The sequence below is a fragment of the Hevea brasiliensis genome, chromosome 6 (genome assembly GCF_030052815.1).
Source record: "Hevea brasiliensis isolate MT/VB/25A 57/8 chromosome 6, ASM3005281v1, whole genome shotgun sequence".
Taxonomy (NCBI): domain Eukaryota; kingdom Viridiplantae; phylum Streptophyta; class Magnoliopsida; order Malpighiales; family Euphorbiaceae; genus Hevea; species Hevea brasiliensis.
This window is the reverse complement of record NC_079498.1, coordinates 40,156,490-40,228,578: the sequence shown is the minus strand read 5'-3', so window position 1 is coordinate 40,228,578 and position 72,089 is coordinate 40,156,490. Positions and strand designations below refer to the sequence as shown.

At 34.2% G+C, this 72,089-nt stretch overlaps 1 protein-coding gene and 1 non-coding gene across 3 annotated transcripts; one reads left to right on the top strand and one right to left on the bottom strand.

The window, feature by feature from the left end:
• Window positions 1-35,569: 35,569 nt before the first annotated feature.
• Window positions 35,570-38,197, top strand: LOC110667495 (single-stranded DNA-binding protein, mitochondrial). 2 transcript variants are annotated; one of them, XM_058148557.1, is made up of 6 exons: window positions 35,570-35,899; window positions 36,211-36,392; window positions 36,577-36,785; window positions 36,907-37,007; window positions 37,621-37,764; window positions 37,867-38,197. In XM_058148557.1, the coding sequence occupies exons 1-5, from the start codon at window positions 35,827-35,829 to the stop codon at window positions 37,734-37,736; spliced, it is 681 nt and encodes a 226-aa protein (XP_058004540.1). In that variant the 5' UTR covers window positions 35,570-35,826; the 3' UTR covers window positions 37,737-37,764; window positions 37,867-38,197. The 2 variants fall into 2 exon arrangements, with proteins under 2 accessions (XP_058004540.1, XP_021684054.1); XM_021828362.2 differs by having other exon boundaries at window positions 35,573-35,899; window positions 37,621-37,680.
• A 7,575-nt stretch (window positions 38,198-45,772) lies between these two features.
• Window positions 45,773-45,879, bottom strand: LOC131181058 (small nucleolar RNA R71). Its single transcript, XR_009149685.1, has one exon. It is a non-coding gene; the product is annotated as a small nucleolar RNA R71 (small nucleolar RNA).
• Between the last annotated feature and the right edge of the window lie 26,210 nt (window positions 45,880-72,089).

Here is a 72,089-nt window from a genome sequence, read left to right as displayed (position 1 = left end):
ATTTTCTCTCTTTTATTTTTCTTGTATTTTCCTCCATTGTATTTCAATACCTTATATCTCCACATTAATATTTAAATATAATTCCTAGCATCCTAGCTGTCTGGACAAACACTGGTCACCGGAACAGTAGAACGCACTACCAAACATAGGGGTGTTACAGATTCTCCCCTGCCTCCAGATTCAGCTCTTGGTCGAGCACGACTCTCCACCTCTTCATCAACTGCTCTTTGAGAAGTAGGATCCATATCCTAATCAAAATAAGAAAACAAACAGATCTGCATCAGTGTTGTAACACCCCTCACCCGTCTACAGTGTAGCCGAGCAAGGCGTGTCACACGGAGTGCCGGAGCACCTGATCTTATCTGATTTCATTACAGTTCTTGATTTATTTATTCAAAAACTTTATTTAAGGTTTAGGCTATTTTTACTTTTATCAAAATCTAACTAATTTGGAAATTTCAAAAATTTTAACAATAATCCGACAAAGTGTCGGCTGTAATTTAGACTAACAGTTCTTTTGAACCTGCCAAAGACAATTCACAACATATTCAAATTCATAGCTCAATTTATCTCAATAATATCTCATCAGTTTCTCAAAATTTCTTAAACTCAATCTCATTCAGAATCATTATGATTAGATAATCAATTCAGACATCAGAATTCTTACATTTCATTAACTTATATAATTTTCCAATTAAGTACATAAATTTGTCAAGTACAGGATATACAAATGAAAATACAATATACTTAGAATGAACAAAATACATAACATGTATAATTATGAGCCCTATCTACATGCATTGCTGAGGAGGTGACAATCTTGAACTCTTCTGACACTTCTGTAGATCTGGACTCCAAAAATCTCAGTCGACAATCTACTAGTTTTGCCTTCAGTACCTGCGCGAGGAAGCAATTCCATTGCGCTAAGCATTTCTGCTTAGTGGTGCAATGGTATAATAAGAAATAATATATACAAATAAAGAAAGAAATAAATCATAATTCGAATACTCAGGAATCAATTTAATTTGGTATGGTACTTATAGTATCAATGATCTTATGTACTAGTTTGTTCCTCTTTGGAAGTGCTTAGTTTATAACTTTTCAGTAATACTACCCAGTATACAAATTATTCTAACTGTATTGTATTTCAAGTCTCTATTGTTCTACAATTTATATTTTTGTTATGTTTCTTTTGCTAATCTCTTTTACTCATTTATTCAATACTTAATTTAATTGTACTGAAATTTCATTATACTTAACTTAACTTAGCTTCCTGAATTGAATAATATTTTAAATGACTGCCCATATAGCCTATACACTGACCAGACTGGATAAACGGATATAATAGCACTGGGTACCTAGTACCTCGAGCCGTCATACCATCGATCACAAAGTATCTCCCGGTGTGCAAACAGTGTGGCTAAAAAGCCATATAATTAATCAGGCATTAAGCCGAGTATAATAACACAATCTGTATAGCCATAGGCTATTAAAATCATAGTATGGCATAATAAGTCATAAAACACAGTATGACGTAAAGTCATTTATAGAACAGCTGTCAGAATCCTATTGGCATGCCAACCTATCCAAACTAGTCAACTAGGCAAATTAGGGCATATTACAATGTTACATATTTAATTCTTTATTTATAGGGTTTATACATCTTTATGCCTTTCACTGGTCAATAAAATTATTGACCTTTTTATGCATCATGGATAGGTTGATTCTAGCATCAACATGTCACAATTTACAATTTAATATGTTGGCAATATAATGCAATTTACCCTTTTCACAAGTTGGCATTCATTGCCAAATCACTTCAAGCATCATTTTATGTAATTACCGATTTTCAATTTTAGTGTGCTAGATTGGTCTAGCTTAAAGTCCTATTTCCCTTGGTTTTTAGCTTCTGGTCAAAGAAGCAAAATTGTAGCTCTATGTCTTATTGCACTCGAGCCAAAATTTTAGGTCATTATGAGTTGTATAGACCAAGATATGGTCAATTTACTAAAGCTAGACAGATTGCACCTTTGGTGCAAATTTTGGTCAATTTCTCAATTTTTGTGTGCTAGATTTGTCTAGCTTAAAGTCCTATTTCTCTTGGTACTATTCTCTTCAATTCATTTCATTAGTCAACCTATAATGTTGACCCTTAATGCACTCTACGTGAGTCAATCTAATATTACCAATATGTCACATTTTATAACCCTTTAGTGTTGGTATATGTTACCAATTTCATTTCCAAGTGTATTGCATTTTATTGCAATTTACCGGATTTCGGTGTACTATTTTGACCTAGCCGGACGACCTAGTTCCCTCTGTTTTTGGGTTTTGGTCCAAACTACAAACTTGTAGGTCTATGTCTTATTGCACGCGGGGCAAAATTTCAGGTCATTCTGAGTTGTGTAGACTAAGATATGGTCAATTTACCAATGCTGGATAGATTGCACCTTTGGTGCAAAATTTGGTCAATTTTAGGTCACTTTTGGTTCAGCAGTTTTTGTACCCGAACTTTTGCAAGCCATTTGACTTGGTTCTGGCCATTTCTAGGCTTTGGTGTCTTCATAAGAATTGTAGATCTATGTCTAAACTAACCATAGTAAAAATTTCAGGTCAATTGGACCTGTTTTGAGTGAGTTATGGTCATCCCAAGGACTACTGTTCATATGGTCAAAAATCTGGGTTGCAAGGTTACTAATCCGGATTTGGTCATTTTTAAGGTTAGTTTCTAGGCAGAATTTTGGCAACATTTCTACATAAAAGTTGGCCTATTTGGTGTCTAGTTTCACCCCCCCATTAGCCTCATACCAATTGGGTTCACAGTTTGGCACTTATAGCCTAATTTAGATACTGCCTTCAATACACAACCTGCACAAAGCACATACACTTCCAATTTGATATTCCTTCTCCTCCTCATTACTTCAATATTCAATCAATAACACTTCCATGTATATATATATATATATATATATATTGTACACAATTCCAACAACAATTTTGGGCAGAATATTCAAGTGCTCAATGCACACAATTCACCATTAAGTTCAACATTCACTTCCACCAAAATTCAATATATCTCAATGTCAATATTACACATACACTTCAACATAATCATACTTCAATATCACTTACACATACTGCCCACAATTTAATACTAGCATATTTCATTAATAAACTATATATTCACACACAAATTCATGATTTAATAGGCTGCCAAACATGGCAGTTTGCCAAAGCATCAATACCCATATTCAAACCCTTAATTCAAGCGCTAACATGCACATCATTGGATATTAACTTACTACCACTTCCATTTAAGTTAATCAACCTTAATTTCCATCCATTAGAGGTAAAAAAAACTCAACTATAATAATCTTTCATGGCTGTCCAAAATTGAATATATCAATAACTCATCGAATCCTTTAAATTTCTTCACCATCCAACTCATCTCAACCTTAATACAAACTTTAATGAAGCAAGGGATGAAAAACTAGCACTACCCTTTTTTGAGTTTCACCAAAACTTCATCAAATCCTCTTCTTTTTGCTTCCAACATACTACCCAAGGTGTGTGTGCAAGCTTTAATAAAGGAACTAAGTAGAAATGGTGGCTTGATCATGCACCCATGGAGGTTGCATGTGGGGCATCCATGGTGATTTCCATGGTAAACTTCATTTCTCTTGGCTGGTTATTTCTCAAGGTGGAAGATGATGGTTTTGCTGTCCCAAAGGAATATTTAAGTGTCCCAAATTAAGAGTTAGTGGAGCACTAACTTGGATTTTAATGTTACTTATTCAAAGTTTCATAAATTGGATTTTATCCCCCATTTCTTTCACTATTCTTATAATGTATCACAATTAAATTTTTCATGACATTCTCTAAGTGTAATATCATTTATTTTTAATGGACATTGAGGTCAAAATGCAACTCTAGGTGTCAAATGACCAAAATAACCCACTTCGGGCTATATTCTCGATTTTTCGGTAACACCGATTTTTGTCTGTTTCTCGATTTTTCATTTTTCCTTTTACTAATTTATTAATTTTTCTTTAATAATTCTAGTGTCAATTATATTTCAATAGACCTTTACTTACGTCTTAGAATTAAATTCTGAGGGTTCTCCACGGTCCTGGGGTCGGCAACGGCCTTCCTAGTGCGGTCACCCATCGCTGCAGTGTCGGCTCGTTTAACTTAGCTTCATTTTCTCTCTTTCATTTGTCTTTGATTTTTCTTGCATTTTCTTCTTATTTATTTCATCATTATATGTCTGTTCATTATCACCAAAGTATAGTTCCAGACATTCCGACTTTCCGGGGCAGACATTAGCCGTCGGAACAATAGAATGTACGGACTACGAAAATGAGGATGTTACAAGTGTCACCTCAACACTTACAAACGCAATGCAATGGTATGCACTCTATCTAGGCCCAGAAACGCCTAAACCGATGCTCTGATACCACTAAATGTGACACCCCTTACCTGTCTACAGTGTAGCCGAGCAAGATATGCCACACAGTGTGCCGGAGTACCAATTCATATTTCCATTACAATTTACCCTTTTTAATTCATTTATTTATTTTTTTTAATAATTTGAATTTTTCGTAAATTTTATAGAAAATCCGACAGAGTGTCGACTGTAAATTGGGAAAACAGTTCTTCTGAATCTGTTAAAAACACTTCCAAAATAATTATAATTTCAATCTCAGTCGATCACTAACATATTTTCAATAATTTTTCAAATGACTTCAATATCTCAAAATTCAATTCGTTTCTTATCATACTCAATTCAATAAGAAATGCTCAAATTTATTACTGAACATGGTTCATAGATAATTATATCAAAAGCATAATTACATGAGTTTATAATATAAATTACAAAAGTTTACAAAATACAAAATACCAAAAGTAACCTAATGTCCTAACAAAGCACTACAAATGTGAGGTGACTCTGGACTCTATGTGCAGATCTAAAAGTTCACCCTGTCTGAGGTCTGCTGGACTCCCCAGCTATGTCTCTAGTACCTGCGTGTGGCAAAAGTGACGCGCTAAGCAATTTTGCTTAGTGGGTGACAATATAAAATAAAATAACTAAAAAAAATACAAATATACAGAATGTATATTTACATTTTAGGTAGACTTAATTTCTGGCATTTATTGCAGTATTATTCGATTAAATTTTGATAAGATTTATTTTCATTGCCCAAGTAACCAATACTAATTGACTGGACTGGATAAATGGTTAAACTGGCACTGGGTACCAAGTACCTCAAACCATCACACCATCAGTCATATTGTGTCTCCCGATGTGCAACAGAACAGCTAATAAGCTGTAATAAATTTTAGGGATTAAACCCAAGTATAACAACTCAATCAACATAACCAAAGGCTATTATAACACAGAATGGCACGTAAGGCCATAAAACATAGAATGGCATGAAGCCATATGCAGTACTGCTAACAGAACCCTATTGGCATGCCAACCTATCCAAACCAATCTTGTTAGGTGTACTAGGGCATGTTACACTCTTAAATTGTACAATTCTTGAAATTTAAGTTTAGGCGTTACTATTTATTTCATTAGTCAACAAAAATGTTGACTTTTGCATAGACAATAAGTATATTGGTTTTAATACTCTCAACATACCACATTTTGCATTCTAAAATTGTTGGTATTGGTTGCCAATACCATTTCTAAGCTTAGTCAAAAGTTTCAAATTTCAAGCCTTGTATTTACTGTTCCAGTAGTTATTTTTGTAGTGAGAATTTGGCAAAATTGTCAACATGAAATTCCTTATTGTGTCTAGTTACGTTTCTTTTTTTGAATCACTCCATTTGGAGTTTTGTAGCTCAAGTTATGGCCTAAATACCATAACTGGCCGGATAGCCAACTTCCCAAATTTTTTGGACTGACCAAATCTATAGTGTTTTGTGCAGTGATTGCAGGTCACCTTTTGAACATGTTATGGTCAAAATTTGGGTTAGGTTTCTTTATGAAGTTGTAGGTCTATGTCTCAGCTATTTGCTAGTAAAATTTCAGGTCAATTTGACTTTTCTACACTGAGTTATGACCAAATGAATAAACATTGTTCATTTGGTCATTTTGCCCAAGCAGAATGCAGGTCACCCAGATTAAGGCAATCTTTAGGTTAACTTGGTTTGATTTTCTGGGCATAGTTTCTTCACCAAAGTTGTGCCATTATGTATCTAGTTTTATGTCCAATTGGCCTTGCACTAATTGAACCTCTACAACTCCAGTTATTGCTGCCCAAACCTGCTGGACTCAAGCTTAGTCTTGTAGGTCACCAAGGGCAGCAACACTAACTTCAATTCCCACTACACAAACCACTTCATTTCTCATTCCCACATAACCAAATGGTCACTAATTGACCATTAAAACTTACTTTCACCATTGCATGATCAAATCTCAATTTTTGGGTCCAAACCCTAGCTCCACCATTCTAGATTTTTGCATTTACATGCACTTCACCTTCCTAATCAATAGATTAGTATTAAGAGCAACTAGAGTACCATTTTAATTCAAGAAAATCTTCAAACCCTACCTATCCCAAAGCTGCCAAAATTTTAAGAAAAGCTTACACATGGTATATTTTTAATTTTCATACAAATTTACTTTCCACTCCACTCCTTTAACATGAATCAAAAGAGGAAGAGTGAGTTTGGTCACTAACCTTTAATGAAGTAAATTCCAAGTTATCAAAGCTCCTCCTCTCTATTTCCTTTTGCTGTCTTTAGCTTGCCCAAGATGTATGAATAATTTTTTGTGAAGACAAAGTTGAGTTTCAAGGTAATTTAGTGGGTTATTTCAAGCTTTCTTATGCATCCATGGAGGTTTGGAGTGAGGGAGAGATTTCGGCCAAGGGAAGGAAGAAGAAGCATCTGGGTTTTTTCTTTTCTTTTTCTGCCCATTAAGTCTTTTTAACTAAATTAATGCCATGTGTCAACATTTGATTGGGTGGGAGGATTTTAATGACATCATAATGATGTCATAATTCCAATTTATTTCATTTTCTTTCCTTTCTCTTGCTTTTCATTTTTAAATAATTTTTCATCAATATTTGTTCATAGTTTATGTCACATAATTCACTTACATAAATGGACAAGTTGGTCAAAAATCATCTCTGAAGAAGAAATGACCAAAATGCCCTCCATTTGGCTTAACGAGCTAAAATTGTGTGTACCGATTGAAAAAATTTTCTAAGTCTTTTCTTGGAATTTTAATGCCATAGAATCCTCAATGACTCTTCTCTGGAGTCCCAAAAATTATTTTGTAAATTTTCTCTCTGGTTTAGGGCTCCTAGTTGCTAGGACCGTAATTTCTCACTGGGGTTACCCATCGTTAGGGCACCGGCTCATTTAACTTGGTTGTATTTTATTCCTAAAATTTTTCCTAAATTTTTCTTATTAATATTTGAGTTAATTATGGTTCCTCACTTTAGTTTAAATATTTTTTTGGACTTCTAGCTGTCTGGACTGACACTGGTCGCCGAAACAGTAGAATGTATGGAATTGCTACAGGGAGGGTGTTACAGGGATAGTAGATCCACTAGAGGCAGAACAATGATTGGAGAGAATGGATAGAGTATTCAAGAAACTGCACTGCACAGACGAGCTAAGATTTGAGTATTCAGTGTCACTACTTCAGGGGGATGCATATGAATGGTGGAAAATCATTCCCCATAGTTTGGTGGAACCTTCAGTGCTAACCTGGGATAATTTTCTGCGAGAGTTTAGACAAAAATATGTCCCAAATGCCTATGTGGACCAGAAGCTACTGGAGTTCTTAAGTGTGAAACAAGAAAGTAGATTAGTGGCAGGATATGAAAGGGAGTTTTCCCGCCTGAGCCACTATGCAGGAAGTCTCCTTTCTACCAGCAGAGAAAGATGTAAGAGGTTCAAAACCAGCTTGAAGCCTAGTCTCAGAATACAAGTGGTCGGATTCAACCATAATAACTTCTCTGAGCTCATTTCTCAAGCACTTAAATTAAAAAGAATTGAGTCAGAAGCAGCCCTAGAGAAAAAGAAAACAGAGAAGACAGAAAAAGAGAAAGAGGGGAAGTCAGTAGAACAGAGTTTTAGTGGTCCTATTGGAAAGAGAAAGAACTTCGGGGGACAAAATAGGGGTGGTAAAAAGTCTAGCAGGGGAAGATTTTCGGGACAGAGACCTCCTCTATCTGGTCAGTAGACTACCAGAAGTTCCTACCCTCCCTGTCCATGTGAAACTTGTGGTAGAAATCATGGTGGGGTATGCTATAAGACCATAGGAGCCTGTTATAACTGCAGGGGCATGGGACACTTTGCCAAAGACTGCACCAGTACCCGTAGAGTTGGGCCATCTCCTACTACTGTAGAAGGGTCAGTTCAAAATCCTGCCACTAGAGGTTCACAACTAGCTAGCAGAGGTAGAGGCAGGGGTAAAGGTAGTCCATGAGGCAGCCAAGGCACAGTGAATCAGTCAGAGTAAGGCAGTGCTTCAGCCAAAGTCTACACAATGAAACAGAGAGAAGAGGCTGAGACATTTGATATTGTGGCTAGTACCTTCTTAACTTTTAATCAAGATGTGTTTGTATTATTTGATCCTGGTTCTACCCACTCCTATGTGAGTGCTAGCATCATTGATTGCATTACTGTTCAGTGTACGAAAATAGACTTTGAGGTGCTAGTAACAAGTCCACTAGGATAAGAGGTCAAGGTCAATATATTGTATAGGGATTCTCATTTGGTGATCGAAGGACATACTTTTCTGTCTGATCTGATTGAAATGCCCTTCAAAGATTATGATATCATCTTGGGCATGGATTGGTTAGCCAGGCATCACACCATGATTGATTGTAGACTGAAGACAGTCACTTTTAGTCTCCCTTAGTACAGTGATGTGGTAATACACGGGGAGAGGCAGTTATTGCCATCAAACATCATTTCGGCTGCACTAGCCAGAAAAATGATTAGAAAGGGGTGTGAAACATACTTGGCACATGTGGTAGACGCCCAATTGGGGAGCCCAGCATTGAGGGACATCCCTATAGTATGCGACTTTCCAGATGTGTTTCCTGATGAGTTGCCAGGATTACCTCCAAAAAGAGAAGTGCAGTTTGAGATTGATGTTATACCTGGTGTGGATCCAATATCCATAACACCATATAGAATGGCACCAGCATAATTGAAGGAGTTGAAGGTACAGTTGCAAAAACTACTTGAAAAGGGCTTCATCCGCCCTAGTCTGTCACCTTGGGGAGCGCCAGTATTATTTGTTAAGAAGAAAGATGGCACTCTCCGCTTATGTATTGACGACCGGCAGTTGAATAAGGTTACAATAAAGAACAAATATCCATTGCCTCGCATTGATGACTTGTTTGTTCAGTTGAAGGGTGTAGCTGTGTTCTCCAAAATTAACTTGTGATCTGGTTATTATCAGTTGAAAGTGCAAGAGCAGAGTATTCCAAAAACTGCTTTCAAAACTCGATATGGCCACTATGAGTTTCTGGTAATGCCATTTGGGTTAACTAATGCTCCAGCTGCTTTTATGGATCTGATGAACACTATCTTCAGATCATATCTCGACCAGATTGTGGTGGTGTTTATTAATGACATTTTGATATATTCGAGGAATGCAGAGGAACATGACATACATCTGCGGATTGTGCTACAGACTTTGAGAGAGAAACAGTTATATGCCAAATTGTCGAAATGTAAATTTTGGCTGAAGGAAATCTCATTCTTGGGACATATTGTGTCAGCTAAAGGGATCAAGGTAGATTCCAGCAAGGTAGAAGCTATCCTTAATTGGAAGCCACCCAAGAATATCATAGAAATTCTCAGTTTTCTAGGTTTAGCTAGATACTACCGCCGATTTGTGAAAGGGTTCTCTATGTTGGCTTCTTCACTGACCAAGATGCTTTAGAAAGATGTGAAATTTCAGTGGACGGATAAATGCCAGCAGAGTTTTAATAAGTTGAAAAGGTGTTTGACTGAAGCTCCAGTCCTTACTTTACCTACACCGAGTAAAGAATACACAGTTTATAGTGATGCTTCTCACAATGGGTTAGGCTGTGTACTGATGCAAGATCGAAATGTCATTACATATGCATCACGTCAGCTAAAACCGCATGAGAGAAACTATCTGACACATGACTTAGAGGTAGCAGCTATTGTTTTTGCTCTGAAGATCTAGAGACATTACTTATATGGGGAGAAGTGTTATATCTACACAGATCACAAGAGCTTGAAGTATTTGGGCACTCAGAAAGAATTGAACTTGAGACAGAGGAGATAGTTAGAACTGATTAAAGACTATGATTGCTTAATAAACTAACAATCAGGGAAAGCAAATGTGATGGCTGACGCCTTAAGACGCAAGACTATGGCAAGTTTCAGAGTTTCTCCTTTGTCCATAGTACTTGAGTTTAAAGCACAGCATGTCAGTTTGGAGATTGATGATGAGTAACATACAGTAGTTGCATGGCATGTACAGCCAGTGTTGATATATCAGATTAAAATGACTGCTCAGAATGATGAGAAATATCAGAAGCTACCGGAAGAAGTCTGACAGGGCAAGAAACCTGAATTTTCTGTGAGAGATGATGGTTTACTACTACATCAGGGCAGAATGTGTGTTCCTAATGATGTGAAATTGAGACATATCATTACGAAGGAAGCACATGAGTCTTCTTTTGCTATGCACCCTGGTGGAACTAAAATGTACAGAGGATTAAAATAGCATTACTGGTGGATGGGTATAAAAAGGAATGTAGCTAATTTTGTCTCCAAATGCCTAACTTGTCAGCAAGTGAAGGCAGAACATCAAGTACCAGCTAGTTTGTTACATCCATTGCCAGTACCAGAGTGGAAATGGGAGCGGATAACTATGGATTTTGTGATGGGACTTCCAAGGACACAAAAGAGCCATGATGCAGTATGGGTTATAATTGACAGACTGACCAAGTCTACTCATTTTCTGCCAGTCCGGATGGACTATAGCCTGGAAAGATTGGCCAGATTGTATATAGATGAGATTATAAGACTGCATGGAGTGCCAGTATCGATTGTATCTGACAAAGATCCTACGTTCACTTCTAGATTCTGGGGTAGTCTTCAGAGAGCCTTAGGAACTAGATTGAACTTCAGCACGGCATTCCACCCACAGACAGATAGCCAATCTAAGAGGGTAATTAAGATACTGGAGGATATGCTACAGGCTTGTGTAATCAAATTTGAAGGTAGTTGGGATACACACTTGCCTCTGATTGAGTTTGCTTATAACAACAGCTACCAATCAAGCATTGGGATGCCTCCATATGAAGCTTTGTATGGCAGAAAGTGTAGAACTCCCCTATGTTGGGATAAAGTAGGTGAAAGAAAGATGATTGGCCCAGAAATTATTCAGCAAATAGAGGAAAAGATCAGATTGATCAAAGATCAACTCAAGGCTGCATTAAACCGTCAGAAATCCTATATTGATATGAAGAGAAGACATATTGAATATGCAGTGGGTGATAAGGTATTCCTCAAAGTTTCTCCTTGGAAGAGGATTATGAGATTTGACAGAAAGGGGAAACTAAGTCCTCGTTTCATTGGACCATATGAGGTTCTGGAAAGAGTGGGTCCTCTAGCATACCGATTGGCACTACCTCCAGAGTTAGAGTAGATACATAACGTCTTCTATGTGTCTATGTTGAGGAGGTATCGATTAGACTCATCTCATGTTCTACCTGTTGAAGAGATTAAGGTAAATCAAGACCTCTCATATGAGGAAGAACCCATAGAGATTCTGGCATATGAGGTGAAGCAGCTAAGGAACAAGCAGATACCCCTAGTTAAAGTGCTGTGGAACCATCATTCAAGCCAATAAGCTACTTGGGAACGTGAAGAGGACATGAGGAGACAGCACCCACAGCTGTTTAGAGACTGATGCCAGGTAAAATTTCAAGTTGAAATTTATTTTAAGGGGGGAAGAATTGTAACACCCCTACATCAAGTAGTGCGTTCTAGTGTTCTGGTAACCGGTGCCTGTCCGGACAGTTAGAATGCCTGGAATTATACTTAAATGTTAGTGAAGAGAAATAAGATAATGAAATACAATAGAAGAAATACAAGAAAAACAAAAGAAAAATAAGAGCAATGAAATGTGATTAAGTTAAACGAGCCAAAAACCCTAGCGATGGGTGACCGCACCAGGAAGTTGCGGCGAGAACCATTGACTAGCCCTGGACCGCTAGAAACCCTGGGAAACATTTTTGAGACTTAAACAAACATCTATTGTGGTATAATTGACTTAGAAAATGTCGAAAAAAATTTAATTAATTAATACAAAGAAAACAAAAAATCGAGAAACCGACAAAACTCGGTGTTACCGAAAAATCGGGAATACAACCCGAGGAGGGGCATTTTGGTCAATTGACACTTAGTGTGACACCCCTTACCCGTGTACAGTATACCCGAGTAAGTAATGCCACACGGTGTACCGGCACACTCTAATATACCTTAATTAATTTATATCATGCTTTTGAATATATTTTGTGAAAGATAACTCATTTAAGTCATTTGTTGAAATCATAATTTATTTGAGGTTTCGAAAATTTTAAAGAAAATCCGGCAGAGTACCGGCTAAAAATGGAGAAAACAGTTCTTCGGAACCTGTTAAAAACACTTCCAAATAATTTCCAAACAATCCCAACTTCAATTCATCAACAAAATCTCAATATCAAGATATCCACAACATTTCTCAATTTCAGTTCTCAATAACTTTTTCATTTCTCAAAAATCCATTTCTCATAATACTCATATATGTCACACCATCGGTCACATATGCATCTCCCGGTGTGCAACAGAACAGCTAACAAGCTGTGATAACATTAGGCACAAGGCCAAAGCTCAATACAAGGTCAGAATGGCTAAAAGCCATAAAATCACAGAATGGCAAACTGCCATGTGCAGTACTGCTAACTGAACCCTATTGGCATGCCAAACTATCCAAACCAATCTTGTTAGGTATACTAGGGCATTTGAAACTTTTAAATTCTTCAATTTGTGAATTTCAAGTTTTGGTGTTACTATTCACCTCATTGGTCAACAAAAATGTTAACTTTTGGATAGACAATATGTACATTGACTTTGGCACTCCCAACATACCACATTTCACGTTTAAAACTTGTTAGAATTGGTCACCATTACCATTTCTAACTTAAAACCAAGAGGGCAGAAAATTTCAGTTTTTGTAGCATAAGTTTACTGTTCCATTAAGCACTGTTACAGTGGGAATTTGAAGAAATGGCAAACATGAAAGTTGTTCCTTATTTTGTCTAGTTGAATTTCTTTTTTTGAATCACTCCATTTGGAGTTTTGTAGCTCCAGATATGGCCCAAAAACCACAGCTGGCCGGATTGCAAATCTGCAGAATTGACCATATATACAGTAACATGAATAGTGACTGAAATCACTTTGTTGGATGGGTTCTGGCCATAATTTGGGGTAAGTTCCTTCATGAAAGTTGTTTGTCTATGTCTTAAATTATTGTTGTAAAAATTTCAGGTCAATTGACCATATCTATAGTAAGTTATGGCCAAATGAACAATTACTGTTCATTTGATCATTTCTGTAGGTGCTGTTGCAGGGTATCCGGATTGGGGCCAACTTTTGGTCCTCTTGCTTTGGTCTTTTGGGCATGGTTTCTTTAGCAAAAATGTGCCATTATAAGCTTAGTTTCATTTCCAATTGGCAAAACACCAATTGGACCAACACAGCCAAAGATATGGCAGTCCAAATGGACTGAAATCTCAGTCACCCTGCTGCCCTCATTGGGCAGCATACTCATTCACTTTGCCATGCTATATTTCAGTCCAATTTATGGTCAATTTACCTCAAATGGTCACTAATTGACCATTATAGTGTTCTTTAACAATTTCATAAGCCAAGTCAAATTTTCTCTCCTAAACCCTAGCTCAAATTCATAGTTTTGTACAAACTACCCTAGTTAACTAACTAAATCAATATCCTTTTGTTTATATACTTTAAACTTGATTTGTAGTTCATTCCAAGTCAATCAAAAACACCCAATTCTATTCCTTCTTTAGGGCAGCCGAAATCTGTAACACCCCCGTTGCATAGCCTGGTAGATTTCATCGTCTGGACCGTGTCTGCGGACAATTAATGGGATTAGGGCCACACTTAAGACAATTTGAGAAGCTATAAACACAAATAATTAGTAATGTTTAATTAGTTAACTATAAATAAGAAAAACAGAACATAAGAGGTTAAACGTGCCGAGAGTCACAGCGATGAGTGACCTCCTGAACGATCACGAAGTCATTTTAAACTCAAATTTCAACCGTAAAGTGACGCCATGGTCCTTAGGACCCTTATGAACACAAAGTGGAAAAGAGAAAATCATGAAAAAGAACTGTTAAGCAGTCAAATAATTAGGTCGAGAGCGGAAGAAATATGGAATTATTTGCAAACCAGATGAATCTGAGAGGCGATTTGGTCAATGATTTAGAGCGACTCGACTAGCGCCAAATAAAATCGGAGAAAAGAAAATTTCGAATCGAGAATTAAATTAAAGAACTAATAGAAAAATTAAAAAAAAAAAAAAAAAGGAAAGAGAGTTTGAAAAGTCATAAGTTATGACATCTTGCATGATGTCATAACTAATAAATAATAAATTGAATTAATGGGATTTGGGATTTTTTGTGGTCTTCCATAACTAAAATTTATAAAAGAAAATAAAAGAAAAAAAAGTTTAGAAAGCTCTTCTTCCGTAGCTCACTTTCATTCTCCCTCTTCTCCCTCACCCAAAACCTTCATTAAAGCTCATTTTGAGCTTAATCAAATCCCTAACTCCACCATAGAAAGTTAAACCTCCAATATTAAACCTTGATTACAATCCTTGATAGAGGACTTGACAACAAAAAAAAAAAAGAAAGGAAGAAGTTTGAAGGAAAGAAATGCGCACTAAGGTTAGTAGATTAAATTTGATTTTTTTTGAATTAGTTGTGTTATTAGTCTAATTAACTAGAAACTAAAGAAATGAAATAAAAAAATTGTGAAGGATAAACTGAAATTTGGCAGCTTGGCAGCTTGAGAGTATGATTTACATGAATTTGATGCATTAGAATAAGTTTAAAAGCTTTGATTAGTGAATGGTTAAGGTTAAGTGCACTAGTTGTGATTTAATGCATGAGATGGAAGAGCTAGGGTTTGAATGTTAGGGTTTTGAGGCAAAATTTAGAAGAAATGCATAAATGGCATGTTTAACCTATTGTGACATGAATTAATGGTCAATTATGACCAAATAAGTTGTGTGGGAATGGTGGAAAATTTAGCTAAATTCAGTCAATGGTCAATGGTCATTGGCAAGATGACCAAACCTACTTTGAAGGACCAAAACTCAAATTTTACAATGGCCTAATGGATATGCCACCAATTGGAGATGAAAATAGACATAAAAGAGCACAACTTTCATTAAGGAACCATGACCAAAAACTGACTAAAACTTGGTGAAACAATTGACCAAAGTGAGTTGATAGCAGTCTCCTGCTCAAACTGACCAAATGAATAGTAACTGTTCATTTGGTCATAACTCGAGCTAGGTAGGTCAAATTGATCTGAAATTTTACCAGCAATTAGATATGATATAGACCTAAAACTTTCATGAAGAACACCAACCCAAATTAGGCCATTAACTCATTCAAATCATTGATCAAAGTTAAAATTACTGTACTGAAACTCTGCAGAATTTTTATTGAGCAGCAATAGTTGGATGGCTATAACTCTTTCTAGGAAACTCGGATTTAGGCTATTCTTGAACCGATGGAAACATAAGACGTAGTATAACATTTCATCTGAAGAAAGTTAGACCAAATTATGAACTTAACTTGATCAAATTATCAAAAAAAGTGACAAAAAAAAACAAAAACCTAAATTGCAAGATGAATGAAGCACGCGAAAATAAGAAACTTATTTTGGCCATAACTGAGCTTACAAACTCCGATTGGGGTGACTCGATTGGGGTGATCCAAAAATGAGAATACCCTTAAGACTATTAGGAACATTTTCTATGACGGAAGTTTTGTCAAATTCCAACCGTAGATCGACCAATGGAATAGTGCAACTTCGGATCACAAAACCGAAAATTGGCAATTTTGCCAAAAATGACCTATGCTTTGAAAAAGTGACCAAAACCAACAAGTTTAATGAACAAAATATGGTATGTGGGTGAAGTTGAAGTTCCCATACCTATTAATCCTTAGAAAGTCAATTATTTGACTTGAATAGTGTAGTGAATAGTAACCCAAAACACAAATTTTGAGAACGCCGAATTTAACACGTTAGAGCTAAGTAAATGCGAAGTTAAAATTTATTTTGGGATTTATGTTAAGCATTCTAAGTATAAAAAAAAATTAATTTTTTTTGTGTTGAAAAAAAGAATTGGAAAGGAGAACCAGAGAAACGGTCTAGGCTAAGGGACAACAAAGCTGAGGGTTTGTGCACAATAAACCCTATTTAAGCATTTTACTCTTGAAAAATTGATTTAGCATGCATTATGAACATATGAACTTTTGTGTTGCCACCTTGTGATCAAATTGTAACATTGGAAATTGATTTGATTTTTGTATTCAATATTTTAATGAATGTTTGAAAAAATGATTTTATGTTCACACTTAGCATGACAAGATCACATTTCCTCCTCCATTTATGGGGTTGAGATCGTTTATTTTCCTTTTTTGCCCTGCGGCTGCCGATTCTGCCGCTTGAGGTTGTAGATCGGATGAGTACTCATTAGCTAGCTAGCCACCTCCCTCATTGGTTTAGATTAATGGGGTTGAGATTGCTTTGTCGTGGTGTACAACACGTCATTGATCGGAAATTTTGTGTCATGGCTTAAGTTGTGTACGACTACGACTTGGCAACACCGTGTTTACGCAATTGTTTGACTAAACCGTTGTTTAATTGTTTAATATATTATTTGACAAAATGAGTTGTTATGAGCTTTGATATTTGTGAAATGTGATTGTGAAGTATTCAAATTATGTTTCATCAATAAATGATTTATGTATTATTTTTTAAAGTTTTTTTTTATTGCAAGTATTATTGTATTATACTATAGATAGTTAATTATTTTATCAAGAGATAAGAGAAGGAAAAAAAAGCAGAGTGAATCACATCGAGTTGAAGATCACATCAAGCTTTATACGTATTGGGTATTATTTTATACCCTTATGTTTATTTTGATGTAAATATCAGAATGTCATAAGTATCAATGTAAATTGAGCAATTGTAAATAAATTGTAATAATATTATTTTGGGTTTGTTTTAGAATTTAATAGTTGTAAACATGAATTTTCTACTTTATGTTTTGTAAATGAAGATATTAAATACTTTGAGATGAGAAATCTTGATTTGTATTGTGAAATTATTTGAGTGCCTTGATTGAGTTGATTTGAGAATTATTGGTGGTTGGAGTTGTGAAATATGTTTGGAAGTGCTTTTATAGGTATTTGAAGAATGGTTTCTGTTTCTCAAAATACAGAGGAACTCACAAAATTTTTTTAAAAAATTGACAAAAAATTTAATGCACAAAAATTTTTACTAGTCCTTAAGCTTTGAATAAATGGTTTTTAATTCCTACCAAAATGCTCACCACTTCCAAAATGTAAGAAAATTGTTTTAAAATCCCTTGTAGGGTACTTAATGAGTTATTGGTAGGTGAAGTTCGGCAGTTCATTAAGTATTCTACGGGATCATGTTATGCCTTACGGAGGGGGTGTGACAAAATCCATGGGGTGCATACACTCAACTTTTATTCATTTAAGTTACAAAATCTCACCTATTTCAAGTCACTATCATGGATTAAAAGAGGTTTATGTATAAATATGCACTAACCTCTTGTAGGCAGATTTTTCCAAGCCCCAAACTTCACTTTATTTCTTCTTCTGGCTGCCAAAAGGTTTTGCAAGATGCAAGGACAAATTTTAGTGAAAGGTCTCTAGGGTTTTAGGGTGAAATGAAGAGGAAATGGAGCTTGATGGTGTGTTAATGGAGGGTTAAATCCCTAACTCCACCATAGAAAGTTAAACCTCCAATATTAAACCTTGATTTCAAGCCTTGATAGAGGACTTGACAACAAAAAAAAAAAAGAAAGGAAGAAGTTTGAAGGAAAGAAATTCTGCACTAAGGTTAGTAGATTAAATTTGATTTTTTTTGTTGAATTAGTTGTGTTATTAGTCTAATTAACTAGAAACTAAAGAAATGAAATAAAAAAAAAATTGTGAAGGATAAACTGAAATTTGGGCAGCTTGAGAGGAGTATGATTTACATGAATTTGATGCATTAGAATAAGTTTAAAAGCTTTGATTAGTGAATGGTTAAGGTTAAGTGCACTAGTTGTGATTTAATGCATGAGATGGAAGAGCTAGGGTTTGAATGTTAGGGTTTTGAGGCAAAATTTAGAAGAAATGCATAAATGGCATGTTTAACCTATTGTGACATGAATTAATGGTCAATTATGACCAAATAAGTTGTGTGGGAATGGTGGAAAATTTAGCTAAATTCGTAGGTCAATGGTCATGTGGCAGCAAGATGACCAAACCTACTTTGAAGGACCAAAACTCAAATTTTACAAGCCTAATGGATATGCCACCAATTGGAGATGAAAATAGACATAAAAGAGCACAACTTTCATTAAGGAACCATGACCAAAAACTGACTAAAACTTGGTGAAACAATTGACCAAAGTGAGTTGATAGCGGTCACTGATTAAACTGACCAAATGAATAGTAACTGTTCATTTGGTCATAACTCGAGCTAGGTAGGTCAAATTGATCTGAAATTTTACCAGCAATTAGATATGATATAGACCTAAAACTTTCATGAAGAACACCAACCCAAATTAGGCCATTAACTCATTCAAATCATTGAGCAAAGTTAAAATTACTGTACTGAAACTCTGCAGAATTTTTATTGAGCAGCAATATTTGGATGGCTATAACTCTTTCTAGGAAACTCGGATTTAGGCTATTCTTGAACCGATGGAAACCTAAGACGTAGTAGAACATTTCATCTGAAGAAAGTTAGACCAAATTATGAACTTAACTTGATCAAATTACTGACCAAAGTTGGACCAAAAATCTGCCAGACCTAAATTGCAAAGTGAACAATAGAAACTTATTTTGGCCATAACTTGAGCTACAAAACTCCGATTGGGGTGATCCAAAAATGAGAATACCCTTAAGACAATAAGGAACATTTTCTATGAAGGAAGTTTTGTCAAATTCCAACAGTAGATCGACCAATGGAATAGTGCAACTTCGGATCACAAAACCGAAAATTGGCAATTTTGCCAAAAATGACCTATGCTTTGAAAAAGTGACCAAAACCAACAAGTTTAATGAACAAAATATGGTATGTGGGTGAAGTTGAAGTTCCCATACCTATTAATCCTTAGAAAGTCAATTATTTGACTTGAATAGTGTAGTGAATAGTAACCCGAAACACAAAATTTCGAGAACGTCGAATTTAACACGTTAGAGCTAAGTAAATGCGAAGTTAAAATTTATTTTGGGATTTATGTTAAGTTCTAGTACTGAAACATTATAAAATTTTGTGTTTCAGTTGAAAAGAATATTGGAAAGGAACCCGAGGAAACGAGTCTAGGCTAAGGGACAACTCGCTTGAGGTTTGTGCACAATAAACCCTATTTAAGCATTTTACTCTTGAAAAATTGATTTAGCATGCATTATGAACATATGAACTTTTGTGTTGCCACCTTGTGATCAAATTGTAACTTTGGAAATTGATTTGATTTTTGTATGCAATATTTGAATGAAATGTTTGAAATGGATTTTATGTTCACACTTAGCATGACAGTATCACATTTCCTCCTCCATTTATGGGGTTGAGATCGTTTATTTTCCTCCTCTCTGCTTGCCGATTGAGGTTGTAGATCGGATGAGTACTCATTAGCTAGCTAGCCACCTCCCTCATTGGTTTCGATTAATGGGGTTGAGATTGCTTTGTCGTGGTGTACAACACGGCATTGATCGGAAATTTTGTGTCATGGCTTAAGTTGTGTACGACTTTGGCAACACTGTGTTTACGCAATGGTTTGACTAAACTGTTGTTTAATATATTATTTGACAAAATGAGTTGTTATGAGCTTTGATATTTGTTAAATGTGATTGTGAAGTATTCAAATTATGTTTCATCAATAAATGATTTATGTATCGCATTTTAAAGTTTTATTGTGCACCACGAGTATGTTTATGTTTATACTCGATAGTTTAATTTATCGTCATAAGATAAGAAAAGAAAAAGCAGTGAGTGAATCACATCGAGTTGAAGATCACATCAAGCTTTTGTACGGGTATTGTTTTATACCCTTATGTTTATTTTGATGTAAATACTGTAATGTCATAAGTATCAATGTAAATTGATCAGTTGTAAATAAATTGTAATAATATTATTTTGGTTTGTTTGTTTCAGAAATTTAATAGTTGTAAACATGAATTTTCTACTTTATGTTTTGTAAATGAAGATATTAAATACTTTGAGATGAGAAATCTTGATTTGTATTGTGAAATTATTTGAAGTGCCTTGATTGAGTTGATTTGAGAATTATTGGTGGTTGGGAGTTGTGAAATATGTTTGGAAGTGCTTTTTATAGGTATTTGAAGAACTGGTTTCTCAAAATACAGAGGGAACTCTGTCAAAATTTTTATAAAATTTACGGCAAAATTTAAATGCACAAAAATTTTTACTAGTCCTTAAGCTTTGAATAAATGGTTTTTAATTCCTACCAAAATGCTCACCACTTCCAAAATGTAAGAAAATTGTTTTAAAATCCCTTGTAGGGTACTTAATGAGTTATTGGTAGGTGAAGTTCGGCAGTTCATTAAGTATTCTACGGGATCATGTTATGCCTTACGGAGGGGTAAGGTGTGACAAAATCCATGGGGTGCATACACTCAACTTTTATTCATTTAAGTTACAAAATCTCACCTATTTCAAGTCACTATCATGGATTAAAAGAGGTTTATGTATAAATATGCACTAACCTCTTGTAGGCAGATTTTTCCAAGCCCCAAACTTCACTTTCTTTCTTCTTCTTGGCTGCCAAAAGGTTTTGCAAGATGCAAGGACAAATTTTAGTGAAAGGTCTCTAGGGTTTTAGGGTGAAATGAAGAGGAAATGGAGCTTGATGGTGTGTTAATGGAGGGTTAGGGCAAACCATGGGTTTCGGCTGGTTTGGGGAGGAGGGTGATGGCTGTTTGCTTTTTAATTTTTTTAGTCTTTGTTTGTCTCTTTTATTAGTTAAGTAAATGGTTGGTTAAATGTGATTGGTGGGAAACTCTTAGATGACATCATATGATGTCAAAATTGACATTTATTCTCATTTTTCTTTTCTCTTCTTCTCTACTCATTTTCACTTTAATTTTTAGTAATGTTTATTCATATTTTATGCCATATTAATTATTTACTCAACTGGACAAGTCGGCCAAAAATCACCTCCGAAGGCGAAATGACCAAAATGCCCTCCGTTTGGCTTAACGGGTCAAAATTGTCTGTACCGATTGAAAATTTTTTCTAGGTATTTTCTTGGCATTCTAATGCCATGGGAACCTCAATAACCCTTCTCTGGAGTCCCATAAATTATTTTATAATTTTTCCCCCGGGTCTAGGGCTCCTCGTTGCGAGAACCGCAACTTCCCTCTGGTTACCCATCGCTAGGGCACCGGCTCGTTTAACTTGGTTGTATTTTATTTCTAAAATTTTTACCAAATTTTTCTTATTAATATTTGAGTTAATTATGGTCCCTCACTTTAGTTTAAATATTTTTTCGGACATTCTAGCTGTGGGACCGACATCGGTCACGAGCAATGAGGATGTACGGAGTAGTTACCGGGAGGGTGTTACAACTCTTCCCCTCTAATTTAAATTTCGTCCTCGAAATTTACCTGATGCAAACAGTTGAGGGAACTGTTGCCTCATCGTCTCTTCACTTTCCCAAGTTGCCTCTTCGATGTTGTGGTGCCTCCATAGCACTTTCACCAGTGGAATCTGCTTGTTCCTCAACTCTTTCACTTCCCGAGCCAGGATCCGTTGAGGTTCTTCTTCATACGTCAAATCCGATTGTATTTCAATTTCTTCCCTGGAGATGACATGTGAAGGATCTGAGCGGTATCTTCTGAGCATGGATACGTGAAACACATTGTGGATCTTGTCCAGCTCTGGAGGTAAAGCTAGCCTATAGGCCACTGGACCCACACGTTCAATGACTTCATATGGGCCAATGAACCTAGGGCTTAACTTACCCTTCCTTCCAAACCTCAATACTTTCTTCCACGGTGACACCTTGAGGAACACTTTGTCGCCAACTGTGTATTCTATTTCTTTTCTCTTCAGGTCGGCATAAGATTTACATGCATGCGAGGCAACCTTGATTGGCTTTGATTAGTTTCACTTTCTCCTCGATCTGTTTCACTGTGTCAGCCCTACCATTTGTCTTCGCCCAATTCGATCCGGCCTGGAGTTCTACATTTTCTCCCATACAGTGCTTCATATGGGGCCATTTGGATACTGGCTTGGTAGCTATTGTTGTATGCAAATTCTGCCAGTGGGAGGTATCTATCCCAACTTCCATCAAACTCAATGACACAACTCCTCAGCATATCCTCAAGGACCTGACATATATTTCATGTTATTATTATCATTTCAGTTCAATATTTGTATCAATTTCATTGGTTTCAATTGTTTACCTGGATTACTCTTTCGGATTGCCCATCCGTCTGAGGATGGAATGCTGTGCTAAAGTGGAGTTGTGTACCCAAGGATTCATGCAACTTCTTCCAAAATCTCGATGTAAACCTTGGGTCCCGATCAGATATGATGAAAGTGGAATTCCATGCAGTCTAACTATCTTACTGATATACAATTCTGCTAACTTCTCCAGTGAGTAGTCAGTCCTAACTGGCAGAAAGTGTGCTGACTTTGTCAATCTATCCACTATCACCCATACTGCATCATGTTTCTTCTGGGTGAGAGGTAGACCACTTACAAAATTCATGGTGACCCGATCCCATTTCCATTCAGGTATGCGTATAGGCTGTAGCAAACCTGATGGAACTTGATGTTTCTGCCTTGACTTGATGACATGTCAAGCATTTAGTCACATAGTCAGCTATGTCTCTCTTCATACCAGGCCACCAATACTGAAGCTTCAGATCATGATACATTTTTGTACTTCCTGGGTGCATAGCATATACACTGGTGTGTGCCTCTTTTAGAATACTGGCCTTCAATTCCCCATTATCTGGTACACACAGCCTTCCTTTGTAATACAAACACCCATCTGCTTTCACCTCATAGTCAGTTGCTTTTCCCTCTGAGATTTTGATCATAATAGCCAGTAACTTTTCATCTACTTTTTGCCCATCTAAAATCTGCTGTAGCAGGTTTGGCCTCGCTTGCAATTCAGCCAAAATAGCTCCATCTCGAATCAAAGATAGACGGGCATTCAATGATCTCAAAGCTGTGATGGACTTTCTGCTCAAAGCATCAGCAACTACATTTGCCTTCCCAGGATGGTAGTCAATCACACAATCATAATCCTTCAGGAACTCAATCCATCACCTCTGTCTAAGGTTGAGCTCCCTCTGAGTTGGCAAATATTTCAGGCTTTTGTGGTCTGTGTAAATGTAGCACTTTTCACCATACAAGTAATGCCTCCATATCTTCAGTGCGAAGATAATTGCTGCAAGCTCTAGATCATAGGTAGGGTAATTCTGTTCATGTGGCCTTAGCTGCCTGGAAGCATAAGCGACCACCTTTCCCTCTTGCATCAATACACACCCTAGCCCATTATGAGAGGCATCACTGTAGACCACGAAGTCTTTTCCTGACACTGGCTATGTTAACACTGGTGCCTCTGTCAACATAGCCTTCAACTTCTCAAAACTGGTCTGACACTTGTCATTCCAGTCAAATCTGACATTCTTGTGTAACAACTTGGTCATTGGAGCAGCTATTAAGGAAAATCCCTTCATAAATCTCCTGTAATATCCAGCTAGCCCCAAGAAGCTTCTGACCTTAGTTGTATTCCTGGGAGGCTTCCATTCCATCCCTGCTTCTATTTTCTTGGGATCCACCCTAATCCCATCAGCTGACACTATGTGTCCAAGGAATGCAATCTCATTCAACCAAAAATCACACTTGGACAACTTACCATACAGCTTCTTTTCTCTCAGGGTTTGCAGAACAATCCTCAAATGTTCATCATGCTCTTCACTGGTCTTGGAATACACCAAAATATCATCAATAAAGACCACTACGAACCGATCTAGGTATGGATGGAAGATACGGTTCATAAGGTCCATGAATGCTGCTGGTGCATTCGTTAGGCCAAAGGGCATCACCAGAAACTCATAATGCCCATATCGGGTTCTGAATGCAGTTTTGGGCACATCTACATCCTTCACCCTCAACTGATGATACCCTGATCTGATATCAATCTTAGAAAATACTCCTGCTCCCTTCAACTGATCAAACAGATCATCAATTCTAGGCAATGGATATTTGTTCTTCACAGTCACTTTATTCAACTGCCGGTAATCAATACAAAGCCTCAAAGTCCCATCCTTCTTTTTCACAAACAGCACTGGAGCTCCCCATGGTGACACACTGGGGCGTATGAATCCCTTATCAAGCAACTCTTGCAACTGAGTTTTCAACTCCCTCAATTCAGTGGGTGCCATCCTATAAGGAGCAATGGAAATGGGTGTTGTACCCGGCAGTGTCTCAATAGCAAACTCGACTTCCCTTTCTGGTGGCAAACCAGGCAATTCTTCAGGGAATACCTCTGGGAAGTCTCTTACTGTGGGTATATCACTTAGGTTTGGCTTAGCCTGCCTAGTATCCACCACATGTGCTAGGTAGGCTTCACAGCCTTTTCTCATCATTCTTCTTGCAACTGTGGCTGAGATAACATTGGATAGGAAATCTGTCCTTTCACCCACAATAGTGATCTCATTACCCTCAGAAGTTTTCAGAGAAATTCTCTTCAATTTGCAATCAACCATTGCCTGATGATGTGACAACCAGTCCATTCCCAAAATCACGTCAAACTCGTGGAAGGGCGACTCAATCAGGTCTACCAAGAATTCATACCCCTGAATCCTTAACGGGCAACCCTTGTATACTTTGTTCACCACTACATTGTGGCCCAATGGATTAGTGACCAGAATGTCTTGGTCACTCTCCCCTACTAGTATCCCCCTTTCTACGGGTAAGTTGATGCAGATATATGAATGGGTGGATCCTGGATCCACCAATGCATGCACAGGTGTATTGTAGAGGGAGAACGTACCCCTGATGACGTCCGGGGCATCTTGCTCCTCCTGAGCTCTCAGGGCATAATTTACGGGTGGTCCGCTGTCGAGGCCTCTCTGTGGCTCGGATGCGAGCCTCTGTGATGATCCTACTGACCTCGGACTTGCAGATTTTCTACCTCTGCGTAGTGCAGAACAGTGCATGCGCTTGTGTTGGAGCAGCTGTAGTAGTTCTACGTGGGCAGTTCCTCAGCTGGTGCTCTGTCGACCCACATCTTAAACAGGCACCAGTTACTCTCCAACATTCCCCCTTGTGCCATTTCAGACAGTGTGGACATGCAGAAGATGTTGGGGCTGGTCCCCTGAACCCCATCCCTGGAGTCGCCACAAATGGTGTGGGTGACCTCTCCTAGGGGTGAATCGTGGCACTGGCCCCCGAGGTGACCCGGACCTTGTAGCTGACCCGAACTCTGTGCAGATGGACCTCTGAACTTCTTCCCAGGTGCAGGAGATGAGCTAGACTGACCCGGTCCCCTCTTCTGCTGTCTCTCCCTTCTGGTCTGCTCACTTATTCTTACTTTTTCAACCCTTATTGCAGCTTCCACTAACTTGCTAAATTCTGTGATTCCCAAGGCAGTGAGCTGGATCTTTATGTTGTCATTTAGTCCCTCTTCAAATCTCTTACACCTTTCAGCTTCATTAGGGACTATCTCCCTTCCATAGCGACTTAATCGGACAAATTCCTTTTCATACTCGGTCAGTGACAGCTGTCTCTGCCTCAGGTTAATAAACTCTCTTCTTCTCTCTTCCAGGTATACAGTACCCACATATTTCTTCTTGAATTCTGAGAGAAAGAAGTCCCAAGTTATAGCTTCTGGCTGCACTTCACTGGACACAGTATCCCACCATTCGTAGGCATCATCTTGCAACAGGGATATGGCAGCCTCTAGGTTTTGCTCTGGGGTGCAGTGGAGTTGTTTTAGAACTCTGCCCGTTCTGTTCAACCAATTCTCGGCTGCAACAGAGTCATTTTCTCTCTTACCGAAAAAGTCCACTGCTCCAAACTTTCTTAGCCTTTCTAGGTGTGATTTCTGCTGTGGAGCTGGTGGTGGTGGTGCTGGTGCTAGCATTACTCCGGCCATTTGTCTAAAGAAGTCAGCCATTTGTTGGAACATGGCCTGTGGAGGCTGAGCAGGCTCTGCTTGAGCTGGTGGAGTAGGTTCTCCCCTACCCCCAGTCTCAGCTGCTGCAGGTGGAGCATGACTCTCCACTTCCTCCTCGACTGCTCTTTGAGATGAAGGGTCCATATCCTATTTAACAAAGACAAACAGATCTGCATTAGTGTCACCTCAACTCTTACAAATGCAATGCATGGTATGGACTCAATCTAGGCCCAGAAACGCCTAAACCGTGCTCTGATACCACTAAATGTGACACCCCTTACCCGTGTACAGTATACCCGAGTAAGTAATGCCACACGGTGTACTGGCACACTCTAATATACCTTAATTAATTTATATCATGCTTTTGAATATATTTTGTGAAAGATAACTCATTTAAGTCATTTGTTGAAATCATAATTTATTTGAGGTTCCGAAAATTTTAAAGAAAATCCGGCAGAGTACCGGCTAAAAATGGAGAAAACAGTTCTTCGGAACCTGTTAAAAACACTTCCAAATAATTTCCAAACAATCCCAACTTCAATTCATCAACAAAATCTCAATATCAAGATATCCACAACATTTCTCAATTTCAGTTCTCAATAACTTTTTCATTTCTCAAACATCCATTTCTCATAATACTCATATACAAACAATAAATAAATGCTCAAATTTTGCATTCATAGCCATAACTTTCATTATTTACATGAACATCAGAATACATTACATAAGTTCAAATACATATGAGAAAGTAAAAATTAGCTATAAAATATCAAAATGACACCTAGTGTCCTACCAATGCACTGCAGAAGTTGAGGTGACACGGACACTGCATGCGAACTCGCTTGACAGACTCACCCGATCTGCGGTCTCACGGGCTCACGATCTGTATCTCCAGTACCTACGCATGGCAAAAGCAACGCGCTAAGCAATAATGCTTAGTGGTGCAATAGTATAATAAAAGAAAATAGCAGAAAATAAGTATGTATAGAATGTGTATGATTTCTTTGTTTGGTATTGGTGTATCCATTATTTCATTATCTTTGTCCACTTTCATTCATTTGGTTGCCCAAGTAACCTACACTAGATGACTGGACTGGATAACCGGTAAACTGGCACTGGGTATCAAGTACCTCGGGCCGTCACACCATCGGTCACATATGCATCTCCCGGTGTGCAACAAAGCGGCTAACAAGCCGTGATAACATCGTGCACAAGGCCAAGCTCAATACAAGGTCGAATGGCTAAAAGCCATAAAATCACAGAATGGCAACCGCCATGTGCGATCGCTAACTAAACCCTATTGGCATGCCAAACTATCCAAACCAATCTTGTTAGGTATACTAGGGCATTTGAAACTTTGAAATTCTTCAATTTGTGAATTTCAAGTTTTGGTGTTACTATTCACCTCATTGGTCAACAAAAATATTGACTTTTGGATAGACAATATGTACATTGACTTTGGCACTCCCAACATACCACATTTCACGTTTAAAACTTGTTAGAATTGGTCACCATTACCATTTCTAACTTAAAACCAAGAGGGCAGAAAATTTCAGTTTTTGTAGCATAAGTTTACTGTTCCATTAAGCACTGTTGCAGTGGGAATTTGAAGAAATGGAAAACATGAAAGTTGTTCCTTATTTTGTCTAGTTGAATTTCGTTTTTTGAATCACTCCATTTGGAGTTTTGTAGCTCCAGATATGGCCCAAAAACCATAGCTGGCCGGATTGTCAATCTGCAGAATTGACCATATCTACAGTAACATGAACAGTGACTGAAATCACTTTGTAGGATGGGTTCTGGCCATAATTTGGGGTAAGTTCCTTCATGAAAGTTGTTTGTCTATGTCTCAAATTATTGTTGTAAAAATTTCAGGTCAATTGACCATATCTACAGTAAGTTATGGCCAAATGAACAATTACTGTTCATTTGATCATTTCTGCAGGTGCTGTTGCAGGGTATCCAGATTGGGGCCAACTTTTGGTCCTCTTGCTTTGGTCTTTTGGGCATGGTTTCTTTAGCAAAAATGTGCCATTATAAGCCTAGTTTCATTTCCAATTGGCAAAACACCAATTGGACCAACACAGCCAAAGATATGGCAGTCCAAGTGGATTGAAATCTCAGTCACCCTGCTGCCCTCATTGGGCAGCATACTCATTCACTTTGCCATGCTATATTTTAGTCCAATTTATGGTCAATTTACCTCAAATGGTCACTAATTGGCCATTAGAGTGTTCTTTAACAATTTCATAAGCCAAGTCAAATTTTCTCTCCTAAACCCTAGCTCAAATTCATAGTTTTGTACAAACTACCCTAGTTAACTAACTAAATCAATATCCTTTTGTTTATATACTTTAAACTTGATTTGTAGTTCATTCCAAGTCAATCAAAAACACCCAATTCTATTCCTTCTTTAGGGCAGCCGAAATCCATGGGGTGCATACACTCAACTTTTATTCATTTAAGTTACAAAATCTCACCTATTTCAAGTCACTATCATGGATTAAAAGAGGTTTATGTATAAATATGCACTAACCTCTTGTAGGCAGATTTTTCCAAGCCCCAAACTTCACTTTCTTTCTTCTTCTTGGCTGCCAAAAGGTTTTGCAAGATGCAAGGACAAATTTTAGTGAAAGGTCTCTAGGGTTTTAGGGTGAAATGAAGAGGAAATGGAGCTTGATGGTGTGTTAATGGAGGGTTAGGGCAAACCATGGGTTTCGGCTGGTTTGGGGAGGAGGGTAATGGCTGTTTGCTTTTTAATTTTTTTAGTCTTTGTTTGTCTCTTTTATTAGTTAAGTAAATGGTTGGTTAAATGTGATTGGTGGGAAACTCTTAGATGACATCATATGATGTCAAAATTGACATTTATTCTCATTTTTCTTTTCTCTTCTTCTCTACTCATTTTCACTTTAATTTTTAGTAATGTTTATTCATATTTTATGCCATATTAATTATTTACTCAACTGGACCAAAATGCCCTCCGTTTGGCTTAACGGGTCAAAATTGTCTGTACCAATTGAAAATTTTTTCTAGGTATTTTCTTGGCATTCTAATGCCATGGGAACCTCAATAACCCTTCTCTGGAGTCCCATAAATTATTTTATAATTTTTCCCCCGGATCTAGGGCTCCTCGTTGCGAGAACCGCAACTTCCCTCTGGTTACCCATCGCTAGGGCACCGGCTCGTTTAACTTGGTTGTATTTTATTTCTAAAATTTTTACCAAATTTTTCTTATTAATATTTGAGTTAATTATGGTCCCTCACTTTAGTTTAAATATTTTTTCGGACATTCTAGCTGTCCGGACCGACACTGGTCACCGGAACAGCAGGATGTACGGAGTAGTTACCGGGAGGGTGTTACACCTAGAGTTGACTTTTAACCTAAATATCAATGAAAAATTAGTAGTGTTAAATTTTGAAATGCCATAAAAATTAGAAGTCAAATATATAGAATAAATAAAAGGAATTAAGGGATAAAACTTAAGATAATTAATGTTTAATTATATGGATATTTTAATGTTAATTAAATGTTAGTGGGGCACTAAGGGAGAATACGTAAACATATGTGGACAAGTCCACTATCTCATTTTCTCTTCTTCTTCTTCTTTCTTCACTAAACCGAATTGAAACCTCTCCCATTATCCTCCATTGTTGTCCCACATTTGAGCTCCATGCTTCTATGATCAAGCAACAATTTCTTGCAAGAGTCTTCACTAAAGTTGGTCTATACATCTTGGGTACATATTGGGAACAAGAAAGAAGAGTTTTGGTGGAGTTTTGAGGAAGCTCATAAGAGGTAAGTATCCATTTCTTCTTCCTTTCTTAAGTAAACTTGATATCCATGTTGAGATAAGTAAATTGATGAAGAAATTTTGAGGTTTTGATGAGTTTTTAAAGGGTACTATTTTCGACAGTCATAGAATCTCATGGTTAATGAATTATTCTTACATATATTTGTTGGGAATTAATGTTGATTAAGGTGATTTAATGTGCTAGTAAGTTATTTCCATGTGTATGTGATGATTGTGCATTTGAAATTAGAGTTGAAGAAATTATTAGAAACTTTTGCATTTTGGAGCAATTCGGCAGCCTTGAGACTTCTTGATGAATGCTTGAATTCATGAGGTTATTTGATGAGTTGTGATCTTAAAGATTGCTAAGTGTGTATGTAATTTAGTAGTGAATTTATATGTAATGCTTAGGAGTGATTATGTGTATATATTGTTAGAATTGGATTTTGTGAATTGGAAGTGTAATTGGTGTATTGTCAATTGGTTATATACTGCCCAAAGTGACTATAATGTAAAGTGATTAATGAATATGGTAATGTACAAAGTCAGAATTAGGTATGGAAGGTAAGCTAGAATAAGTTGAATGTGCATTTGGATTGGTGTTTGAGAGAAATGTAAAGGGCAGTATGCAATTGAGCTTATAACCCTAAATGTGTTATCCCAATTGGTATGAGTCCAATTGAAGGCAAAATTAGACACAAAATAAGCCAACTTTCATGAAGAAAGCAAACCTAAATTATGTTCGAAAAGTGACATGAAAACTGACCTAATCCGGATTGGTAACATTGCAACCCTGAAATTTGACCAATTGAACAATATTTACGAAAATGACCATAACTCCTTGTACACAGGTCCAAATGACCTAAAATTTATATCGTTGGAAAGCTTAGACATAGGGCTACAATTTTGGTTAAGACCACCAAACCCAGAAATGACCATAAGTAAGTCAAAATGCTTGCACAAGTTTGGGTATAAAACCTGCCAGAATTGGAAATGACCTAAAATGACCTAAGTTCACAATAAAAAGGCAATTTGACCAGCAATAGTAAAATGACCATAACTTGGTTCAAAAAACTCCAAATGACATGAAATTAGTGTCAAAATGTCACTAAGACATAAATCTACAATTTTGCTCTTTTAACTAGAACCTAAAAACCAAGGTAAACAAAGACATTTAGCTAGAGCAATCTAGCATATAAAATCTGGAAAATGGCAATAAAATGCAATAAGCTTTAAAATGAAATTGGTAACATATACCAACACTTAGAGACTATAAAATGTGATAAATTGGAAACATTAAAATTGACTCACTTAGAGTGCATCAAAGGTCAACATTATAGGTTGACTAATGAAAGAATAGCATTAATAAAATTTAATTATTAAACCTTATTATTAGAAACAATTTAAATGAATATTGAAACACTTTATATTGTGTGTTTCAGTTAGCAAAGACTCAGGAAAGGGAAAAGAACCACTGAGTTAAGGCCAAGAGGCTACTCATCAAAGGTTTGTGCACAACAGTTATTTCTTTTGAAATTTCACTTGAAATAAATTATGACAATTGTATGTTATTGCTTAAATTGTGAAAAATTTTGTTTGAATGAACTTTGATGGATACTTATTGCTTGAAAAATATTGCAAATGGTTTGAAACCACAGCTATCATGTATATTTGATTGAATTCCTCGCTAGCTTGTCTAGTGGGACGAATTGGCTTTGAATTCCCTCTCTGGCTGAAGTGTTGAGGTGTGTGCCAGTTGAGGACGAATAGGATGAGTACTCATATAATTGTTAGCTAGCTATGTTATTCCTCATTAGCCATTGGCTTTTGGAATGAATTGGACTTTGGAATCATGATTAAGCTGTGTGTGTGATTTATAGGTATTTATTGAGACATTGTGAAATGAAATTTAATTCTTTATGACATTCTCTGTCTTTTGAAATTAACTATAATTTTAAGTATCCACAGTTTATGTGATTTATGGTTTATAGTTTTAAATTGTATTTTCTTAATGTTGTGCACCACTGAGACATTGGCTCAGTGATAACTTTTTCATTGTTGTCGCAGGTAGACAGACAGATAAAGCAGCAGAGTAGGCTGCTTGTACTACACTTTTGGGATTTTGCCAGATATATTGAGTATACCACTTCCTTGTAATTTTATTGTAATGTATGTGAACTGTATATATATATTGCACTTGGTCTTGAGTAGTTGTAAACTTAAGTTGTACAAATAAGTTATAAATTATATTTTGGCCTATCAATGTTGTATTATAATTATCTTGTTTTAGCTTTTAAATTACTTAGTTAGTTGTATTTTATTTTTGTTGAAATTGCTGAAATTGAGTTGAATTGGGTTGTGAAAATTGATTTGAGTTGAACTATTATTGGAGTTGGGAATTGAAACAAACATATTGGAAGTGCTTTTTACAGGTTTTTAAAGAACTGTTTTGTTCAAAATACAGACCGCACTCAACCGAAATTTTTATAGAATCTATTGATATTGCATATTTGTTATGTCATTTAACTTCGGTAAAAAAAATTTTAATATCTGTCAAAAGTTCTCACCACCTTAAAAAGAAATAAGAAATTATTTAAAATCTCTTGCAGTGTATTTAATGGGTTATCAGTAGGCGAAGTTTAGTAATTCATTATGTATACTAAGGGATCATGTTATGCCTTACGGAAGGGTAAGGTGTGACATCACATACATACAACAGACTGCATTTCATCTAATTCGGTCCAATTCACTTCAACATCAAATAGGTCCCAAACCACTTGGGTTATTGCATATTCCAGCACCTTCGAAAACACACAATCACAATAACAAAAATACCTCACTTTAAGACCAAACTATAGCAATCCACCAAACTACTGTAATGAGGGCATATACATGACCTTTCCTCTATTTTCAATAAATAGCTTTCCCACCAACACAACAATAATAATAACCCAAGTTACAATCAGTATAGATTTTAATTGAAACACCTCTTTCTTAAACGTCTAAATGTCTTGAACTCTAATCACCAAATCCCTTTTCAACTCAACTAGATCGAATTCCAAGTTCAGAATTTGAGACCCTAAATATATTGCTCCTCTCACCCATCAACCCTTTAGCTCTTCATTCTCATCTTTCAAATTAACATAATTCCTCTTTCAATTTGTAAACCATATTCTATGTCCCACGAATCTGGTTCCTTTACTCACTTATTATAGTTTTTGGCCATCCTCTAAATTCCCCATCATGCCATAAGGAAAAATCACTAGTATTGTTTACATTCAAAATCACAATAATATAGGTTAGCATATAAATGATGCAAACTAAAAGAAAGATTAAACTATAAAGGAAGAAATACGGAAGAACAATCATAGAGAGAGACCAGAGAAAGAGTTTAGATTGAGACAAAAGGGAGATTAATCTTATTCATTATTCTTCACAGTTGGTTTACATTTAGAGGTTCCCTTTTATATTTTAGCTAGCAAAACAGTTACAACAACTGAAACTGAATGAAACTAACTAAACAGAACAGCCCTAACAAACTCTAACCATCTTTGATACCATTTCTTCTTTTATTTCCCTTTTAGTCTTTGTAGCCAAATGACTTCATATCAACAAATTAAGAGAGCAATGAAAAAACACTAAAATTAAACACTTTGCTCAACTGCAAGCATAAAAACCTCCTGCCCGCATTTTAATTGGTCCATGCAACCTTAGAGCCTTTCTACCACACACATGTATCTTCACATCACCCTCATAATCATAATTAGAACCATATAGCTTTGAAGGGTGCCTGGATATTGAGGAATGGTAATTGCTCGAACTTGTAGAAGAAGCAATTTCCTAAATCAATATTCCCTCTCTTGAAATGAAAAAACCTCAACTTTCTTCCTTTAAGACTTTTGTATGCTGGAGAAACATTTTATTTACCTAATTTTTTAATATAATATTCTTTAAATTTAAAGCTTAGCATCTTTGTTTTATTATTTCTGATGTGCGTCTCTTTCAAACATTTAACTTTAAACAGTAGACAGCTTATTTTAGCTTTAAAATGGAAGTTATGGGCTAATCTTAATGGAAACTTAAAATTGGGTTTATTTGACCCATGTCTCAAAGTTTAGGAACATATTTGACTTTTTCCCATATAAAAATTATATTTATTTAGGAGAAGTATACTTATGTACTCTATGGTTTATGTGTCTATTGAAAGAGGCCTGTGTTTTTTTTTTGTGCACTTAAGGGCCTAAGGTATAACGTCATTAATACCTAAGGGACAGAATGACTAACGGCATTAAACATGTGCTGACATGGCACTAATATAGCATTGACATGGCATTAACATGTTGACATGGCATTTGACGTGGCACTGACATCAGTGCCAAGTTAGCAATTTTTATTCCATTATTATTTTTAGGACTTAAGTGCAAAAGGTTCAAAAGCACAGGTCTCTTAAGTGCCAAAAAAAGAAAGATCATGCCTTTGATGCTAAAAGTTTTAAAGTAGACGATATTTAAGTGGATGATTAGAAATATCTTTGAGATATAAAAAGAGATAGACAAAAGAGAGACTATGAGAGAAACACAAGAAAGAGAGATGAAAATGAGGAGAGATAAAAGGGAAAGAGGAATAGAAAGATAGATAGAATAAGATAGAAATGGAGAGAGGGAGAGAGAGATGGGATCGTGACCCAAATAGGAAGGGAGAGAGGGCAAAAAATATGGACAAAGGGAGACAGAGATGGAGAGAGGGAGAGAAAGGGAGAGAGATCCAAATAAGAAGACAAAAAGGTCGAATGACATAGAGAGAGAGAGAGAGAGAGAGAGAGAGAGAGAGAGAGACAAAGGATTAGAAATAATGATACTATTTAAAGACATATTTGTTAAAATATAAAGACTTATTTATAAATCAAAGAAGAAATTATATCTAAATATCATATACTTTCGAACTTTTAGCATTTAAGGTATGAACTTTTTTTTTTTTTTACACTTAAAAGACCTTTCCTTTTCAACATTTTACACTTAGGTCTAAAAAATAAATAGTAACGTTAAAATTGCCACATCAACACCACATCCAATGCCACATTGCCATATCATTGTTACGTCAATTACATTATCGCCATATCAGCACATATTTAATGTCACTAATTAGTTTTATCCCTTAAGTGTTAGCGACATTATACTTTAAACTCTTAAGTAGAAAAAAAAAAAAAAAAAAAACCTCATGCCTTTTTCAATAAAACGAGTAAACTATGAAGTGTTTGAATGTGCTTTTCCCTATTAATTTTTATAGGGGCCATCCAAGAGATGCTATTGCAAAACTGCCTGTGCATCTATTTCGGAGTTCTGTACGCCTTGTACCATTTCCCCCGTTTCATTTTGGGCCGCCGTGGGCTTAGCCGCTCATTCTTTGTTTCCTTCTCTTCAGCTTCCTTTCTACTGTTCTTGTTCTTTCTCACAATCTCTATTTCTTCCTCTACCGCGCACCCGCCTACACTCCTCTGCTGTGCATAAACCGGTGATTCAGTAAGTTATACCGCTGAAAATGATTTCACTCGCTGCAAGATTCACTAAGTTGTTAAGAGCCTCTTGTCCTACCACGCGCAGCTCTCCTCCAGGTCATCTTTCTCCTTCTTTATATTTATGTGTTTACTTGTGTATTTATGTTTTTATTTAACGTGTGGGTGAATTTGTGGTTTAATATATATATATATGCCCCAAATAAGGGTTTTATTCAAAAACCACTTGGGATAATGATCAATATTTTGGCTGCAAGAAATATTGGTCATTTTTATTCTTAGAGAAATTTTATCGAATAGATGGTGAACATTAGAAAATTTATAAGTAAAATGCCCTTTTTTTTTAGGAATATTGTGAAATGGGTGTCTTAGGATGAATGACTTGAAGTGGATTTTTTGTGTGATTGTAGTGATGGGTTTGCAACGAAGCTTGAGGTCATGTTACTCAACTGTGTCGTCCAATGGGGACAATGGTGGTCGGAAGGATGATGAATTGGACGAGGAGTTTGATGATTTTCTTAGTGAAAAGCCAGAGTTACAGCTCCAAGGTGTGGATCCCCGGAAAGGTTGGGGATTTCGTGGTGTCCACAAGGTATTTGATGTCAAATCTTCAATGACTGAATATTAACTCTGCCCTTCTGGACAATATAGATTCCCACTGTACATTGAGTGTTAAATAGAACTGATTTCTCAAAAGGTTAAATTGTAGGTAATGGACTTGTATTATCCTGTATCTTTCACTGTTCCTGTCTAATACTTGTAGTGATTTTACACAGGCGATCATCTGTGGTAAAGTTGGGCAAGCTCCAGTGCAGAAGATCTTGAGGAATGGCCGAACTGTAACCATATTTACTGTTGGAACAGGTGGCATGTTTGACCAAAGAATTGTAGGAGCAAAAGACTTGCCAAAACCTGCTCAGTGGCATCGAATTGCTGTGCATAATGAGATGCTTGGGGCTTATGCTGTTCAACAACTTGCCAAAAAGTATATATTCATTTATTAAATAAACTAATTTACTGTGCTTGAGAGAGAGAGAGAGAGAGAGAGAGAGAGAAGTTTTTGCTTAGGTTGTCTTGTTGTCTCATGAATGGATCTTTGTTTGCAGTTCCTCTGTTTATGTTGAGGGTGACATTGAAACTAGAGTTTACAATGATAGTATCAGTGGTGAAGTTAAAAACATTCCGGAGATTTGTGTTCGTCGTGATGGTATGTTTCTATATGTATCCTGCTTAACTGCTTTGTTGTTTTTCCTCACTTTTACTCATGGGTGTTCTTCTTTTAAAGGTTTTGGATAGTGTTGAATAATTTTTTAGTTATATTGGGAAAATTTTTTCGTGTTGTTTGTTGACAATATCATAGACCTTTGCTTTTGAATATTATCAATGTTAAATGCAGAGGTGGATGATATGGCCTTTATGTAGTTTCTGATGATCTGATCTTTTCTCAACCTTGCTTTTCTGGTGTAAATTACATCATTTTTACTTGTACTGTTTATTAAATGAAAACAAAATTGTGCTTATTTGACATTCATGTCGTTACTCAGGGATTTCTAACTGCATAGCTTTTTCTTATCTCTTCTCTCTCTCTCTCTCTCTCTCTCTCTCTCTCTCTCTCTCTCTCTCTCTCTGTATGTTTTCCCTCCCATGTGGAAATGGATTTGGAAGAATGAGGATATGGAAATGACTTTCAGTCTCTAGAAAGTGTTGCATGGTTATGTGAATGGTCTTCGATTGAAAATTCTTTTAACAATATTTGTATTTATAATCACATTGTACACTTCTATCGTCACATGTGTGGCCCTGTCATTTACCCCTTGCAGGGAAAATTCGCCTTGTAACAAGTGGAAAAGTCACCAGTGATATTTCATTTGAGGATCTACGTAAGTTTTGTTTTCTTAAAGATGATACAACACACAATGAAGCACTTGCATATTAAGGACAACTTAGTATGGCTACAACATATTGTTGAGTATTAGCACTTCCAATTTAAAGTTACCTTTGAGTGAAATACTATTTCATGCTTTTCATGTCCTTAATCTTGTAAACATGTTTACGTTTCTTTGCAGGAGAGGGATTGTTTAACTGAAAGCTGGTGCATTGCAGAAATCTGAGTCTCAGAAAGCAGGACCAGCTAGACTTTTGTAAGAAATAGATATTGTTTAAGTAGTGTGACAAATTGGTTTAATTATTTCAGTGTTCCCGACTTCCTATCCACAATCTGGTTGTTTAGCATGTCTTTTCTCTATCATGATCATCTGTGTGCATGCAGGTGCTGGTGTATACCCCTTTTTTTTTTAATGTTAGGCAACACAATAGGGAAATACTTCTTCTTCACTCGATAAATCCCTCTGTATTAGGACTTGAATCTGAGATTTTTAAGTTGAACTCAAATTCCAACTGTTGGAGTGTACCTTTTAGGATATATTTTTAGTTAATTATTTGCATTAAAGATAGTTCCATTACATTCCAGCTGAGCATTTGAAGACTACATCTTAGCTCTGTTTATACTTCTACCTATAGACAGCAAAGCCATCCTACAAATGACAAATATCAGCAACGACATTAACTTTTTGCAGTCACTTCCATTCTTCCAGCTTTGGTGAAACTTCCTCTTAGGAAACACATAATCATGTAACAACTGCAAAATAGAAACATATCTCGTCTAAAAATTGTTATGAACCATGGAAAAAAATGACAGGTGCTAAGGGCTTTCCATCTATTTTGATGTACATGTGCTTATTTAGCTTTTTCCTTCATCCTAGTTGCAACTACAATCCAATTGTCCTTCCATGCTATTATGTGTTCATTTAAATAATTTTGTTGGAAGTGTCTTTTTTCCCTCTTCATTTAGTATAGTGATCACAGAATGCTTTCACTTCTCTGGTCAAATTAAAGGAAGGGCATTCATGTTGGAACTAAATGCAACTTATTCATGTCTCTTTTTTTCTTTTTTAACATTATAATTTTAATGTAGATGTAAAGATTATTCCTAAGACTGAAAATTTTACTTAATTGACCTTTTTCTGTTGCCAAACAGTTGTCTTAAATTTGGTAAACATAATGTATATGTTGTACACTGTGGAAGCATTTAAATTGCAAAAAAATAAAGCAAATACACAAAACACTAATATTTACGTGATTTATCTTTTTCACATAGGGCTACATTTACGGATATACTATTTTTCACTATTATCAATAAATAATCGATCATTACAAGCTTAAAATTATATTATCCATAAACCGAATTACACTCAAGCTAACTCATACTATAAAACTACTCATAGTAAATACATTAGCTAGTCCTCTCAATTTTCTTTAGACATAACTCAATATATTTATTATTTTAACTGCTACACTACAAAAGGTCTCTTCAACTATAATAGACAATAATCCCTTCCTCTTGGATTATATTATTTCTCCATTTTAAATCAAAGTCTCTTTTCCTCCATGAGACTGCAATGGGCAAAAGCTCATTATTAATGGGCAAAGTCAAATCATCAGTAATTAGCAATGCCACATTCTACAATAAGTGACAGCACCACTCCGTGAGCTGAAAATTACTCTCCATGAGTAAAGCCATTCTCTATGGGAAAAACTAAATAACCTTTCCATTATTTTCGTATTTATGTTGTTAATTTCCTCAATCTTAATCTGATTAAAAGTTCAACTCTATTTAGGAATAATACTAAAATAAGAGTTTTACTCTATATAGGAAAATGTCTTTCTCCTAATTCTACTATGATTTTGAGTCATAATTCTAACAATCTCCATTTGCATACATTAAAATCTTAGGTGTCATCAAATCATCAAATCTCTATACTTGAGCTCGAACCCTTTAAATCTCCATTCTTCAATTTTCATCTTGCGTGTAACTTGCTTTTTTCTTTTAAAAATCTTCGCGTCATCAATCATCTCGATTTCACATTAAGAGCTCCACCTTAAGTTCAACTCTCCACTATCACCATTGTTACATGAGTGAGTTTCTATATGTCGCAGTAGCTTTACTTTCAACCAAACTCGTCAATATCATCCCCATGCTCTAATACCAATTTGTAGTGCACTGCAGAAGCGTTCAAAGTGCAAATAAATAAAGTAAACACACAAAATACTAATATTTACGTGGTTCGCCCTCTTCACATAGGGCTATATCCATGAGTATGACATTTTTCACTATTATCAATAAGTAATCAATCATTTTAAGCTCAAAACTATACTATCTATAAACCTAATTATACCCAAGATAACTCACACTACAAAACTACTCATAGTAAATGCGTAAGTTAGTCATCTCCTCTAGATATAACTCAATATATTTACTATTTTAATTGTTACATCACAAAGGATACTTTCAACTATAATGAAAAATAATTTCTTTCTCTTGTATTATGTTCTGTTTTTCATCTTAGGCCGGAACCTTTTTTCCTCCATGAGACTACGGTGGGCAAAAGCCTCTCATCAATGGGCAAAGTTAAATTCTCAGCAATTGACAAAGCCTCTCTTTACAATAGGTGACAACCCCACCCTATGGGTTGAAAACTACTCTCCATGAGCAAAATCACTCTCTATGGGCGAAGCTAAATAACATTTCTATTATTCTCATATTTATAGTGTTAATTGCTTCAATCCTAATCTGATTAGGAGTCTAACTCTATTTAAGAATAATATTAAAATAAGAGTTCTACTCTATATAAAAAAGGTCTCTCTCCAAATCCCACTAAAATTTTGAGTCATAATTCTAACAATATATATATATATATATATATATATATATATATATATATATATATATATATCAATTTACATTGAGTACACATCGACTTGTGTGATATTTAATGTTAGAACTAAACAATACCTGCTCCTATGCATAGACAACAGTCTCCTTTTTATGAACTTGTCTTTTATTGAGTGGAGCTCATTGACTGCACCACTTGTGTGCATTATGTTGTGAGGAGACTCCATGGAGCACGGTAATCCAACCTTGATCATAGAAGTTAGGCATTCTACTTTGCAGTCATTCCTTGTTTAGTGTGGACTTTTATTGTTGTTTATTCTTGCTTCATCTTCTTCAGAAAGTGTCTACTATATAATTTCCAGCACTTTGGTTAGGGAATGCCACCCTACCTAAATTTTGAATGTGAAGACCTTACACAAAAATTGTCATCGGTGGGCTTCTTTCTTGTATCATCTCTAGCAATAGATCCCGTAACTCTAAACGTCTCTAGGGCTGGCAATTTGTGTCATATTGTGTTTAGTCTAAACGGGTCGTGTCTCATTCTTACACGACATGATTACACCCAACCTGGACACATAATGATGTCATAAACTTTCAACAAAAATATGACATGATCCTTGTAATAAGTATAAAATCGTATAATAAACAGATCAGGTTAACAGATTAACTCATTTAATAGCTTGTCTAACCCATTTAGTGTAAAAAAATAATTAGATAAAAGACTATAGTAAAGGCTAAGGCGAAACCATATATAAGCATGTGCAACTTCCTCACTTATTCAAGTTAGAATCCCACGTCCTTCGTTTTATTCCCTTTTTTTTCTAAAAAAATATTATGATACTATATTTTATATGTTATATCATTTAATTTAAAACTTCATCATCAATCCCAGCATACACAACAACAAAACGTGAATTTCGACTTCACATACACTACCGATTCTGCAGTGGTTCTTTTGATTTCCAGTCGCTTGTAAGAACAACTCATTTGATTATTTCATTTTTTGATCAGTAGGGGCATATCATCAATCTGAATGTAGTTCTCAAATGCCCAGAGACTATTGGTCAAGAATATCAACTTCATTTGTGAGATTCCTCTCCATTCGTCATAAATCAACTAATTAAATATCGACTTTCCATATCATCCAGCGTTGAAAATGTTGGTTTCAAAAAAATATTGAGCCACAAGGAACACAATGACGATCTTGGATTTGTCCGTTCGATGGCCCATTTTAGCTGAAATTGTGCCTAAATCCGTTGTCTTTTTTGCGTCGATTCTCTCTCCTCCGGTGGAATTAGATTTGAAGGCTCGAGCTAAAAGTTCACCCATGAGGAGGGCAGAATATTACCAGCAAGCCACTACCCCTATCCAGCGTATTCTCGAAAAACTCTACTATTGTAGCGCTGTCTGCATGATCTTCAAAATCTCACTTTGAAGTCCATACTTAAAAAAAAAAAAAAAGAAAAAAAGAAAAAAAAAAAAAACCATACTAAGACAATTTACCCCCTAACTTTGTTCTTCTTCACCTTACATCTCTCTCCTTGTTAAGTCTTTCTTATACCTCCATTTGGAGAATTAAATCTTGTCCAATTAAATATTTAATAAATTTAAAATCTTAGAAAATTGTAAAACACTTATTTTTAGAATTCAGAGAACAAAATAAATAAAATTATTGATCGGATTCATTATTATTTATAATATATAAAAATGTGTGAATGATAGAGCAAATTTTTGAATGGATAAATATGTTCTTATTATACTTATAAGATTACTATTTATAAATACTATCACTATTTAAATAAATAAAAAAATAAAATCCTAAAGTATTGGAATTCTAATGCTATAAAAATTGTAATTAAATTAAAATTCTTAATAATAAAAAAAATTTCAAACATTTCTCTTCTTTTAAAAATGCTATTAACTTGATTAATTAAAAAAATGCTATTAACTTAATTAATTAATATAAAATTTATTAGATATAATTAATTTATTTGAAAATTAATTTATTTGAAAATTAATTTTATATAATTAATTGTCAATGATAATTAAAATTCAAAGAGAATTCGAATTTGGAGTCGCTTCATAATGGCATATATAATATAACTTTAACTTATTATTCTATTTCACATAAAATTTATTATACAACCATAAATTTTTCTTAGATAATGTTAAATTCGTAAAATTTGTTAACAAAATTAAAATGATGACTGAATTTTTTACTGTTAAAAATTGCACCTTCTTAATGTTTAATAATTATTTATACATAAATGAGCCCAATTCGAAAATTATTTAACAATTTTATTGACTAAAATAAAAACTGATTTTATGTATGCATTCTTTTATATTTTCTAAATATATTATATACTTTTAATATGATTATATATATTTATAATTAAGATTATATTTTGTAATTATAGGCTATATAAAAATCAATTTTAAATTTCATTCTTTTATCTTTTCTTCTAAGTTTTAATTATAAATATATTAAATTGCATTATAATTTTTAATTACAAATATTTTAACACACACAAAGATATATATATATATATATATATATATATATATATATATATATATATATATATATATATATATATATTTAATCCTTAATTATTTATATCCCACAATGGTTAAAATTTATATAATTAAAAAGTATATTATATATGATATATTGTATATGAATAATTAATTAACTTTAACTTTAAAACTTAATGTAATTTATATATAAGTTTAATGATAATAATCACATAAAATTATTTGAAGGATTGAAATCTAATCAAATCAAACTATAATTGAAATACCAAGAACATAACTAAATTAAAAACAAAATATCAAAAAATCAATATGAAATTATATCAAAGTTTAATATAATTCCGATTCTTAGATAATCTCCAAATCAGAATCAAAGCCATACATTCTTATGGCTTATGGTCACCTACAAAGCCAAACTACATGTGTCCATAATATGTTTGTTATACTCATTTCATATAGGCATTTTAGGGTAGTTTTGCATCCATTTTGCCCTTATATTTTAGTATATTTTATGTTTTTAGCTTTATTTTAGCTTATTTGTTAACTTTAGATACTTTATATTTGATTTTTGTAATTTTGTTGTTTTTGATAGGATTTTGTGGCAAATCGAAGATCAATGAGTGCATTAGGAAGTGATTTGAAGAAATTTGGAGTTCTTCAAGCATAGAGGAAAGTTGAAAAAATCAAGCATTGAAAGAGCAAGTTAGCCGAAATTTGCTTGAGTTTTTACTTAAGATCCTGCTTAGGGTAAAGCGGCAGTGCTTAAGGTGCAGCACAAGTCAAGCATGAGTAGAAAAGTCTATTTTACTCTAAGTCTGCCGAGATTTGCTGAAGGTCTGCTTAACCTTAAGCAGACAGTACGACCAGAGGCTGAAATTTACTAAGAAGCTGCTTAGGGTTAAGCCGAACCCTAAGCAGACTGCCCAGAACGTGAATAGTGCTGCTGACTTGGATAATTTTACACCTCATTTCCTATCCATTCCTTGGCTCTTATTTACTTTTAGGGCAATTTTTAGGGACCATATAAATTCATCATTTCCTTATTTTTGCCACAAGAGGAAAGAGAGGAAAGACAAAAAGGAAAGAAAATTTAATAGAGAGAGAGAGAGGAGACGCCATTCTCTCTTGGGGAGGAGCTGCTGCACCAGTTTTGGAGCTCCAGAAACCAGAGATTTTGGTTCTTCTACCTGGGTTTTTCTATTTTAGTCCTCTTATCATGTTTTTCTTTACTTTTCCATCAATATTTCTTGTAAATACCATCATGAGTGAGTAAACTCTTTAGATTTCAGAGTTGGAAAATATGTTTTAGATTAATTTGTGGATTTGGACTGGGTATTTCCTTATTTTACATAAATATGAGTTTTAATTCCTTCCTTGTGTGCTTGATTTACTTGCCTAATGTTTGTACCCATTGGGTATTGTGTTAATCTTTGATTGAAGGACCGAAAGGTGAAAGTCATTGATAGATAATCAAGGATTGGAATTTAAAATCACCTAGATTTAGAAATAAACTAGGATTTTAAGAGGAATTAATTATTGGTTACAAAACTTAATGGGTTTTAAAGTAATCAAATATCATACGAAAGTAGGTTTGGTTATTTTAGAATACACTTTGGTTTGCTTGAAAAAGATATCAAAGAAATTTAGAATCAATTTCCTTCAAACTCTATTTTTCCCTAAAATTGGAATGCCCAAGACAAATCCCAATTAATTTATGCATAAACCCCAACTCTGGAATCACTTTTACCATAATTAGACTTTCATTTAAATTACCCATTGTTAATTTAGTTTAATTACGAACTAGAATTAGAATTTATTTGTTTGCCCTTTTTACCCATTCCAATTAGATTAATCAATTTACCTTGCTCATTTACATTTACCATTTATTCATTAATCATTAGCCCAAATAATCGCTTCATTCATAGTTTAGTAATCAAACAGCAAATCCTCATGGGAACGATACTTGATTCATCACTTTATTACTTGAGACGACCCGTATACTTGCGGATAAGTACCACCAAGTTTTTGGCGCCGTTGCCGGGGATTTGATTTTTGTTTGATATTGAATAATTGTTTGTTTGGTTAATTTGGGCATTTTATTTTATTTTCTTTTTACCATTTTTCTTTGAGAATTTGTTTATTTTGTTTTTCAGGTGCTTTATTTTATGAGAAGGACAAAAAGTGAAGAAATCAATCTATTCTTTGACCCAGAAATAGAAAAGACAGCAAAAGCTTTAAGAGCAGAGTCTAAGAGGAGAAAAGCTGAAATTAAAGCTCAACAACAATAAGAAAGAGCACAAGAGCAAGAGGAATTACAAGAAGAAATGGCCAACAACAACAATAACAACCGCTCTGTGAAGGATCATGCCTATCCTAACATTGGAGATTTCATGCCAAGTATCACAAGACCAAGGGTAGAAGCTAATAATTTTGAATCAAGCTCAGACTGTCAGATGGTGCAACAATCACAATTTGGAGGAAATCCAAGTGAAAGTCCACATGTGCATCTAGCACACTTTCTTGAGATTAGTGATATGTTGAAGATAAATGGAGTTTCTGATGATGCAATTCGACTCAGATTATTTCCTTTTTCTCTGAAGGACCGAGTTAGAGAGTGGTTACATTCTTTGCCACCGGGTTCTATCACAACATGGGATGAACTTTCTCAAGCATTTTTAGCTCAATATTTTCCACCAAGCAAGACAGCTAAGTTAAGAAATGAGCTAACTTCTTTCAAACCTAGAGATGATGAGAGCTTGTATGAAGCATGGGAGAGGTACAAGGATTTGCAAAGGAGATGTCCACATCATGGGATTCCTAAGTGGATGCTTGTTCAACACTTTTACAATGGAGTTTCACCAGCCATTAGAAGTACAATTGATGCATCTTCTGGAGGTGATCTTATGGAGAAATCTGAAGAAGAAGCTTTTTCTGCTCTTGATAAAATTGCTTATAACAACTACCAATGGAGTTGTGAGAGGAATGAAATCAAGAAACCAGCTGGTATGTTTGAGATTGATGCTATGAATATGATAAATGCTAAGTTTGATGCTTTGACAAGGAAGATGGACAAGCTAAGCATGAAAGTAGATTCTTCAGCCGGAGGTTCTAGTAATTCAGTAGAAGTTGGAGCTGCAAATGTCAATTGTGCAGTAGATTTTTCTGCACTTAATCAAGATTTTTCAAGTGAGCAAGTGGATTACGTGGGGAACTACAATCAAAGACCAGGTGGTAACTCATTTTCTGCAACTTATGATCCAGCATGGAGAAACCACCCCAATTTCTCTTGGGGAGGTAGACAAGGGCAAAATCAGAATTTTCAGAAACCTTCTGGATATCAACAACATCAGAATTTTCAGCAGAATAGAGGTCCTCCTCCTGGAATTTCTAAACCTCAAAATGCACATGCTCCACCTCTACCACAACAAGCACAACTAGACAAGAAAGCTAGATTGGAATCTATGATTGAAACTCTACTTGTGAGCCACCAAAGTCAACAAGAAATGATTTCTCAATTAGCATCTAAAGTGGATCAAATGGCAACACACAACAAGATGTTAGAGAATCAAATAGCTTAACAAGCTAGCTCTTCAAGTAACAAAGCATTTGGGAAGCTCCCTAGCCAGCCAGAAAATTCAAGGGAGCATTGCAAGGCTATTACATTGAGGAGTGGAAGAATATTGGAGAATGGAGATAAAAAGATTGAAGAGAAAATTGAAGAAGAGAAAAACAGAGAAGGAGATAAACAAACTGAAGCTGAAGTTAGAATTGGAGCTGAGAAAGAAAATTCAGTGGAAGAAAAAGGAAGTAAGGAGAAGGAGAGCAAAGAAGAAGAACCAAAATATGTTGCACCTAAAGCTTACATGCCACCTTTACCATTTCCACAAAGGTTCCAGAAAGCAAAATTAGATAAACAATTTGGGAAGTTCTTGGAGGTATTGAAGTCTTTGCATGTGACTATTCCTTTCACTGATGCTTTAGCACAAATGCCTTCTTATGCTAAATTTTTGAAGGAGATTTTATCTAACAAGAAGAAATTGGAGGAATTTGAGACTGTAGCTCTCACGGAAGAAAGCAGTGCTATTTTGCAAAATAAGCTTCCACCCAAACTGAAAGATCCTGGAAGTTTCTCCATACCATGTCACATTGGGGATATCAGTATAGATAAGGCTTTATGTGATCTTGGAGCCAGTGTTAGTCTGATGCCATTATCTATCTATGAGAAAATGAAGATTGGAGAAATGAAGCCTATTAGCATATCACTACAGTTAGCAGATAGGTCTATTAAATTTCCAATTGGGGTAGTTGAGAATGTTCCTCTGAAAGTTGGAAAATTTTTCATACCAGTGGATTTTGTGGTATTGGAGATGGAGGAGGATGTACACATTCCTATTATTCTTGGTAAACCTTTCCTTGCTACTGCTGGAGCTGTGATTGATGTAAAAAATGGGAGACTTACATTAGAAGTTGGGGAAGAGAAAGTTGAATTTAATTTGTTTTAAGCAATGAAAAAGAAAGATGATTCAAACTCATGCTTGAGAGTTGATATGATAGATGAAGAGGTTAGAGAAGTGTTTAAAAAGCAACATCCTAAAGATCCCTTAGAAGCTTGTTTGGTTCATAACATCAGAAAAGGGGTTGAGATAGAAGAAGCTGCAGAATATGCTACAATTTTGGAAGGAAATCCACCTTTGCCTATGGCTGATATTGAAAAGATTGGGAACTTGAAGCAAGAAACAACTTCATCATCAAAGCTTGAGAAAAGTGAAGCACCTAAGGTAGAGTTGAAACCTCTTCCAACAAATCTCAGGTATGCTTTTCTAGGTCAAGATTCTACATATCCTGTGATTGTTAGTGCTAAATTGACTGATTGTGAGGTTGAAAAATTATTGAGAGTTCTTAGAAAGCATAGAAGGATAATTGGTTATACCATTGATGATATTAAAGGAATACATCCTTCTGTGTGCATGCATAGAATTTTGTTGGAAAATGATCATAAAGCCTCTCGAGAATCACAAAGGAGATTGAATCCAAATATGAAAGAGGTTGTGAAAAAGGAGATCTTGAAATTGCTTGATGCAGGTATCATTTACCCTATTTCCGACAGCAATTGGGTAATTCCAGTTCATGTTGTACCTAAGAAAGGGGGCATCACAGTAGTGAAAAATGAAAATGATGAACTAATACCTACAAGGATCAGAATCGGATGGAGAATGTGTATAGACTATAGGAAATTGAATAATGCAACCAGAAAGGACCATTTTCCATTACCATTTATAGATCAAATGCTTGAGAGACTAGCTCATCATTCTTATTTTTGCTATTTGGATGGCTATTCAGGGTTCTTTCAGATCCCTATTCACCCAGATGATCAGCATAAAACTACCTTCAAATGTCCTTATGGTACCTTTGCATATCGAAGGATGCCATTTGGACTATGTAATGCCCCTGCTACATTTCAAAGATGTATGATGTCCATATTTTCTGACATGATTGAGGATATTATGGAAGTGTTCATGGATGATTTTTCTGTATATGGTAAATCTTTTGATGAATGCTTATCTAACTTGTCTAAGGTTTTGTAGAGATGTGAAGAGTTCAATTTAGTTTTGAATTGGGAAAAGTGCCATTTTATGGTACAAGAAGGAATTATTTTGGGACATCTTGTGTCAAACAGGGGTATTGAGGTGGATAAAGCAAAGGTAGAAATTATTGAGAAAATGCCACCCCCAACATCTGTGAAAGGAGTGAGGAGTTTCTTGGGGCATGCTGGATTTTACAGGAGATTCATCAAGGATTTCTCTAAAATTTCTAAACCTCTGACCAATTTATTGAGTAAAGATGTGGAATTCCATTTTGATACTAATTGTATGAATGCTTTTTGCAGGATAAAGGAAGCTTTGATATCTGCTCCTATTATGCAGCCACCCGATTGGTCACTACCTTTTGAGTTAATGTGCGATGTTAGTGATTATGCCATTGGGGCTGTTTTGGGACAAAGGAGAGATAAGAAGGTGTATGCGATATACTATGCAAGTAGGACATTAGATGATGCTCAAATAAATTACTCTACTACAGAGAAAGAGTTTTTGGCAGTGGTATTTGCAGTAGACAAATTCAGGTCCTATCTTGTGGGGCAAAGGTAATAGTGTACACGGATCATGCAGCTATCAAGTATCTCCTTCAGAAAAAAGAGGCTAAACCTAGATTGATAAGGTGGGTGCTACTCCTTCAAGAGTTTGACTTGGAAATTAAAGACAAGAAAGGAGTAGAAAATGTGGTAGCAGATCATCTATCTAGATTGAGGGAAGAACAAGGAGAAAATTTAGGAAAAGAACCCCCAATAGATGATTATTTCCCTGATGAACAACTGTTAGTAATCATGAATGCAAAAATTCCTTGGTATGCAGATTTTGTGAACTATCTAGTGTGCGGAATCCTCCCACCTGACCTAACATGGCAGCAAAAGAAGAAATTTCTTTTTGATGTAAAGGATTATGATTGGGAAGAGCCATTTTTGTTCAAGAGATGTGGAGATGGGCTGATTAGAAGATGTTTAGCTGATGAGGAGATAGGGAATGTTATTAAAGATTGCCATTCTTCACTTTATAGGGGTCATATGAGTGTGACAAAGACTGCAGAAAAAGTTCTTCAAGCAGGGTTCTTCTGGCCACACATGTTTAAGGATGTGAGGAAGTTTGTAAATGCATGTGATAGGTGTCAAAGGATGGGTAATATCTCGAAGAGAGATGAAATGCCCCTCCAAAATATATTGGAAGTTGAACTATTTGATGTGTGGGGCATTGATTTCATGGGACCTTTTCCACCATCCTTTGGACACAAATACATTTTAGTTGGAGTAGATTATGTGAGTAAATGGGTTGAAGCTATACCATCTCCAACTAATGATGTTAGAGTTGTGATTAAATTCCTTAAAAAGTTCATTTTCACAAGATTTGGAACTCGACGTGCCATTATAAGTGATGGAGGTTCTCATTTTTGCAACCATCAATTTGAAAGATTATTACAAAAATATGGAGTGAAGCATAAGGTTGCAACACCCTACCATCCACAAACTAGTGGTCAAGTGGAGATCTCAAATAGAGAGCTGAAAAGAATTCTTGAAAAAATAGTGAATAGTTCAAGGAAAGATTGGTCACTAAAGTTAGATGATGCTCTTTGGGCCTATAGAACAGCTTTTAAAACTCCTATTGGCACCACCTCATTTAGATTGGTTTATGGGAAAGCTTGTCATTTACCTCTGGAGTTAGAGCATAGAGCATATTGGGCTATAAGGACACTGAATTTTGACTTGAAAACTGCAGGAGAAAAAAGAATGTTGCAACTAAATGAACTTGAGGAGCTTAGATTGGATGCTTATGAAAATGCCAAGCTTTACAAGGAAAGAATTAAGAGATGGCATGATAAGCATATTAGGAGGAAAGAATTTCAGGAAGGGGATGTTGTTCTTCTATATAACTCTAGATTAAGGTTATTTCCCGGAAAATTAAAGTCAAGATGGTCAGGGCCCTACACTGTTATAAAAGTATATCCCTATGGAGTCATGAGATAGGCAATGAAACCTCGGGAACTTTCAAAGTTAATGGGCGAGATTAAAGCATTATATTATTGGAGAACCCACACAAAAGGTTGTAGAGGTTTCATGGCTTGGTTCTCCAATCAGGGATACTTAGGTGATTTGGAGTGGAAGGTCAAGCTTAAGACCTTAAACAAGCGCTTCTTGGGAGGCAACCCAAGCGTATCCTTTTATAGTTTATTAATTTTCCATTTCATTTCATTTTCAGTTTTCACCCTCATTAAACTCAAAAGTGACATCTGTTTATCTTTTGTAGGTCATTTATGAAGATGGGGCAAATTAACACTTGTAGCAAAAAGAAAGAATTGAAAGAGAGCAAGTATAAGCAAAATACTGCACTTTATGCAGTACCTGTGAACAGTAACACCTTTAAACTTATGCTAAATTGCTGATATTGCAATCTACTTGATAGCACATGTTTAATTTTGTGTCTTGTGTAAATTCTGTGAAAATGCAACTTGAATGAGGATCAAATTTGATATTTAGGATTGATGTGAGCTTTATTGAAGTGCAAAAATAGTGTTTGTTAAGTTTTACCTTTTAGTGTATATATACTTTTGTAGTCTGTTAGGAATTTACATATTTTTGTTTGAATTGTTGTTAGTTTTTACAGTCTACAGATTTTTGCTACTGTTCATGCTACTGTTCATGCTGCTAAAAAGGTAAATTTCTATGTCCTTTCTGCAATTCTTGAATGTTTGGAACTTGTCTCAAATGCTGCTGAAAATGTGCTTTTGGTATAAGTTTAGAAAGGAGACCATTTCATTAAGTGTGCAAAAAGGTAGTCACAATTGGTGCCTCAATTAAAAAAAAAATGCTTGCATAAGCTAAATGAACATATATAGTGTTTGATGAGTTCTAAGAGATGATGAGCTTAAATTTCTCAATTTTATGGTGTTTGTGTGTATTTGATAATTGCTGAGGGTCATGATAGCATTCCATAGCATTTGGACTACTTTTGGTAAGTAAAACTACAATTTTTCCCAAAACCTGCCGAAACTTGCTGATGATGTTGCTTGTTAAGCAAAGTCTTAAGCAAATTCTGCTGAACCTTATACTTAATCCTAAGCATGGCCCAAATTACCAGATGTCTGTCCCACATGTTAAAAAGCCCAAAACTTCTGCCATTTTTATAAAACCCTCGCCCACAACAAATTGGCCCAATCTTATAACAATTTATATCATTGGGGCCAAGACATGCTTCAAGAAATGAAAGACCTCACAGAAAATTTAGAAACTGCTTCTGAAGCTTCAGACCACAATGAACCTACTGCAGAACCTGAAGCAGACCCTGATGCAGCAACAAAGCCTTGACAGCAGAGCTTGAACAGTAGCAGCAATTTAGTATTAGTTTTAGTGCAGTTGCAATAGCAGTAACAGTACTAGTTTTATTTTGTAATCTATTTATTTTAATCTTCAAACTTTTATTTTATTTTCTCTATGGATATAGTTATTCTGTGAATGCTTTTTGGTTTAATTCTTGATTTAACTATTAGATTTGATTTCTTTACACTTTTTCATCTTCTTGCACATTATTTTTGCACTTTATCTTTTCTTCAATCCTAATTTTGTTAATATTGATGAGTTGTACAATTTCCTTTGAGCAGCATCTGTTTCACAGCATTTTGAGGTAACGGCTTACCCTTCTACTATTTATGCTTATGGTATGTTGCCAGTGCTTATGCCAATGCTTATGCTTTCGCTTTACCCTACGCAACAGGTTAAGCAACATCTTAAGCAGTGTAAATTTATACATTTGGGATACCTTTTCACATTTTTCTCTCTAAAGCTTCATTGTTAATATCATTTTGAGCTAATTTTGAAATACTTGAGCTTATATTGATTTAATCCCCAACTGTATATATTTCATTAATTGATTAGTTCACACAATTTTGCCCATCTTTGCATTCATTTTAGACATTGAGGACAATGTTTCATTTGAGTTTGGGGGTGAGGGCAAAATTTTTGCAAAATTTTCAAAATTTTCTTTAAAACTTTCTTTCATTCATTTATTGCATTTCATTCATCCACATATAGATAATCCATACACTTTTACATATACCACACACATGTCTATACCCATACACGTACATTTGCATATAGTTTTCATATAGATTACACTTAGTTTTAATTTGATTTATGCATTCATTTTAGGATCATGCATATCATAAAAAATATATATTTTTTTATTTTTTTTACCTTGTCCTTAGAGGATTGAGAGTTGTTTTGAAGAGCAATTAAGCTTACTTTTAGAAGGGTTTGATGGATTGAAAGTTCTAGATAGGTGCAAAGTTATTAGATTCTTGCTTTAGTTTATATCTTCTTAGCCAAGGGCCACCCAATCAATTGTGTTGACTTTGAGTGCCTACAGAAAACTCTAGGGTGAGAAGTAGCTAATTGATGTCTCACCAATCCTAGAACAATCTTTCTAAACCTTTCAAGGCGAAATCATAGCATGCACTTGAAAAAGAAATGATCTAGGCATTCTTTGAATTTTAAACCCATATTTTAGCCTTAGCCAACCTTACTTAAAAATTTCCCTTTGGAACCAATTTGAGCCTACATTTATCCCTCTTATTCCTTTGGAACCCACATTAATACCTAGCCATAAACCCAAACACTTACCTACCCTCTATGAGATAATCCTTTGAGTGATAGATACAATTAAAAAAAATAATAATAATAATTAGTTGGGAGAAGTGACTAAAAAAAAAGGCTAGCAAATTCAATTATGGTATATAAAGTAATTCACCACCCAAGTACACAAAGAAATGAGTTTGGGGGTGAATTGAAAGGGACAATTGTAATTCAAAGTCAATATTATTTATATAGTCCCTCTAAAAGCTTCAAAATTATATGCTAGCATTGGTGAATAGTTGTAAAGTTCCTTCTCCCAAATCCTTCTTAAAAAAAAGAAAAAAAAATTGTGTCTTGATCTTTTAATAATTTGATTATTCTCAAATTTTGTTACCCTTATCCCTTTCTTGTTAGCCACATTATCACCCCCTTAGCCCCATTACGATCCTTGAAAGTCCTTTTGATCTTTTGATGGTGTTTTGCTACATTAGTGGAGATTGGAATAGGAGAATTGCCTATGGGATTGGGATATCATTAAATCCATCCATTTACTTCCATCATTATTTGAGACACTTTAGTTTATAGATTACCCTAATGTCTATTTAGGCATGATTATTCTCTGTGATTGATTGGTTTGGGTTTGATGATATGAATAATTGACCCAACGCTAAGCGGTGATAACTTTGGTAAGGATTGAATTCTTTGTACCTTGAAAGTGGGTATATAGTTTGTTGGTGGCTAAAAGTAAGCTTGAGAGTTTGGATAAGTAATTTTCATAAATTTAAGGCAAGGTACCCCGAATTGTATTAATTGTTTTAGCCGAAACTACATGTGTCCATAATATGTTTAAAATTCAAAATCAAACTAAAATTAGTCATTTTACTTTGAGATTTTAAATATCATTAGAATCAATTTAAATAGAACATTTTTAGCTTTTTTTTTATAAATTGAAATTAAATTATTCAATTTAAGATAAAATTGGCTTTTTAATTGAAAAATTAAAATAATTTTTAAATGTCGAAAAAATAATTGAAATTAAGATTCAGAAGTCTTATGATATGATGTCAAGTCTCTAATTTCATAAATAAAAATTGATGATTCGATCTTAAGATTAGATCCATGACCAGCCTAATTGGAATAATTTTTTTTCTCTCCATAAAATTTGGATCAATTAATATAGATAAAATTATTACACTATATACTTTTATTTAAATTAGAAAATTTCAAAAATTTTATTTATGTAATAATTATGTTATTTGTTAATATAAAGAAAAATATTAAAAATCACTAAAAATATTAAAAAGGATGAAGGATGAAAATCATGATATTTTTTAAAAATATATATATAAAATATTATACCAACAATAATAGGTGAAAAATTATTGATAACGAAAATGAATAGTATAATAAATTTTTATTTTTTCTTGATTTTATTTTACTATCATCTTTTTTATGTTTTGGAGAACTAAAACATTAGCTGTAATGTTTGTTGATATAATATTTTTTTTTATAAAACCTATATCATCACAAATGTTACATATAATTAAATTATTTGATACTAAATATATTAATATGCATAAAAATTTTGAGTTATTACTCTCACAAAATATAATTGTCAAAGGTAATGAAATTATCATATTTTAAGAAATTTTATCTTATAAAAGAATTTAACAAAAATAATAAAATAATAGGTATGAAAAATTTTAAATATTTATATATTGTATTACACTAATTAAATTTTAATATTAATTATTATAAAATCTTAGTATTTTATTCAAATAATTAATTTTTATAATTAATTATTATATATAAATAAAATAATTATACATTATAAATTATTTTGATAAAATATAGCATAAAGAAAAATAATAAGAATAATCCAGAGTACTGCATGTTAATTAAGACACTTTAATAAAGAAAATTTCCTCATTTATTGATGGTAATTTTTTTAATTAATTTGTAATAATTGAGTTTTTTTTTAATTGGTTTAACACATATTAACTTCACAAGTTTTTTTACCTTTGAGAAAAAAAAAAAAGAACTTAAAAGTTATTAATTAATAATAGAAACATTCTAAGTTGAAGACAAGTGTGTGTATGTATGTATAAGGGAATATACTATTAAAACTCTCTGAAATGAAATTTAATTTTAGTACATTGATTCAAAAAATTCCTAACTTTAAGTGTGTATGTGTATAACTGAAATCATAGTCGTCATAATCAGCCTAAATTGACCAATGGATTTACCTAAGAAAAGATAAAAACTTAGAGTAATTTTCATCGGTGGTACTGGAACTTAGAGTGCTATAACAATACAATACCTGAGCTTTAATTCGTGACATAAAATTCTTTAAATTTCTTTAACATTAATTTAATTTCCATAAAAGTATATCTAATAACTTATAATAATTATTTTTTATATTAAAAAAGGGTTAATTTCACTCATGTTACCTTAACTCTAATATTTGTAATAACATGATATCTCAACTTTAATTTGTAATATAAAACTTATTTTAATTAATTTTTTTGCATAATAAAGTATTTTTTATCTTAAAAGTTAATTTTTAGATTATAAACGGATGTGGTAATTCAATGTGGTAAGATCACATTCTTATTATGATGATATGGCATTGCCGAAGCACTCTCCCTTAACTGACACATAGAGTCGTCCTCCTCATACCTTGAATCCACCACCTCTTATTGTCCTTAGCTTCCTTTAACCCCTCTCACTAGACCCTTCGGCTCAAACATCTCTGTTGTGCCACCTTCCATACCCCTACAGTGACATCATTCTCCACTACTCTCTTCACCTCACAATTCCACTCCTTGAGCCTACACACCTCCCTAATGTCACTACATCTCTTGGATGTTTTCTCTACCATCAATGGCATATAAGATTTACTTTGGATTGCAAATCAAAATATTAGGTTTAGTACCTATTTGGCATTACATTTGAAGGCTCAGAACTATTTTTTTTTAGTAAAAGCACTATTTTAGATGTTGTTGAAAAAAACAGTTTAGAAAAAGTTATTTTGTTATTTTAGTTTTTTTATGACTAAAACTAATCAAATTTAATTTTAAATTATTTTTTAATGCTTTCTAACTAGTAAATATAGAAAATTTATTTTCTGAGCAACAGTTCTAACAGTAATGACAAACATGCTCTTAATGTCTTCAAAAGCTCTTATTCATACCAAAGCTCTCAAATATGTGAACACAACTTCCTTTCTTTGACTACAGCTCCAAAGTCCCACTCCTATTTCTAAAACACCCAATTTGATGATTAAGGCAACTAGAGATTTTGAGATTATTGGCCAAATAAATTCAAACCTTTATGTTTTGTTGCTGATTATGTCAAAACCTTTTAATTTTAGACAATTTAATCAAAGCTTCCAAAATTGAATTTTTTTTTTATCCAAAATTGAAAGGTTTGGTTGGGTTTGACATTTACTTACTAAACTCATTGGAATACACATGGGAATAGAAGTTGGAGAGAGAATGTGATCTTGCCGTGTTAAATTTCCATATTAACTTGTAACGCCCCACTTGAGATGTCACACCCTACTCCTCGTAAGATGTAACATGTTCCTGTAGTACACCAAATGAATTACCGTACTTCACCTACCGGTAACCCATTAAATATACTACAAGGAATTTTAAAACAATTTTCGTTCGTTTTGGAATTGGTGGGTAAAATTTTTTTCAAATATTAAAAACCTTCATTTAGAGTCCAAACATAAATCAAATTTTTGAATATTTAAAATCTCCACAATTTTTACAAAAATTTCAGCAAAGTGCAGTCTGTATTTTGAGAAAACAGTTCTTCGAAACCTGAAAATAGAAACACTCCCAATATATTTCTCAATTACAACTCTATTTGTAACCACCAAACTTCAAATCAACAACAATGGCAACACTTCAACTCAAAATCTAAATTTCAAATCAAGAATTAATATCTCAAAACATTTCATAACTCATGCATATTGCATTTTAAATAATTAATTTACAATCATAAATTAATTTATAGGTGCAAAATCTCAAAAATAATATTATTACAATTTTATTTGTACAACTGCTCAAATTACAGGGATACATATGCATACTACCATATTTACATTAAACTAAACTATCAGGGTATAGACAAATACCCGTACAAAAATTCTTCAATTGTGCTTCTCTCTAACTGTAGCAGATAACTCTACTGCTATGTCCTTTTCTCTATCTGCGATAGCAAGTTAAAGCTATCGCTGAGTATATAAATACTCAGTGGTGCACAATAAAGCATAAAATGCATAATATAAAATATTTATGAACAAATCCTCATTCAAAAATCTCATAATCGCATTTCACAATTTTTTTTTCTCAAATCACATTTATAACAAATCATAATTTTCAAAGCTTAATATAGAGCACAACTTGATCAAACAATTTAATAAACATAGTGTTGCCAAACAATAACACAACTTAGGCCATGACACAAAATTTCCGAACATGCCGTGTGTACATCACGACAAGGCAAACACCCCCACTAATCGAAATCAATGAGGGAGGTGGCTAGCTAGCTAATGAGTACTCATCCAAACTCGCCCCTCAGACTGGAAAGCCAGAGAGGGAGGAAAGTGATCAAATATCAAACTCACCCCACAAGTGGAGGAGAAACATATTAATATTGCTATGCCAAGTGTGAATAAAAATAGTTTAAATCAAGTTGTTCAAACATTTCATACAATTCACAAATCATATTTCATTCCAAAGTTTTCATTTACAAAGTAGGCAACACACTATTTTTCAAATAAGATTTTCAAAACCATAACTAAATTCAAAATCATATTGTTCAAATATTTCATACAAATCAATAATTAATTTTCATTCCAAATTTTCATTGTAAAATAGGCGACACAACATTCTCGAAATTCATAATGAACAAACACATTCACAATGTATAACAAATCAATTTCCATTATGAAAACTATAATTTAAAAATTTTTGTGCACAAACACAATCAATTTTCAAAATCAAATTTCTATTAACAAGTGGCAACACCATAGTTCTCAAAACCCATAATTAACACAATGCATACAAATCAAGTTTTCAGTGGGAAAATAATAATTTAAAGTTATTGTGCACAAACCTGGACTTAATCGCCTCTAGGTCTTCCGGGTTTTTTTTAGTTGAAACACAAAATTTATAGTGTTTCAGTACCTTATTTCACAGTAAATCTAATAATTAATTCATAAATACTTAATTCTAGCCCAAATATGCTTAAACTAACATTCTTGGAAATTTTCATTTTGGAGTTACTATTCATGGTACTATTCAAGTCAATTTATTGACTTTCTAAGGCTTAATAGGTATGGGAACTTCAACTTCACCCACATACCACATTTTGATTACTAAGCTTGTTGGTTTTGGTCATTTTCTCAAATTCTAAGTCTTTTAGGCAAATTTGATAAATTTTCAGTTTTGGTGTCTAAGGTTACACTGTTCCATTGGTCATCTTACTGTTGGAATTTGGCAAACCTTTCTTCATTGGAAATGTTCTCTATTGTCTTAAGTTTATTCTCCTTTTTGAATCACTCCAATTGGAGTTTTGTAACTCAAGTTATAGCCATTTGAACTATGGCTGCCGGATTGGACACAACCCAGTTTTTCTGAGCAATTTTGGTTATGGTAGTTTTAGGTCACCAACTTTGGGTGGCTAAATGACTTGGTTAATGGCATAATTTGGGTTTGTGTTTCGTATGAAAGTTTTAGGTCTATATCTCATCTAACCACTGGTAAAATTTCAGGTCATTTTGACCTGCCTATCTCAAGTTATGACCAAATGAATAAACACTATTCATTTGGTCAGTTTGTACAGAGAGAGATTGAGATTTTCCGAATTGAGTCAATTTATTCACTAGGTTTTGGTCACTTTTTGGGCATGCTTCCTAAATGAAAATTGTGTCATTTAGTGTCTATTTTCATTCCCAATTGGTCTCATACCAATTGGACTTGTAAAATTTCATTTTTGGTCCTTCAAAGTTGACTTGGTCATGCTACTAGCAGCATGACCACATTGAGTCCGAATTTGACCTTAACTCCAACCATTCCAGCACACTTCATTTGGTCTCAAATGACCATTTCTCACTTCAAATTAGGTCAATAACATCATTTACAAGTTTCTCACATTTTTGGTCTCTAAACCCTAAGTCCCAAAACCCTAACTTACTAAATTGTTGCATTTAACCACATTTAATGCTTTTAACTATAATCACTAAGCTAATTGGGATTCATATACTCATTCAAATCCATCAAACCATGCAAAACACACTCCCCATCATGCTAGCCAAAATTTCAGTTTAGTCCCTCAACAATTTGTTTCATTTCATTTTAAGCATATTTCTAAGTTAGTTAAGCTATAAACATAACTAAATCAACTAACAAATCAAGTTTAGTTTACTAACCTTGTGTGTAGAATTTTCTTCTTCCTTTCCTTCAAGTTTTCTTTTCTTTCTTTCTCTTAGATCTTGTTTTCTAGTTGCCCAAACAAGTTTTATCTATGGTAGACTATTTTTTTATGGTAGGATTTTTGGTTCTTCTAGCTCACAATAGAGCTTGAATGGAGGTTTTGTGAGGGAGAGAGGAGAGAAGCGGCAACCTTGGGTAGAAGAAGACTTTGTTTTATTTTTCTTTTCTTTTCCTTTTTATGTATGTTTATCTTATGGAAGATCATAAATTCTAATTAAATAAAATTTTAATTAAAATACTTATGGCATCATGCATGATGTCATGCATGATGTCATCTCCCTACACCTTTTTCTTTTTCTCTTTTTTTTTATTTTTTTATTAGTTCTTTAATTTAATTCTCGATTCTGAAATTTTCTTTTCTCCGATTTTATTTGACAGCTAGGTCAGGAGTCAGCTCTCGGGTCAATTGACCAAATTGCCCCTCGCCGATTTGACCCGGTTTGCAAATAATTCAATATTTCTTTCGGATCTCTGACCTAATTATTTGACTGGCTTAACAATTCTTTTTCGTGATTTTCTCTTTTCCACTATGTTCGTAATAGTCCTAAGGACCGTAACGTCATATTTTACGGTTCAAAATTTGACTTTAAATCGACTTCACAGTCGTTCCCGAGAAGGTCACCCATCGCTATGACTCTCGGCTCGTTTAGCTTCTTATATTCAGTTTTTCTTATTTATACTTAACTAATTGACAATTACTAATTATTTGTGTTTATGGCTTATCTAGTTGTCTTAAGTGTGGTTCCAATCCCCTTAATTGTCCGAACCAACTCCGGTCACCGAAACAGTGAAATATACCTAGCTATACAAATAGGGGTGTTACATGAGATAGTCCAGTACATTCTACTATTCCGGCGATTAACATCTATCCAGAAGGCTAGAATATCTGAAACTACCCTTAAATTTAATTGAGGAGTCATAATTTAAATTAATAAAGATCAAGTAAGGTTGAAGAAAAAATAAAAAAAGTGGAGCATAAATCAGTTAAATGTGCAAAAGTCTCGGTGATGGGTGACTCCATCGGAAAGTGACTATGGGCCTGGTTCCTACTCTAATTCATGTAGGACCTTATAAGATTCTTAATTAAAGCTTAATTGAAGCATTATTATGAATTAATAAGTTAGAGAAATGAAAAGAAATATGTTTAAATAAGTAGAGTAAAAACCAAAGTGAAAAATAGAGTAAGGGACTTATCGGGCATTATGGAAAAGATGAACAAAAACCCGGTAAGAGCAAATTTAGTCAATTAAATTTAAAGGTTAAATATTGACAAAAAATGAGATTTATTAAGTTAATGAAGTGAGATTACTTTAACTAATCATGATTAGAAAAATTAAACATAATTAAAAGAATAGCCAAATGTAATAATTATGAATTTCACCATAATTATAAGTTTGTCATTTCCCACTAATTACAAGTTTGCCATTAGGGATTAAAGTAAGATAAATATCAAATAGAATAAGACAAAAATTAACATCTTCATCATCTTCTTCTTCTTCTTCCAGTGCCGTCCCATTCTTTCTCTAAAACCTCCATTGAAGCTTCACTTCCCAAGCTCTAAACCTTTGAATTTCTCCATAATTCTTCTAGGAAATTGAGGGAAAACCTAGTATTAAGCCTTGACTTGAAGAAAGTAAGCATGAATTCTAAAGAATTTGAAAGAATTGTGAAAGAGTGTTGGCTAATTGAGGTAAGTTGTGATTTAAGCTTGTTTAGTTATGAATTAATGAAATTTAAGTTTGATTGTGGGGGATTACTATGGAAATTGATTGGAATTATGGGTGTAATTGAAAGAAGAAATTTCGGTTTGGGGAGATAAGAAGGAGGGTCAAAGTTTTGGTGGAATTGAAGGTTGATTGAAAGTGATTAGGGCATGAAATCAAGGTTAGTGCTAAGAAACTCCTTAAATTTTCAAAGTTATTGCTAAGTAAGCTAGGGTTTTATACAATTAGGGTTTTTATTGTATGAATCCTATTTAATGCTATTATACTTGTATTATGACTATTTGATGTATATTTATTGAGAAACATTAATGATATGGTGAAAAAAATTAGAAGGATTGATGTTGTGCTTTAAGTGGGAATTTTGGATAGCTTGAGTCCAGTGGAGTTAAATGCTTATAATTGAGCTACATAACTCCAATTGATGTGAAACCAACGGCAAATTAAAGATAAGATAATATACTAAAATTTTCATGAAGACAAGTTGCCCTAATTCTATGTGTAGATACTTGAAATAATTGCTAGAAGTTGAGTTATAACACCTGGAACCTAAGAGCAGGACACCTTGGATAGTTCAAATTAAAATGAGTATAACTCACTCTAGGAAACTCCAAATGAGGTAATTCTTGATTTGTTGAAAAGCTAAGATATAAGGGAACAACTTTCCTGAAGAATCAAATGACAAATTCTGATTGTAACTTATTCGAATCTGGACTCTAAAAACTACCCAGAATATGTCCTAAGATTAGTAAAGAATGCATCTGAACATGTCTGCTTGCTTGGACATAACTCACTATGTGAAATTCTAAATGAGGTAAATTTTACCTTGTTGGAAAGCTAAGATACAGAGGAACAATTTTCATGAGGGCCAATTTAACAAATTATGACTAAAACTTCACTAAAATTGAGTTCTAAAACCTGTCCAAAGTTTGCCCTGTATTCTGGAACAAAAAGGTTGTCTGACCAGATCCTACTTATTTGGTCATAACTTGAAATCTATAAATTAGAATCAAGTGATTCAAAAACCAAATGAAAGGTAAGATATAAATCTAAAAATCTTATGACGAAAGCATAAGCTAATTCTTGCTTTTACCTGAGTTGATTATTGGGGGAATAGTTAGAATGTGTAGTTATTTTAGGAATTTATTTGGTTAGTTACTAGTGGAAGTTAGAATAAGTATTGAAGCTTTTGAAATTGTGTGATTCAGTAGAGAAGAGAAGTTAGAAGTAAAGGGAGAAATAGATCAAAGAAAGAAGACTAAGATAAGGTTTGTGGATAACTCTAATCTTCTAGTGTTTTAAATTTGCAAATGAAAAGAATAGTTTTTCTACAAGCTCACATGTGAATTTCCTTTGTTTTTTTTTTTTAAATATGTGATTGATTGAGAATTATTTATATTGTTTTGAGAACATTTTTAATGTTGAAAAGAATTTATTATTGTGATGAAAAGGTGGATGTTTGGCCATTTATTATATTATAGCAGGGGGGTGGCCGGATATATGTGATTTAGAAGTGTTTGTAAAATTAATGTATTGCCAACCATGTTTGTTTATTTGAATTGAAATTGTTTTAAATTTGTTTTAAAACCACAGTTGGCATTACAAACTTTGATTTTCTCCCTCACTTTATGAGGTTGAGATTAGACATATTCCTCCTCCACTTGTGGGGTTGAGATTAGTTATATTATCCTTCCTCTCTAACTTACTAGTTAAGGTTGAGATCGGATGGGTGTACTCATATTTGCTAGCTAGCTTAGCCTCCCTCGTTAGTTTCAACTAATTGGAGTTGAGATAGCTTTGTCGTGGTGTACAACATGGCATTGATCAGAAATTTTGTGTCATTACACAAACTGTGAGATGTCGATAATAGTAACTATTTTTAAATGGCATAAGAAATGTGTTAATGAAAGTTGTGTTTATTTTTGTGTTTTATGAAATTGTGAATAAATGAAATATTTTATTATGAAATGATATTTATATTTTACATGAGGTTTTATAAATTTATAGTTAAGCACCACTAAGTCTTTATACTCGGTGATGGTTTTTTTTTGTGTCATCGTAGGTAAAGGAAAATAAAAGACCGCTGAGTAAGCATAATAGACACCGCATTCTTTTTCAAATAGGGTATAATTCTAGGGTTACACTTTTGAATTTTTTTTTTCTCTGATATAAATAATGGCTATATGTATGCAAGAAATATTCGAGCAGTTGTATAAATGTGATGTAATATTATTTTAGTGAAATCAAATGAATGTAAATTTGTAAAGATTTATTTCTTTTGGTTGTGAATGAGGAAAGCAGTTGCTGAAATGTTGATTTGATAAATTTTGTAGTATAAATATTTTGCTAAAGTTTGTTTTAGCAGGTTTAAAATTTTTTGGTAGACAGATTTTTAACCGTCATCATGCTAGATTTTCATCTAATTTCTTTAAGTTTTAAAAACACTTATTATTTTTTTTTATTAATTTCATGGTATTTTTCTTAAACCTTAGAATAACTATTAAATCTTTTTTTGAAAAGTTTCACTTGATAATGAAGTTGGAATTGTTAAATCCCTTGTAATATGTTTAATGGATTATCGATAGAGGGTATTTCGATAATTTATTAGGCATATTACGGGAGCATGTCATATCTTATGAAAGGGTAAGGTGTGACATATTTTAGTGGTATCAGAGCAAGATTTGAGTTACATACTAAAAATATGTTCTTGATAAGTATAACTGCTCAAATGTTATAGATTAATACATATAGTACATTTACATCATGGAAATGAACTTATGAGTAGATTTTCTTGTGTTAGTTGTCCAGGAGGTAGAGATCATTGCGTGGTGGTATGGAAGAGGGGGATAACTTTACGAAACAATCGGTAGCAGCTGAAGTTCGGGGAGAGGCCCTAGCCCCTCAGGGTGCAGAAGGGCTAGCTGTGCAAGGCCATCCAGTGCAGTTTCTGCTCATTTTGCTCTGTAGATGGCTCTACATTTTTTAGCAGATGGCTAGTAATGTACAGGCACAACCCTCACCAAGGCAGTATGAGAAGCTAACAAAGTATGGAGCTACTAAATTTAAGGATACTGTAAACCCACTGGAGGCAGAACAATGGTTAGAAAGAATAGACTGAGTTTTCAAGAAGCTGCAGTGTACAGATGCATTGAGATTTGAGTATGCAGTTTCATTGCTTTAGGGGGACGCCTATGAGTGGTGGAAAACTGTCCCAAATAGTCTGATGGAGCTTCCTATTTTGACATGGGGTGATTTTCTTAGAGAATTCAAACAGAAGTATGTTCCTAACACCTATGTTGATATGAAACTCTAGGAATTTCTAGGTTTGAGACAGGAGGATATGACAGTAGCAGAGTATGAAAGAGAGTTCTCCCAATTGAATCACTATACAGGAGGCCTTGTCATACCCTATCCCTTCGTAAGATGTAACATGATCCCGTAATATACCTAATAAATTACCGTACTTCACATACCGATAATTTATTAAATATAATACACGGGATTTTTACAGAACAATTTCGTTTTTAAGTCTAGCGTGGAGATAAAAATTTAATCTGAGGGTTTTCAACTCAAGTATGTGTTATAAATCTTATTTAGGTCTAATTAGGCATTTTTAAAATTTTGCGAAAAATTCGCGTGGTTACGGCTAAAATTGGGTAAAAACAGTTTTTCAATTACCTGAAAAGAAATTTTCAAAACATATCCCAATCCAAATTTCAACTAACTCACAAATCATTTCTAGCAATTAAATTCAATTCATCTCAGTTTGTCACATTCATTCCCAACCAAACCCATCATAAAGAATTTAAAACATTATATACAAGTCTCAGAAAGAAACTTAACTATACATTCATTAGAGTTTTAAAATTTATTTTACAAAAATACATAAGTAAATAATATCTCCAATTTATAATACAATAATTTGCATTTGATTACATATCCAAAATAATATTACAAGAGTTTTTATACGTTGCTCAAACGTGTTTACATACATATAATTACATGATTACATCACAAACTAATGCATACGGGTATACATACAATATACTCAAAATTTATCCCAGTCTGTCTTCAAGTCACAGCTTCAAGTGATCTCACTTGGCTACTCTATCCTTTCTTTCACCTGCGACAGCATACAAAGCTATCGCTGAGCAGTGAACTCAATGGTGCATAACTATAATTTAAAATGTAGTATACTATACTTTGACAAAATCATAACAAAAAGGCTCAAAATATTTAAAATTTTCAAAACCCATAAAATCAAAATCTATAGTTCGAATCACACAAATTATTTGAAGAATAGCATTTGCTCAAGTAATAACAAGTTATCTAATTCATAATAAAGCAATTGAAATATTTATATTTTTCTTGAACCATGAAACAATATATCATTTTCCAACCACTAACAATTATTTATTTCAATCACATTTTACCAAGTATGCATAATTTAAGGTGTTGAAAACTTTCACATAGCTTAAAGCATGACACTAATACAATGTCAGGTTGTACACCACGACAAAGCTAATTCATCCTAATAGCCAAAGGCTAATGAGGAATACCAAGGCTAGCTAGCATAATATATGAGTGCTCATTCAATTCTTCCTTAATTGGCACACATCTCAACACTTTAGCCAGAGAAGGAATTCAATTCATCTCATTAGACAAGCCAATGAGGAACTGAATCACATTGCCATGCCGACTGTGGTTTCAAATCATATTCAAAACAATTGCTATTCAAAAAAGTATTTACAAATCACTAAACATATTTAATCATAGTAAATTCATGTACAAGGTCGACAATACTTCAAATGTACAATTCACAATTTATCATTCTCAATACCATGCAAACCAAATCCTTAAATGCATAGGAGAAAACATAATTAAATCATACAAAGTCATTCAATAAATTAAAGTTTCTTGTACACAAGAGAAAATACAATTATCAAATTCATTCAAAACCCATTATAAACTTAAAGCATAAAAATATGCTAGTTGTGCATAAACCTTTTCTCTAGGCTTGACTTAGTTCAATTCCTCCTCCTTCCTTGGAGGCTTCTTTCCCACTGAAACATATAATTAAAGTGTTTCAATATCTATTCAATTTATTTCTAACTAATAAATTCAATAATTAAATTTTGTACACTTAATTCAACCACTAAAATTTATAACTTTTGAGTTCATTGCAATTGTTGTATTTGTGGTTACTATTCACTTTACTATTCAAGTCAAAATGTTCACTTTTTCATACTTAAGGGGTATACTAGTTCTAATTGCACTCATATACCATATTTTGGGTAACAATTATGTTGGCATCAATTGCCAACTGAAATTGCAAACTCCCTACATGAAATTCCAAAATTTCAGTTTTGGGTCACTTATTTCTACTGTTCCATTGGACCTTCTACTATGGGAATTTGACCAACTTCCTTTCATCAAAGTTGTTCCTTAGTGTCCTAGATTTAATTCCTTTTTGAATCACTCCATTTGGGGTTTTGTAGCTCAAGTTATGGCCATTTAACCATAACTGGCTGAATTAACTAAAGTCCAGATTTCTGGGCAATTTTTTAGGTTCTAGCAGATTTGGTAACCCAATTTTAGGTGGCAAATTGATTTAGTTATGGTTAGAATTTGGGATTGTGTTCTTCATAAAAGTTGTTCGACTATGTCGTATCTTTCCAATGGTATACAAATCATGTCATTTGGACCTTCCTACACCAAGTTATGACCATTTGAACATGTACTGTTCATATGGTCAGTTTTGCCCAGTGGCAGAGTATCTAGTTCGGATCTAACCTAAATTTTCACCAACTTAAGGTCAATTTTTAGGATTGAGTTTGTACACGAAAATTGTAGCCTTGGGTCTTAATTTTCATCTCCAATTGGCCTCACACCAATTGGAGCAACCAAATTCCAGTTATGGCCATTTGAATGGACAATGGTCAAGCTATCTAGAATTAGACATTATACATTCACAATTCAATTCCAATTTTAATCATTCACTCACACTCCAAATCACACCAATTGATAAATTTAAACAATAATTAGGTCAATCTGCATCAATTCACCAAATCTCCAAATTTTCTTCAATTTCCATAAACCCTAAATTTTCCATCTTCTAAATTCATACAATTTCATGCAAGCTTACTACCCCAAATATATATACAACATACTTTAACTAAGAATCCATGTCCAATTCATTTAAAACACATCAAAACTTAAATCCCCTTTGGCTGGCCGAATTTCTCTCTTCAAGTATCATGCATGTTTTCATGATTTCTCATATTAATTTCCCACAATTGAACTTAAATTCAAGGATTATACATGTGGAATGGCTTGAAGTGTACTTACCTCAATTAAAGCTTTTCTAATCTTCAATTTCCTTCAATTTTCCCCTATTTCTTATGCCCAGTCTTCTATTCATAAGTGATTTAGAGGTTTTCTAATGATTGATCATGAAAATTTGTGGGAGAATTCAAGGTTTATGAGCTTGAAATATGCAACCATGGAAGAAAAGGGAGAGAGAATGAGAGAGAGAGAGAGTGGCGGCCACAATGAAAAAGAAGACCTTTTTTTTTTCTTTTAATTTTTATCTCCTTTTTAATTAGTAATTATCCCAATTTAATTTAATTAAATAAAAGTTCTTTATTATGTCATGCTTCCCTAAGCATGACGTCATAAATCCCTTTTCATTTTTGAATTTCTTTTCTTTTGTTTTCTTTTCCTCCACTCACCTCTTCAATTTGAATCTCTTTTTCAATATTTTAATTTCCTACATTTTATTGGACATTTAGGCCAAAAGTCACCTCTAAGGGTGAATTGACCAAATTGCCCCTTATCGGTCTGATCCGTTTTTCCAACAGTGCTAAATTGCTTCCGGAACTCTAGTTCAATTATTTGAGCTTGTTCTCAATTCTTTTCTATGGTTTTCATAGTTCCATTAACTTCACAATAATCCTTAGGCTTGGGGTGTCACAGGGTCCCACACGAATTTTAGGTAACAACTGATCTCGCAATCACTTTCCGGTTCGGTCACCCATCACTGTGGCCTCGGCTCATTTAACCCATTATGCTTTGTTTATTTATTCCCCTTTTACCTTCATTTTCACGCCCTACTCCTCCGTAAGATATAACATGATCCCGTAGTACACCTAATGAATTACCGTACTTTGCTTATCGGTAACCCATTAAATATACTACAAGGGATTTTAAATCAATTTTCGTGAAATTTAAATCATCGATTAAAATCTGGTGTTATAAATTTTTTTTCAAAATTTTGACAGAGTGTCGGCTGTATTTTGAGAAACCAGTTCTTCAAACTTGAAAAAAAAAACACTCCCAATATGTTTTCTCAAATACAACTCCAATAAACTTCATTTCATCTCATAATTCAATCTCAATAATCAAATCATTTCATTTTCAAACCAACCTCATGATAAAAGAAATATTTCATTAATTACAAGACTAAAAAATTAATATTACAAAACTATACAGGTAAATGAAATCTCAAATTTACATTACAATAATTTACATTTAATTACATACCAAAATATTTTACAAGAGTTTTTATACAACTGCTCAAATAATTTATATACATATTATTACATGCATACATCAAAACCTGTGTACATGGGTATACCTATTATAAACCTGGAGTTGATCTGAATGTGTCTTCAAAGAAGCTTACTCAATTGCTCTATACTCTTTTCACCTGCGTTAACATACAAAGCTATCGCTGAGTAGTGAACTCAGTGGTGCACAATTATAATTTAAAACATAGTACAATATACATTGACAAAATTTACAGCAAATAATTTGAAAATCTGAATACTCATCAAATTCCAAAACTCAAAATATTTATTGCCAATAATATAAATCATTTGTATAAAATAACTTTGATCACGAAATTCAATTTATCAAATCATAACTAACCATTTAAGGTAATTCTAACAATTTATTGGAAATAAAGATTAATTCCAATAAAATCAATTATACATAAATCCCATTTGAAATCGAAATTCTTTACTATTCAATAACCATTCTTTATCTCAAAAGCCATTCTTTATCTCAAAAACCATTCTTTATCTCAAAAGCCATTCTTTATCTCAAAAGCCATTCTTTATCTCAAAACCATTCTTTATCTCACTAACCATGCAAGACTAATCCGAAAGGGCCATCTTTGGGGTGATTCTAACTCCCTATGGTCGGGGAGGTCGAATCAGATTTTAACTCCCTATGGTCGAGGAGGTTGAATCATTTTGCACAGTACACATCACAATAATGAATCTTCTGAAAGGGCCACAACGTAAAAAAAAAAACTTAGATCTAACCTCTAATAAGAGGATAATCTAAGCCTGTGCACGTACCATGGTAATCAAAACACAACTAACTCCATTGTCTTCTCAACAAATGAGAGAGAGACGGGTAATAACCTAGTGAAGCATCTATAGTGAGATATAAAACAATATCACAATCCTTTTAGTGAGCATAAATCACAATACAATTCGATTCAAGTCAATTCCAATATTCAATAATTTTTATGCTCATCACAATTCAAATCATAAATTTGCATTTTTCCATGCAAATTGCCCATCACAATTCAAAACATGTTCTATCACAATTTTCCAAAACATAATTTATTCAATTCACAACAATGCTTAATACTTGTGGAAATACCATTTCACAAAGCTAAATTCCTACATACTATAACAATTTTAATAATCATTAAATTAAATCCAATACTTGTTAAACATAATACATAAGGAAAATATGTCATTTAATCATACAAAATATTCAGAACAAAATCAGTTAAAAACTAGTTGTGCACAAACCTGATTTGAGTCGCTCTTAGGCCTTGACTCAATGTTCTTTATGCTTCTCAATATCCTTATCAACTGAAACACACAATTTAAAGTGTTTCAGTACTCAATGAATTTGTTTCCAACCATAAAATCCAATATCTAAATTTTCTTGGTACCATTCCCTTCAATTCATTTCATTAGTCAACTTATAATATTGAACCTTGATACACTCTAAGTGAGTCAATTCCAATATTACCAATATGCCATATTTTATAGCCCTTTAGTGTTGGTATATGTTACCAAATTCATTTTCAAGTGTATTGCATTTTATTACAATTTATCGGATTTCGGTGTACTATTTTGACATAGCCGGACGACCTAGTTCCCTCAGTTTTCGGGTTTCAGTCCATTCTACAAACTTGTAGGTCTATGTCTTATTGCACGCAGGGCAAAATTTCAGGTCATTCTGAGTTGTGTAGACCAAGATATGGTCAATTTGCCAATGCTGGACAGAATGCACTAAAATGGTAGGCTTAAGTCATTTTTAGGTCATTTTCACTTCGGCCAGTTTTGGTACCTGAATTTGTGCAAGCTATTTGGCTTAGTTCTGGCCATTTCGGGGCTTTGGTGTCTTCATAAGAGTTGTAGATCTATATCTAAACTATTCATGGTAAAAATTGTAGGTCAATTGGACCTGTTTTGAGTGAGTTATGGCCAAATCACTAACTGCTGCCCAAATAGTCAATTTTCAGGCTTTCAAGTCACTAATCCGGATTTGGTCATTTTTCAAGTCACCTTCTAGGCAGAATTTAGGTAAGCTTCCTTCATGAAAGTTAGCACATTTTATGCCTAGTTTCACCTCCAATTGGTCTCATACCAATTGAAGTCACACACTTAAGGTTCTAAGCTAAAACATACACTGCCCTGTTACACCCTTTTCAAACACCAAACCAAACACAAGTTTACTAATTACATCTTCATTTCCCCACCATATTCTGCATTTGGCATTAACCAAAACCATTCCATTCTCTACATTATAGGTCAACTTGGACAGAATATAGCCACTTCAAATACACCAAATGCAGTCACCATTCACAAAGTTCAATCCCAACAATGTATATACATAAATACTTCTAATCATCACACAAATTTCCATCATCAAATTACATACCTATCACTACTATTCCACACACATATATGCTGCCAAATTTTTGTATAACATTTCTACAACATTTCATGAATTTGAACATTACAAATTTCTATTTTGAGGCTACCCAAAAATTATACATACACATTAACTTCCATTTTCACTTTTCAAGCTTACCATTCAACTTCACACATGGAATTCAACTTTAATACAATTAAACATTTAATTCAACATCTCAAACTGCCATCTACATTCACAAGTAAGCTATACAATATGAAGTTCCATGGTTGCCAAAACTAAGGCTCACCAATACTCAATCATTTCCTCAATTTTTCTTAGTAATTCAACTTACCCAAAGCTCAACACAAGGATTAGTGAAGGAAAATGGAAAGATTAAGCATTAACCTTTATTTAGTGCTTACTAAACCTCACCAAAACTTCTTTTTTTTGCTTCCTACATGCTGCCCATGAGGTAAGGACAAGTTTTTGTGAAGGCACCTTGTGGTTTTATGTGGAAAAATGGTGAGGATTGAGAGCTTTGATTGAAACCTTCCATGGAGATTTTGAAAGAATATGTTTCGGCCATGGTTGTGCAAAATGAAGAAATGAATGTTGAAATGGTCATTGCTGTCCACTTATGGGTATTTATATGGTCCACTAATCCTCTATTAAGTCC

Excerpts from the sequence above, each read along its gene's own strand:
- LOC110667495 (XM_058148557.1), top strand. The coding sequence starts at position 35,827 with ATGATTTCACTCGCTGCAAGATTCACTAAGTTGTTAAGAGCCTCTTGT. Across the intron at positions 36,393-36,576 it reads GATTTCGTGGTGTCCACAAG|GCGATCATCTGTGGTAAAGT; the intron begins GTATTTGATGTC and ends GATTTTACACAG. Across the intron at positions 37,008-37,620 it reads GATTTGTGTTCGTCGTGATG|GGAAAATTCGCCTTGTAACA; the intron begins GTATGTTTCTAT and ends TACCCCTTGCAG.